The 72,089-nt window shown below is 46.0% G+C and overlaps 2 protein-coding genes, 1 long non-coding RNA gene and 2 pseudogenes across 3 annotated transcripts in view; 1 reads left to right on the top strand and 4 right to left on the bottom strand.

The window, feature by feature from the left end:
* Positions 1-42, bottom strand: part of LOC144130177 (uncharacterized) — a 1,566-nt gene extending 1,524 nt beyond the window's left edge. Inside the window, exon 1 of the long non-coding RNA XR_013313991.1 lies at positions 1-42. This exon is cut by the window's left edge and continues 166 nt beyond it. This is a non-coding gene — a long non-coding RNA (uncharacterized LOC144130177).
* Positions 43-35,402: 35,360 nt separating this feature from the next.
* LOC144129570 (uncharacterized) lies at positions 35,403-41,615 on the bottom strand (annotated as a pseudogene).
* Positions 36,264-38,114, top strand: LOC144127665 (uncharacterized; annotated as a pseudogene).
* Positions 41,616-42,829: 1,214 nt separating the features above from the next.
* LOC144129569 (uncharacterized) lies at positions 42,830-43,431 on the bottom strand. Its single transcript, XM_077663708.1, has 2 exons — positions 43,217-43,431; positions 42,830-43,052 (listed from the first exon to the last, which is right to left on the bottom strand). Exons 1-2 carry the CDS (start codon positions 43,429-43,431, stop codon positions 42,830-42,832), a joined length of 438 nt encoding a protein of 145 aa, XP_077519834.1.
* Positions 43,432-48,505: 5,074 nt separating this feature from the next.
* LOC144130176 (uncharacterized) lies at positions 48,506-49,339 on the bottom strand. The gene has a single exon (XM_077664176.1). The coding sequence runs from the start codon at positions 49,322-49,324 to the stop codon at positions 48,536-48,538; it is 789 nt and encodes a 262-aa protein (XP_077520302.1). The 5' UTR covers positions 49,325-49,339; the 3' UTR covers positions 48,506-48,535.
* Between the last annotated feature and the right edge of the window lie 22,750 nt (positions 49,340-72,089).

The raw sequence follows: 72,089 nt of genomic DNA, 5'->3' as shown, positions 1-72,089 counted from the left end.
TTTCTTGCCGAAGAAAACACCCGGATCCATGGTATCGGCTGCCTGCAAGAGCGACTGCCATTGTGCACACACGAAGTCTGCTGTACTGTAGATAGTACAGCAAGGTTTACTCTTGTATAACACAAAAAGCGTGAAAGATACAAAAGTTTCAAAGCACTCAATGCTTACTGCTGCTGTTCTTGAAGCTATATACAAAAAGGTTTCATGAAATATTGATTATTCTATCTAGGAGAACAAGTTTACGAAGCGCTTACCTGTTCGGTTGGCAGGAATGAAGTTTGGCGATAGTAGATCGTGGACATATACTTTGAGGAGCTCTACGAACGCGCTTGCTTGATTTGGGAGTGTTGCCTGTCTCCCTGCCGGCAAAATGGCGAACTACTCAAAACGAAATACTAGTTTTCCAATTAAAAAGGAATGGAATTGTAGCTGTACTTTTAAAAGTACAGCGGTCCCAAATGGGTTAATGAGACACACCAAGTTTCATTTCCAAACCTATAACATTTCCTGTTGCAATATATCTTAAATAACAACATATGAGAACATACCCTTGGAAAGTGCGAGTACCAGAGCTCCCTGCCCGGTGGCTTCCAGAAGTATGTCCAGATGGAAGATAAATAACAAAAAAAAATCGGGGCACTTTCGCTCCTTCCACCTTAAGGGTATGACATAAGTTAACAAGTACCGGCAGTGGCCTGGGGTCCTTTTTTTGTAGCACTTTGTAGACACTGTCATTCTCAAGTGCACATTCATCAATCGCGGGGAGTCGTCAATCCTGGCGCAGTGGTGTAATGGATAAGTGATGCACCACTGCCGGCCGCCGCGGTTCAATGGTTATGGTGCTCGGCTGCTGACCCGAAAGACGTGGGTTCGGTCCCGGCCACGGCGATGGAAATTTTAATAGAGGCAAAATTCTAGAGGCGTGTGTAGTGTGCAATGTCAGTGCACGTTAAGAACTACAGGTGGTCGAAATTTCTGGAGCCCTTCACTATGGCATTTCTTATAGCCTGAGTCGCTTTGGGACCCTAAACCCCCCAACCCAAACCCGCACCATTGCAGAGTCAGGCAGCTATTTCAAATGCAGCCCCCAATGGGGCTTGTGAAACCCGGGCCGCTCTTCTCGAGCACCGTTTCGCTACCAATTTAGTTGCCACCTGCCACGGTGGCAGAAAAAAGTGAGCAGTAAAATGCACTGCGCATGAGCTACTGTTTATGAACAGGGCACAAGGCTGATCATAAGCTTGCTCATATCATTTAACTATGCCCGTTTGAGAGTGCACCAAGCAATGGAAAGAAAAATGATAGGTGTAAAGTTAAGAGACAAGAAGATGGCTGAGTGGATCAGGGAACAAATGCGGGATAATGACATTCTAGTCTAAATCAAAAGAAGAAATGGGAGTGAGAAGACAATTTAATGTGAAGGCAAGGAAATTGATTGCCGTTAAGAGTAACAGAATAGACTCCAAGAGAAGGCAAGCATAGCGGGGGCAGCAGAAAGTTAGGTGAGGAGATGACATTAAGAAGGCTGCAGGGATATGGCGGCCACAGCTGGCAAGAACAAGGTCAATTGAAAAGATATAGGAGAGGCCTTTGTCCTGCAGTGAGCATAGTTAGGCTGATGATGATAAAAAACTTGGCGGTGATTTAGCTCTGGTTAAACCTGAAGTGACGTGATAGAAACAGCTGGCCGAGTGCCAGCCGCCGACAGCAGCAGCTTCTCCGCACCGCGTGACTGGTCACGTGACCAACCACTTGATCAGCCACAGCGTGGCGCCGCTGGCAGCTGTTCCGCACCACGTGACAGCGTTGTGGCGCTGCCACGCTGAAGGCTCTGAATGCTACCGTAATGTTGCTGTCGCTACAAAAGCCACACACAAAACATACGCATAAGGAATGTTGATAAATCTTACAGCAGTGTGCGGCAGCTGCAGCAGCTTGGTGCTGTAGTGGTTGCACCTGTGCTGCATTGCCCTTGACGTCCAAAGTGCTGGCCATTAGATCTCGTGGCAGGACAGAAACATTTCCATGGTATATTAGGTCAATGACTCTAGTACACAAATACACAAAAGTTTGTACGAAATGAATAACTTTGACAAGCTGCACTGTTAATACACCCACAGCATTCTTTATCATCTTTCATGATCTGCCATATTGGATCCATTACATGACTGTCATCAAGCTCAAAATCTAGGAAAATATACCTACAGCGTAATGAAATCAACCTACCACTTTGTGCTGCAACTGCCTGCACTGGCATGAGTGGAGCTGGGCCCCCACAGCTTAGGAGTGAAACCGTGGTGGCCATTGGCTCTGGCAAGGCAAAAACAGCAGCTGTCGGCTTTGGAAGGACAAATACTTCGGTGGTAATGGGCCAAGTGTTCCAACACATGACAAAATTTTGCAAAAAATGAGGCCCAAGACAAGTTGTGCAGGCAATTTAATGCAAGTCATTACGAAACACAGCAAGTCTGGTAGAGAAAAGCTATAATTGGTGCAAGTTGGCACACAGTCTTGTGCAACTGAATTTAATGAAGAAACAGAGTTTATTTATATATATACAGTGGGATCCAAAAAAGGCGGAATGCAGCCATAACCCGCCATCGCACGCAATATCTACAATACAGCTTAGAGTCCTCCTCAGGGGACACAAAACAAGTCATACTATTTGCATCAAGCGGCAGAGGTTGTTTTTCTACTCACCTGTCCGAATGAAGCGAAACAATCGACGCTGCAAGAAATCCACCGTTCTTCATGCGGCAGCCATCTTGCGAAGTGCAGCTCCGCATCAAAAGCAGCAGCACAGAGTACAAGTTTGCGGAAAATTTAGCGCTATGCTTTTACACTCTAGGCTTTAATAAATAAACGGAAGCTTTTAAGGTTTTCAGGTTCATCATTCGTTGCTTATTTCTTACTAGAAACGCACATAACCACGGCAGTCAAAAACAGAAAATATGTTTTTTTTTGCTTGATAACGTTTCTGTTATTTCGAGTAATAGATTTCTTCCGCGCGTCAACAATAAATTTCTGCAAAAACGCCTGTAGCATTATGCACTTTTTTACAGTGCACTCCGTGCCCAAAAGAGTGTGTTCTCCGACACTGCGCCCCAGTCCTTGAAAATCACACTCAAACCTTTCACTGTAGTCTGCGCACATTTTTCCTCGGAACCTATGCAACCTTACTGAACTCGATCTATTGAAATAGATCCTTTTTTTTCTCTCGCTTTCAGCCAGACCACCCTCGAAATTCACAGATTAAACATACAGAATTTCTTTACACTATTTGCATTTGCGGTATGCAAAACGTCTTCTCGCCAGGGCGCGGCCTTTCTCCTCGGTGACCGAGTAGTTTCTTCGATGTCTCTCTCGAGTTGCCTTTGAGCTTGCCGTGCCGAAGCATTCTCTCCACTGACGTCTTGGACACCCGGACTCCCCTTCCAGCGAGCCCTTGGTCGCTGCAGCTGCCGCAGCGCTCCGCTACACAAGAGCATCGGGTGTGGCAAGAATGTGGCGGGCTCCTGTCGAGTTCTTGGGAGGCCGCTGCCGACCCAGACTTCCCTTACTTCGGAACCATGATGGCCCCTGCGGTATTAACGGGAGACAATCAGATATTGCGTTTGGAAGCAACGCATATTGCTGCGGTTGGGTTTTCGCCCTTTCTGCAAACCGTCTATACGGTGCCATCTTGCTGGGCCCTCGAACTGTACGCAGACAATTCTCAAGCACAAAGCGTCTCTCACTAGTTGGGTTCCTGTACGCGCGTGCACCAAAAGACGCACACAAGTGGTGTTTTTCTCGTGAGCGCACGGGGGCGATTGAACCGTGCACACGACAGGCGTGTTTCCTGCTTCAGGCACCACTGCTCCTATAGCTCAGCTCCCTGTGCTACGACCACGACGTTATACGACTCACTGACACCTTATCGGCCGGCAGTAAATGTGTCAGCTTCACACGTATATTACGATATCATACATTTTTAAAATGCTCTGCTGTACACAGTCTACCAATTTAACACTGCCCACGTCCTTGGCCAAAGTGGTATCGCAGTTAATCGGCGCGTTCATGCGTAGCCCGTGGATGTTACGCCTGGGCTCCTGATGATACCCAGTCAAGGTCAACCATTCGCTTGGAGATGAACAGTCGAAATGAGGAGCATTTTGGACAACCGCAAGGCCCAGCGACTAATCTCTCCACACCTCGGAATCAGCCCCAAGTTTAGCATTTTTCATGAATTCCCAAAGAGCGACTCTCTTATTTCTTCTCGTTGCCGTCATTTTCATTTGCTTCAGGAAACCTAGATCATGCCACCCCACTTTTTGAGCATCTCTGTCTGCCCCAATACTACTGTCATCCTTCATCGCAAGGCGTCATCGAAAGTATGGTTAACCGACACCAGCGCAGAAGGAGAGCGTCTGGCGGTTATCGCACTAAGGTGTTTGTTTCTGTTCTGTGGTGCCATGCTTTGGAGGCTACTTTGCATCCTCTGCACGCGGCGGCAACGAAATTAACGCGGAACATGTATTTGGTCAGTGCGTTTTTTACCAGAGCAGTCATGGCTGACACGGATTATTCCCCTGCCTCATGTCTCTGATGGCCAGGCAAAGCTGTATATACTGGATCTTGTGAAGAACCTTGATGAGTTATTGGTAAACTAATATCCCTCTCACACGGGCACGGCTAAACTCTCAACTCCCTTGAACCAAGGTATTCTTTATCTTGAGGGAGATGAGCGCTGCGTCAGACGGCAGTCCTTAAGGGAAGGAAGTTTCAAGAAGTTCCTCGCGAAAGTAGGTCGATCATTTCATTCTAAGGGTGAAGAGAGTACTTTACTTTCGAATGTACTTTACTTCTGAGGAAGTAAATAATGATTTACTTCTATAGTTTCATCTTTACTGCTAAATATATTAGTTTATATTGCACAAAACAAGCATTCCAACTTGGAGTATTCCTCTAACCCGTGCAGTGCTATGATGGTCAACGCACTTGGGAAACTCGCACAGCCTCCGCCGGCGAAGCTTCACAGCAGATAATTCGCAGCATCGCAGTCCATTGCGCAGGCAGTGCACAACACTGTACATGGTGTCCTGCACAGCATTTAAAAGCGCTGTGCTGAAAACAGCCTCATTGTTTTTTGCATGAACGTTTTTCTTTAATTCATTGCATTTGTGAGAACAAAAAAGAGGTATAAGAAGATATCTTGCTCTGAATGTTATTATTTTATGTGTTTGTACGCAATGAGCAGCGAATAATCAGCCCTTGGCTTATACTCAGCGAAGATCGCTAGAGGCCGTGTGGCACCGTGACAACTCCTCTGAGGCGAAACTCCTTTGCACGCCTTAACTTCAAGAGAATTCCGAATGGGAGGTGCGACAGCGGTATGAGGCATCAGCATTTGTGCAAGCCCTAAGCAGGTGAGGGTTTTCAAAATGCAAAATTTCCTCTTCCAGAAAGTTGAAGTGCTTTCCGTAACCCTTTCGGACATCGAGTGCATACGACTGACTTGTCAGGGCGCGATACTCGGCAAGGTTTTCTAACGTATAATGCAGCAAGGACTCAAGACGTGTGTGATTTTGGTATTTTGTTGTCATATTACTTGTTTTGCAGCTCCAGGTCTAGAATAGAAGGTACTGCGCTTCGGAATCAAAATAGCCACCGAGTCAATAAACATCGCAGGGACGCATGGTTAGTGCGGTTTTTTTCGTATTATGGGGTTTCCACCTGTGACGGTGTGTTAATTTAGTGGCACTACGCTCACGTAACGCTGGTTCGGGCCAGAGCAAGCTGAAGGCACTGCCAGCGTTCGCCGCGTGCCTGCGCTCTTGCTCCAGAAGGTAGGCGCAGTTATTTGAGAGCACAAGTGCTACTTACAGTAAGCTGCATTACAGGACACTCCACTGGTCACCAGACTCAGTACAACCCATAGTCCAGCCGCAGCACCTGAAAACGGGCCTGTAGCCACGTGTGCAAAGCAAAGACTAATGTGCGTGGCGGCACAGTCAAGGGCGATGGCATGCCGTACGGCCAAAGAAAGGCTTACATCGCGGGCGACACAACACGAGGGATGGTGGGGAAACCGCGGAACACATCTTGATGACTCAGGCCTCACGTTGATGGCTCATTGCACGCCATTACTGGCAAGTGCAGATGAAGACGGATAACTAGCCAAATCAGGCCCTCCCAAATCCGGAGCACGTCAGCGCCGCACGTGCGGGCTACAGGACTCCGTGGGTTCGAGCCTGGACTCAGGCATGTATACTAGGTGCGCGTGTCTATCCACCTGCGTTCTTGGACCCTCAGCAAGGACCGGGAGCAACGTTACGCACCTTTCTGGCGCCCGAGTCGGTGGTGATATCCACGCTTATTTCCTGCTTGGGGCCTATCGCCCAAAACAACGCCCCTTATCTGTGGCTTGGAGTGACCCATTTGACGCGAATTCGAAGCGGGTGATCTACAGCGGTTCTTGAAAAGAGCTTCCCTTGGAAAGGAGGACAAGCAGCGCGGCCGCCTGCATTATGCTTGCGGACACTGCACGGGGGGTGTAATGAGCAAATGGCAGCGGCGGGCACGCACACCAATAGCTAAACAAGTCCAGTCCCCATATATTGACTACAGCTTGCCAAAAAATGTTAACAAATACAAAAACGTACTAAAGCCACTAAAGCTGCCATGCTTTGGGTTTTGTAAAGATCTTGTCCAAAGGTGTTTTTCTCAGTTTACACAGTTTATAGTTTTAATGAAGTCTTAACGAATGTATAGATTGTGTGGTATTGATTGGTTGTTTATGTATATATTCTTGATAGTTAGCGATGCCTGTCCATTTGAGTTTTTATATTATAATGTCGTTATTGGGGCATATTTACATGTGCTTTGCATTTGCTTGAATTAGTGCTCCTGTTTGCTTAGATTTGGAACATGTCCCAAATATTTGCTCTTCGATGTTTGCGATTATTTCCATCCGTGTTTGCCGCCACACCTTGTACTGGCTGCCTGGGCCTCGTAAAGCTGTTTATTCACTTTTATCTCAGTTAGCCGTCCAACGCATTCTGGGAAACAATATGGAATTAAGAATCCCCGAGCTTCGTCTTGTACACACGCAGCAAATTTAGTCCTAGCGAATTGCTAATTTCCACATATTTTCCTCACCTTGGTCCTCACAAAGGAGGATGAACGAATGACAATATCCTACTCTTTCACATTTTGTGGGAATGTGAGGCCAAACCAAACACTCTACAGACGGAAAACACGTCTTTTGAGCGGTGGGAGGCGCTGCTGACGAGCCATAACCTGGAGGACAAATGGGCCCTCATACAAAGGCACGGGTCGGCCCGGTATTGCACTGCCTCCGGGATCGGCCTGGGGCATAATAGCGCACGCCTTTTCTTTCTATCTTTGCTCTCCTATCCTTTAACTCTCCTACTTTCAGCACGCGGCAGCGAGCGTGGTTAGGCTTGATCCAGTAGGCAGGCCCGTGCACTTTCCTTTTCTTTCTTTTCTTTCTTCCTGTCAGCAGCAGCAGCAGCCCTCATACAAAAGGTCCGCGTGGCAGCTCAAGCCGATGGTGCGCTGGAATGAGTGCCCCGCCTATAAGGTCGTCCAACTCCCCTTCACTTTAAAAAGTTTTTCCTTCCTTCCTTCACGAGTCCTTGCAAAAATATTGAAGAGGGCTTGAGAGTCACTGAATACTCTTGATTTTCATCTGTGCAAAAGCAGCATGCACTCCTCTGTCCTTTTTATTTACAAAGCTCACAGTGTTGTCCTCAAATTTGCTCAGCTCTCTACGGGATAGCAGTTTTACCCAAAATCTACTACGGTCACTGAGTAGACATGGGAATTGCTGCACACAGTGTATAATACACTTCAAAAATATCCTCCACACCAACTATTCAGTTCGTGGGAAGCAAGGCTTTGTACTTTGAAATTGAGTGTTGACCACATTTTTGTTTGCAGCCATTATCAGCACTTCTATAGAATATACATTGAAGTTGCTCAGGGCGCAAAAATGTTTTCGAAGCACACACGAACAAACAAAAATATGAGAGTGTTGTGATAGAAGTACCGTTTTTATACGAGTACAATGTCGCCAAGCATATCACGCGGAGTGTAGTTTTAGAAATCGCAAGAATTAAAAAAAAATCGGGCTTAAAACGTGCTCACAGTTTTGTGAGCGTCACATATGCATTCAGGTTGCACCAAAGGAGGGCTTAAAGCATCATCAGCATTAGCTGCACCTCAGCCATCAGCCTCAGCCACATCTCAAACTCTTGGTGACCGAGACAAGCCATCAAGCGGCGACGATGCAGACACCTCCAATCCAGGTCTCCTCATTCAACAGCTATCTAATATGGACGTGCTTTGCATGGCTGTTGATGCAGTAAAAAACAACGAAAGAAGACGTGACCGATCTGGGATGGGCACTGAACAATGGTGCTGCCATTCTTTATTTTTATGTGTAGCTGCCGCCGCCTGCTTGTTTATGCAGGGTTTAAAGCTTTTTCAAATTTAATTGCACTAATATTGCTATGCGTACCTGCTAGAGCTCAGTGTACTAGTTTATAATGGCAGTGCGAGAAAAATAAGTGCCATCATTAGGTGGCATTAATAAAATGCATCCTGGAAAAAACAGCACCAAAGACGAAGGACGTACAAACAGACACCACAAGCTCTGCACTCGCAGCTGATCGTTTATTCACAAAACACAAACTAAACACATATTAACAAAACAACAAAGGAGAAGTAATCAAGAAGGCTCGTCTAGATATGAAAACTCCCTTTCATGCAGCACAAGCGATCTGTTAATGATACATCAGTTCTGGATGAAAGAGAGTTGTCATATCTCGACGTGCTATACTGATTTCTTCTCTTTTGCTGGTGTGTTTATTTATTCTGTGTTTTGTAAAGAAAGTATCAGTACCGAGTACAGCCCTTATAGTGTCTGTTCTTTCTGCGTCCTTTTTTTTGTGCATTTTTTTCCAAGATGCTGTACGAACTCGCCTAAATGTCACTATTACTTTAGTAAAGTGGATGCTGCATTTCACTGCTTCCATAAAATAGATCTCCCTTTGTCTGCTAATGTAAGTGCACACTTCTTGCACCTGGGTGGTGTAAAATATGTTTCAACAGCTGGCTGCCTGCTCTGGTAATTATGGATTGAAACTTTTCAATGTTAATTCATGTGTATTCATGTGGTTGCAGAGCAACTGACTAAGCTTTTGAGTAGTAATCACGAACACATGTTTTGTTTTTCTATGCAGGCTTGCCAAACCGATGACAGCACAAGCTTTTCAGGCACATTTTCAGTGTTTTTATGTTCCTCACAAGGAAATGAGGCATGCACTCAAGTGAACCACAAAGATGTTTGTGACGCAGAAGTGCAGTGCAAGCCCCCTGTGGTTTCCCGCCAGTCTGGTCAGGACTCCAGGACAGCTTCACTGGGTACGACAGCGTCCAAGCCTGTGCAGCTGCCATGATAGATCTGTGCGAAGTGTCCCCTGATGTATTTGCCCTCCTGCTGAGCATAATGCCACATTCTGCAGACCGCTCATGTGATGTTCCTATGACAGATAGACGTGCTATTTTTGATGAAGATTAAGCTTGGTGTCACCTATTCTTCCCTTGCAGTGCTTTTCTCTGTGTTCAGATATACTGCGTCTCGCCATTTTAAGAGTGTTCTTCGAACGCATAGCGTTGCCACACAGAAGTGGCTCTATCGCCCTCCTGTGGATATCACAATGCCGACAATGCCAAACTGCTTCAAAGTGTATTACCAGGACTGTTTAATGATAATTGATTGTACTGAGGACTGTACAGAACAGCCCTACACTGCATCAGCAGAGGGCTGTATTCGCACTACAAGGGTGGATATACAGTAAAATTTCTTGTTGGAGTCACTCTATGTGGCACAGTCTTCTTCCACTCAAAGGCATATGTAGGCAGATGTTCCGATGCCTTTATTACAGTGGACTCTGGATTTCTAGACCTGGTGCAACCGGGTGATGTTGTGATGGCTGATAAGGGGTTCCTAGGTATAAGAGCAGGCCTTGAAGATGTACAGGCTGTACTAATGATGCCCCCTTTATGCAAGGACAGGACCAGCTTTCTGAGAGCGAGGTGCACGAGACGTACCAGATTGCATAGGTACGAATTCATGTAGAAAGGATTATTCAGCTTATAAAGATGTTCAACATCCTTAATACATGTGTACCAACAGAGCTGATTTCAGCAATGAGCTATATATTTCATCTCTGTTGCGTTCTAGCAAATTTGCTGCCACCTATTATGTGCTCTGAACAGTGAGGCCTGAAGTCATGGACCACATTCAGTCAGCAGGCCCGTGCTACCTTCCCATAAACTGAAGTTTTTATTCAAAAGAAAAGGTTATTTTTCTTAATGAGGACAGGGAGGAGCAAGGTGAAATAAAAATCTTCCAACGCCCGCACAGCTGAGCACAGAAAGTGGCTGTCCCTCTCTACAATGAGGGTGACGCTTTGTCTTGTTGAATGAACAAAGAAAAAGCGTTCGTTGATTTTGGAGTTGTACATCAGTAGTTGCACCTGTGTGTAGTATTGGTGGCTTGGAAGTAGGGTCAATCTGTCATTGGTGTACTTAGTGTACAGCAAAAATGTAGGCTGGTGCTTTGTGTCAATAATTAAGTATTCTCTTCTTGAGAATCAGCACTTCACCTGGAGTACGGAAACACCACTTTCAGTTTCAAAACGCCTATTAGGGCTTCCGAAAAGCCATGGTTGCGCTGTGTGGGCAACAATTCCAGTCTGGAAAAAAAAAAGTTTTTCTGAAATGCATGTCACATCAGACTATGCAAAAGAAGAGGTATAAATATTCAGTGGTTATGTACCCATCTATGAGCAACAAGACTGTATGCATTGTGTGAGCACAAATTTTTAAGTCAAGCAGGTTAGATTTAGATTTCCTCTACAATGTATGCTCCAACTTTCTCTTCGATGTCCTTTCATGCCACTAGCTCCATCTTCATGCCTGAAAAATAACTTTAAATTAGCCCAACGTGCAATGGTGTGATGTTGGAAAACGTACTGTACGAAGTGGCCTCCGAGTAAAATCCTCGACGATTGAAAAGCGTTTGCAACAGTTGCTGGGGCGACTTCCTCGATCAAAGTATAGTGTGTGCTAGTGAGCACATTATCCTAAGTTTTCTTTTTTGGTGCCACCTGTCAGAAATTTTAGGACTTTTAGCAGATACATTCCACTACAATTCTCAAATGTAGCATGTCAACAAGGAGGCAAAGTACGCACCTAAAATTACTAGCTTGCTCCTTTGTCAAGGCACGTAGCTGCAGAGCACTTGCACATTTTATATTTTTTGTGTATTAATCGGCTACTTCTCTCATTATGTGTTGCTCATCGTCTTTTTTTCATGACTATCTTTGGAAATTTTCCACTGGCAATTAAAGTGCGCAGAGCCCCTTTTGGCTCCTGCAAAAGATTGTTCAACTTTGTAATGTCTTCAAGGACTATTTGGTCTATGATATCCGGGAGCACTATCTTGCATGCACCCTCACAAGTTCCATTTTGTGCTCTCAAAATTTGTGTCATTGGACAGTTAATATCGGGGAAATGATTTATGACGAAGCCTGGGTCCAAGGCTTCTGGAGGTTCTCTTCCACCGATGTATGGGTGCATGTTAGCTGTAAGAAAATATGCAAGTGCATTGGGAGGAATAAAGCTGGAGCACACTTTTGGGCTGCTATAATTGGAAGGCAGAAACCTTGTCTTTTACCTCTGGATTGCTTAACAACTGCACAAGAAAATGCTTGCTAATACAAGCATAAGTACACTTATCATGCATGAGTTGGGCACTGAAATGCAATGCTTACGACCAAAAAGTTCTTCAATTGACGCTTTATCGTCAACACGCGGCTTTTTCGCTGGCCTTCCCCACTTCTGCCTTTGAGACGTGCACGAGACGTTTTCGTGTATATTCACGTAAACTGCAACGGCAGTGCAGTGCTTGCAGCGTCCAGCTTGCAGTTGGCGGTCTTCCTTGCTTAGCTGCAATAAACGCAGTGCAAATGCAACAGCTGACACGAACTTGGAGAACCAAACTAGTCACTAACAACAAATATTTGCACATTGTGAACGTGTCATGATTGATTACGTTCCCGCCGAGTAATCGCTTTCCAAATCGTTGTCAGGGACGAGCAAATTTCAATTCTTTAAAAGAGTCTTATTCCTGAGAAGTGCTATTGCTTCGTTTTTTTGTGCGTGCGATAATGCCGCTCAAACAGCATACCATGTGGATCAGCTTCAAAAACACGTTAAGCGTTTAGTGCATAACAGTGCCCCAAATTATGAAACAAGGCCTACAAGATTGGGGGCTTACGGCAGCTTACGGCGCGGAAGGCACAGAAACGGCCCAAAGCATGGAGACCACATTTGCAGTGTCAAAATTTAGAGCTTCTTTGATTGTGAAAGTCAGAGAAGGTACCTTTTGCAATGTTTGTTGTCAGCATGTGACAGCAAACCATAAAGCACGGTTTTCGGCAGGGTTGACTCCCGGGGTTCGGGTTAGCATTGTGCGATGTTCTGGATTTAACTAGAATATCCTTGAGGTTCCTGCTGCGCCGGTATACCGCTCTTGGTGGCTGCCTAAAAATGCGGGACAGGTGACTGCTTTGCTGGATAAAGTTCAAATGTTTCGAAAGGATATTGTTCACGCTTGGTATGTTCGATGAATTCGTGAGAACGAGGTTGGTTTGTCTTTCACCTTGCTGGAAGTTTTGGGAACTCAGTATTTTATTTCTGTCTAGACCGCGAGGTTTCATAATAGCGTCTTTCACGATGGAAGCGGGATAATATTGCAGTAAAAGATTTGTCTTTAGTTGTTCAACATGGCGGTCAAAGTCATTGAGCTCAGAGCATATCCGTCAGTATCTATGAGCCTGTGAGTAAGGTATGCTCGTCTTGCAGTCGTGCAGGTGGCTGCTCTTAAAATGTAGGTACTGCGGGCGGTCGGTGTGCTTTGTGTAGAGCGTTGTCTTAAGTACGTTTTCTTTTTTCTGTATTGTTACGTCCAAGAAGTTTATAGATGTTTTGCAGATGCTTTGGGTGAACGATAACGATGGGTAATATTTGTTGTAGTTTCCTATAAATGTTAATACGCTAGCTTCGTCGCGGGGCCAGATGAGAAAGATATCGTCCAGAAAGCGTTTGTAGAGGAGTGGCTTCGAAGGCTGAGTGTCCAGAAATTGTGTTTTGAGTGCCACCATGAATATATTGGCATAGGCAGGTGCCATCTTAGTCCCCATTGCCATACCGTTCACCTGAAGAAAGTGGCTTCCCTCAAATTCAAAGTGGTTGTAAATGAGTACTAAACCCGGAATAGTAGCGAGAGTTTCCCCATCCAGGTGAACGAGGTAATGCCTTCGGGCCTTTAAGGGATCAATAAATAAATGAAATGAAATTGGAGGATCTGTCCGCAGGTATACATCCACCGCCGCACATATACCGTCTGAGTGGTGGATATTTCTATATAAAGACGTCACGTCCATTGTGACTAATAAGCTCTCATCGGGAATTTAAATGTTAGACACCACTCTGAGGAAGGGATTAGTGTCTTGAACATGGGCGGGGATAGTTGGTATAATGTCTTTAAATAGAAAGCCGAGAGCACCGGAAATTTTTTTGGTGAGTGTGCCATTACTTGAGACAATGGCACAGCCAGGACGGTTTGGTTTGTGAATTTTCGGGAGGACGAAGAACCGCCCAGGAACTGGTTTGACCGGCCTCATTGCTTTAAACATGTCCTGGGATTCCTCGGATATCTTGTTTTTGAAGAGATTTTATCTGACTCTTAATTTCGACTTCGAAGTCTCCTGTGGGGTCGCTGGTGAGTTCAGTGTAAAATTGCTTATTTTCGAATTGTCGGAAACCTTTTAAGTATTTGGTCTTGTCTATAGAAACGATAGCACCACCTTTGTCTGCAGGTTTGATGATGTCAGACCGCCGACTTAAAGAGCTAGGGGCCTGGCATTCTTCGGACGTGAGGTTGCGGATCGCTCTTGGTTTTGATTTTGAATACGATGAGAGGATATCCTTTTGAACGGCAGTGATGTACATATCCAAATGTCTATCCCTGTGTTCTTTTCAGTCCATGACTTGTTAGATATCCCTTGTATGTTGATTTCCCGGTTCGTTTCGCGGATTTCGAAATACTCACGCAAACATAAGTTCCTTGAGAAGTTATCTAGATCCTGGAATAATTGAAATTCATTGAATTTTCCCGTCGTGGGGCAGAAGGTTAGACCTTTAGAGGAGTAACACACGTTCCGAAGAAGTGAGAGGTAGGCTCGACACGTTCACCACGTTGTCAGCTCTAATGGAAGGCTGAACAGTAGTAGGCGCACAGTTTTGCTCAGGGGCTAGCGTATTTCTAGTAGGAGACGGGGTTATCGAACGGGGCGCTGGTGCCGCACCATCCCGCCTGAGTTTGCTAAGCTTCTCGTTGTTTGTTTCTCGTCTTTCGTTCTTCGAATTCCTTTAGCTCCGTTATTTCTGTCGCCATGAGATCCGGTTCGAGACGGGTGCATTGTTCAATATGCTCCAATTCGATAGTTTTTCGTTGACTGCCATATAATTAGGTCTAGAAAGCGCAGTGAACTGTCGTGTAGAATACCTCTCCACTCAGTCTCCTCGTCAGCATTAGGCCACATTCTCACAGCCGGTTTTTCACTTCCTCCAACACGTCCGTCGCCGCCGGAGCCGATGAAGGGAAATGAATTTGGACCGGTTCCTCCCCCAGTGCAGGCGGCTGGTGCCGCTGGACCCTGCTCTACGTTTCCGTCAAGCGGCGGCGACGGAGCCCCGCCCCACAAAAAACGTGCTAGTCACAGCGTGAGCTCGCCTCACGTGACCCAGGGCTTGCTTGCTGCGAGCGAGATGGCGCTGGCAAGCGTCGCGGCTTCGGCGGCGGCGATGCGTGGGTGCGCGGGCTCCCAGTACCCGGCCAAGCAAGCCGTCGCGACAGGCAGTGCTGCCAGAGTGAACGTTTGAGTGCAGTGGGGCCGTGTGGGTGCCCAAGGACCTGCGCGTCCTAAACTCCCCTGTGTCTAGTAAAGTTTCCACCACCGGGCACAAGAAAAGAAGCCTCCCCCCCTTTTTTTCTTTTTTCCGTCGTTAAATGCACGTGTCTTGCGCCCCGAAAAGCACCCGCTGCCAAGGAACAGAGAGCGGATGACGGTTTTATTTCATTTGGCAATATACGAGGCATTCCAGGTAAGCGAGTCTCCGATGAGTTTAGTGTTTGCATTGGGCGGGGGATATACGATAAGCGGATTTGCATCTGTTGCGCTCAAGTAGCACCACTGTTGTGTATTTTGATTTCTCGCGCTACCGGTCAACGCGCAGGTGAGCGCTGACCGGCCAAGACAGACAGAGCTGGAGGGAAGGAGGGGGGACATTTTTCCCGGAACTCCGCAGAGGTCCCCACCTAGGTCTGAGGGGTCCTCACCGCCGGGCGAGACGGGTCTGGATGTTCGCGAGATGCTGAGAACAAATAAGCGTAGCGTACGGTCAGAAGCAAGCATGGCGAGTAGCCGCGGTGGCGACGAAGCCTGAGGAAGGGGCATACCAACAGCTCTCGAGAAGTGGGCCGGGTTAACGAAACATAGGTGTACTTACAAAGGGGATGCTGATGCACGTTCAGAGGCAGCAACGAAAGGCTGGCGCCGCTTTCCAGATTTTGGCTCAAATGATATCCATCAGCCGCGAGAACCCTCCACGGTGGCAGCTCATGCAATGCATGGTTGAAGTATGTCACTCCTCTGCCAAACTGTCGTCGGTGGCACAGTCCACGCACCTGGTCCACAAAGTTCTGCGTCTGGCTGTTGAACTACGTCTCGAATCTCCTGTTCACTCCACAACGTCGACGGTTCAGGGCGCGCGGGAGTGTCAGGCTCATAGTCTGTTCGAGGGCCGCTCGCGGCTGACTCTGCCGATGATTGACTGCCTTCGTGCTGGAGAGGGTGGCAGAGGTGCCCGCTGCAGCGACGTCGGCAGCTCCGATGTGAACTATCACTCTGTCGATGGTAGAGGGCAGGTACTCCAACAGTGCGGGGAGGTCCGAAAATTTCGCTGAGTGGTAGATGATGAAGCCTGGGGTGTCCTGTTGCGCCGGATCGAAGTATTCATATACGTGCTTAAAGAGTTCGTCACTGATTTCTGCAGTCATAATAGGATTTTTTTTAAAGTGTATAGATAGCCGTTCAGTTGTGTGGATGCTGGCAGCCATTGTAGTAGTAGTGGAAGCAGTCGTGGTTGTTCAACGGTCCAGTGAAAACTTGCACAGTGAAAAGGTCACAACTGGTACGATTATCTTGGTTTATTTACCAACAGTTTTCAGACGGTGGACCGTCCTTCATCAGGGTTTTAAGTTGAATGAATACAGAGATCTGCATATTTACTGACCTAAATGCAGAGGGAGAGGAGGAACTCTCTCTTTCTTTTCTTTGAGGAGAGAAACATACACACTATGCTGAGTCGGGCTTAACTTTTTGCTCAGGATTGCCACGGTGTGCTCCCGACCCTCGGCATCGGTTTGCAACAGACAAGTGCCCACGGCAAACTCCGAAGCGTGTGTAGCGAGCATGTATGCTTTGCTGGAATCCGGAGCGAATAATATAGGTGCCTTCGCAAGGTACTGTTTCACCTGTTCAAATGCCCTATCCGCCGCTTCAATCCAAGGTATTGAACAGGGCACCCGGCGATTTGTCATATCGGTGAGGGACAAAACTATCGAGGAGTAGTTCGGTACGTAATCTCGGTAGTAATTGGCTAACCCCAAGAAACTGCGCAACTCTCTCTTAGTGCTTGGTCTCGGGCATACTCGCTCGGGATCAGGAGCGTGCCTACCAGAGCCTACAATGTGCCCCAAGTACTTCACCTCATGCTGCGCAAACTTGCATTTCCCCGCATTGGCTGTGAGCCCTGCTGCCGATACATCCGACAGCACCCTCGACAGCTGCTCTAAGTGCTCTTCCCATGTTTGTGAATGCACCGCCACATCATCAATGTACGCGCACGCGAAGTCTTGATGTGGCGTCAGGATCTCATTCATGACTCTTTGGAAAGTCACTCCCGAATTCTTGAGGCCGTATGGCATGACTCTCCTGGCGTACTGCCCCCGGTGAGTCACAAACGCCGTGTACTCTTGGGCGGCCGGATTGAGGAGTATCTGCTAGTAACCCCTCAGCATTTCGATCACTGTGATGTAGTTTGATCCAACCACCTGATTATCAGCTCGGTCGCTCTTTCCACGGGGAATGCATCCTGCTCGATCACTGCGTTTAGCCGGCGGTAGTCAACACTTAGACGCACGCCACCATCTTTTTTTGCGACGCACACGACTGGATGTGCGAACCCGCTCTCTGTGGGATAGACCAGACCCCACTCCATTAGCTCGCTGACCTGTCTATCGACCTCATCTCAAAGCGTCAAAGGGACCCGGTACGCGTGAACTCGCTTCGGCTCATCGCTCTCTCTCAGGCGAATCCTGTGCATACCCGCCGGGCATGTCCCCGGCATTTTATGTTGAATTCCAATGGCAGATCCGGATCAAGTTTTTCTGCTCTGTTGGGAGCAATCGTATTCCAATGGCAAAATGGGAGTGTGAGTTGTCTGTTCCAATGGCAGATCGGGATCAGACGTCGATCCCGGATCGCTCCGTGGAGCAGCAATATTTGCTCTACCGCAGATTTGACCAGAACCCCGCGCGACGTTTTACTTTCCCGCGTCTGCTTCCGGTCATGACCGGCTGCATCCTTCTTGTCGTCGCTACGCGGTGATCCGGGCAACGTACAAGCAGTATTTTTGACTTTTTTAATTGAATTCTCCCAAATGTAATCATTTTTCGTTTTGTTCGCGTCCGCACAAGTTAAAACAAAAATTTTCTTAACAGGATGTCAATTCCATCGCGGTCAATTCTTTGTGACTGCTTTTTAGGCCAAAATCGTTTACTTGTGTGAACCTCCCGCACTTTATGACGTCAGACGACGCGTACTCTCTAAAGCCCTTTCAACAGTGTTCCTGGTCCGGATTTGGGACTTGTACCTGAATAAAGAAAGAGTTGTTACATATTTTCATGTATTGCTGTATATTATTGTGACCAGCCATACACACCTGTACTCCGGGCTGTCTTTGCCTCCAGGATCTTTTAGCGGCGTCATAAGGTATGGCCGGCAAGCATACCCCATGTCGCTGAGGAGTACGCCAGGTACATCCCCTTCCTCATAACGTACTCTCGCATTACTGTTGTCGAAAATCCTGCTGTCATGTGCGGAGCCCGGCCAGCTTGCAACTAAATCGAAAAATTGCAGTTCAGGTCCTGTGATCGCCTGCAAGCATGCCAAAAAAAAATGAACATGAATATTTTACGGCTGTTGTTACCTGCAGATTTTTCAAGCTGTTTATATGCAGTGTAGTAGCAATGTCCCTATTATAATAGCAGTCAAGTGCCTCTTAAATCTTGTATTTGAATGTTAGGGGATGAAAATAATTTTCTGTCGGAGAAAAAAAGAGAAGCAGAGATTGAGCTTAATGCAGCTCGCGACCTGATGCACCCACGAAGTCGCGCACTTTTCTTGTATTCCCTGCTGCGTATTACCATTGCAATGAGAGGCCGATGCTGGTTAAAAAGCAAGACTACGGTAACCACTCTACCGTGCAGCAAACGCAGCCCTGGCAAGCGCGCTGCAGCGGTAGCAAATGTATTGGCGATAACGGCTGTCCGACAGGATCTTGTTTCTAGCGTACGTCAGGTTGAGTAAATGGGCGAAAATAGAACAGACAGAGACACGTATTTAGAGCAATTCTGAGTGAACAGGAAAAAAAGGTAAATAAAGCACGCCAGAGGCATTCTCGCCTTTGCCTCGTCGTCTTTTCTTTTTTTTTTATCAAGCAGGGTTACGCTGAAAACAAGATCATGCCGCAAAAACTCGCCCAACCCGCTATGCTTCTAATAACTAAGCTATTTGAAGGAGTGCATCTTTCTGTTACATAATAGTGTGCTTTCTTTCACGTCTCTGCGCATTCTGACGGTTATGAACATAATTTCACTTACCTGCACATTGAATGAGAAGTATCCCTTCCTGTTGCGGAATACTTCGGCGTCATCGCCACCTGGACTTTTGATACGCACGTGGGTGCAATCAATGCAACCAGTCACCCTGGGAAATTTTGCTTTGAGGTAAAACTGGTGCATGACCTCATGCATTTTCCCCACGTCGGGAAACTTCACAAGCGCAGGTAACAGCGTTGCGACAATCATTTTCGTCACCCGCGTGACAACACGGGAAACAGTTGGCTGCGAAACGTTAACTAGGTCGCCTGAGACAACCTGAAAAGTTCCCGCGCCGTAGAAACGAAGCGTCACGAGCAGTTGCAACAGCGGTGGCACAGGGCAACCACGTCCGTCCGTGTTCTGATGCAGCGGCAACATGGTCAGTAGTTCGAGCACAGCAGCTTTTGAGAAGCGGTACCTGGCTAAAAACTCCTGGTTATTGTACAGCTCCATGGAATTCTGGCGATCCCTAAGGTTCCGCTGCAATGGCTGCACAAAACTATACGCTTCGTTGTCCATTTCTTTCGCACGGTTGATAAAATCGACGAACTCCCTGAAGCTGTCGTCGTAGCACGCCGCCATGTTGGATTGGATAAGGAGCCGTTAAGCTACCTCAGATGCTGCCTTAAGGAGGCGCCCTTTTCGTGACCTTAAGTTGGGCTAAAGGGAGCCGCTAAGTGCAAGGTCTGTTTTTGAAACGCGGTAAGGAGCCGATAAGGTAAGGAACACTAAAGATAAGGGTTAGGTTGGTTTGTGAATACGGCGGTGAGACTACTACCTTCCCTTTTCTAAAAAAATCCTGCCCTAATATACCTGACACTCCGGTTGGCAGAGACACCGTGTCCGGGCATACGTAGCAGGAGTGCTCCAATGCAATTCCGCCGAGAGAGAAGTGTAACTGGTAGAGTCCACTTATGCCAAGAGGATCCCCCGTTATGCCTACAAATTTGGTTGCCATACCACCAGATGCTTCCAACACCTCGAGGTCCCCCTTCCTTCGAAGCGTGTTAAAACTGCTCTCCTTAAGAAATGTCACCTTTGACCCCGTATCTATCAACAATTCCATGCAACAACCATTTAACTTGCAACGCACAACAGGGCATGCCTCGTCGGCCACACAAACCACCACCACCTCATCATCCACTGCTCCCTCCCCACGCTCCTCAGGATGGGGAGGACTATCTAGTTTTTTGTCTCGGTATCTGGAGCCCCGCTGTAGGCTTGCTTAGGGCGTGTCTCGCCTGCTTCTCTTTGTGGCTCCCCACGGCGCACGTTTTGGCAGAACCTGGTGATGTGTCCGCGACCCTGGCAAGCGAAGCATACGATTTCTTCAAAATCTCGCATACCGCACCTGTAGCTTTGTGGCGGTCTCCGGTTTCCAGCGAATGGGCGCTGTTGAGCGCGCGCTTCAACCTGGCTTTCCACCTGCTGAGATAGCAGCTGTTCTAAGCGATCTAACCGCTCTGTCAAGAGAGCAACCTCAGGGTTGAGCACCGCTCTCTCTATGACGCGTACTCTCGCTGCGGCTGTCGTTAACGCCTCATTTCGTTCCTCATCCAATGCGGCCGCCACAGCTTGGTCGAAATTGCTCGGCTTGCGCGAGAGCACGAACCGGCGCACGGGGTCTTGCAGACCAGCCACGAACAAAGCGGTCATTTCCTCTTTAAGTAGATCCTCCGCGTATTTCTTCTTTAGCTGGTCTCCTTCCTCCTCCCTGCTTAACGTATCGCGTGCTAGGCGCTGAAGCCGCGACGCAAACGTTCACACGTCCTCCCCTACCATCTGTCCGGCATCACGGAACCTCTGTACCCGCACGTGACGTGGTTCAGTGTCGAAATGCTCAAACGCAAGCTTCTTAAATTCCGCAAATGATTTTGTGGATTTTACTTTTTCGTCTCGCCATGCAAAATCATGAGCAGCTCCTGCCATCTTACACCTCGCCATTCCCAGCATTTGAGCATCGGACCATCCCCCATTTTCCCAATCTCTTCTAGCATGGAAAAGACATCACAGATTGGAACCCCTGTCTTATCTCCCGTAAACGTCGGAATGACGCTTCCTAATGCCAGCATGCTTGCTCCGAGCGACGGCTGTGGAGTGGGAGCTCTCTCAGATACAGACATTTTTTTTTCGCTCAAGCCCTCCGGTGCCTCAAGCCTCTCAAATGGGGGTAAAAGTCCCACAATCAGTCCCGTGATTCCCTTTTGATTACAATTTTGAAGTCATGAATGTCGCAGCATTCAGAGGACATTTGCTTTTGAGACCCCACTTCTGACACCAGTGTGACGACCCCCCATAATGCGCAGGTCCACACGGGACGGAGAGGCAAAGAGACACCGTATGGCTCAGTTTAAACAAACAGATATATTCAATAATTATACATGATTATGATTATACATCAGAGGCTGGGGTGTCCGAGCTTACGTGCCAACGACTTCATGGGGACGATGGAGGGGCTCCGGAGTTGAGCTCGAACGGTTGCTGGCAGAAGCTGCACGCCGTCGGGCTTCGGCGCTGAAGGCCCCCTTTGACTTCATGGGGACGATGGAGGGGCTCCGGAGTTGAGCTCGAACGGTTGCTGGCAGAAGCTGCACGCCGTCGGGCTTCGGCGCTGAAGGCCCCCTTGGCGAACGATGTCGTCCTGAGCGTTCTTTCTTCCGTATGCCTTGTCGATTTTTATATCCTTCTTATTCCCCACATTCCCTAGGTTGAGGACGCCCACGCCGGAGTGGGAGGGGCCTAGGGCTTTCACTTGGGCGCGCAAACACACCACCGCACTTATGGTCTCGCCCCCGTCACGTGTTGAGTCCGAGGGAAAGAAGGTTGTCGTCGAGGTAGCGTCGGCTGTGGTAGACGGTCTCTGGCCCGCTGACGGTTCCCGTAGGTCACCGACCTCCGTTCTCCATCAAATGACACTCGCCACTCAAGGCCGGAACGCGAGGTCACTAAAAGGCCGGGAAAGTGGTCCCTTGTCCTAGGATGTGCTCGGGAGAGTTGGTGATGATGCTCGCCGTCTTGTCACGGGGCCAGGCCCGCCGAAACGAGGCCCTTTGTCCCCGGCACGGTCACGGCAATTGGGGAAGATAACGCCCGTCTCCCCGCGGCGGCGGCGTTCGACACGTGTCGACACTATGGAAAGGGCATCCGGTTGTGCTTAAACCCCTTCGTTTTGGTCGTTCACTCTCAACGAGTATGGCTCGGTAATTGGACGCAGCTGTCACCTGGGTCTTCTCCGTGCGGTCCATGACGGCAGGCCCGAAAGCAATCCCACTCAAGTTGCTTGCAGCCATATACAGTAGAAACATGTGTGCTGGCTGCTTCCAAAACGAGACCGGCTGTCGCCGATCTCCTCTCTTCCAGCTGAATTGCTTTCCCTTGAGTGCTTTTGCCGCCACTGGGGGCTCCGTCTACGCCGCGCCGTCGAACGCGGACCCTCGTAGCACACACAAGGAACGTCACACTACTGTCTGAACATAATGGTGACAAGCTGTTTTAGGGCACCAATTGGAGCTCTCTTACCTGTTGTGACATTCCTCCTGCACTGCTGCTTTCATTACTGCTGTTCTTTGTCTAACAGTGCACTAAGTACAATGCCGCTTTCAATGTGGACTGCGGCACTATTTTCTGCAGTGGCATCCTGCTCGCTTTGCAGTGACTGCGGGCTGTGTGGGGAATATGGCTGCCGGCTCTCGGGCTCGCACAAAGTCATCAGCAGCTGTCTGGCTGCTGACTCATTGTCTGCCAGAAAAAGGCAATGCAGAAACTAATGATGTGTGAGGCAATGAAATAACAAAACTGCAAAGATAAGAAACTGGGACAGTCAAGGAATCAAAAGCTTTCACAACTTCACAGATTTGCTGTACGTTTTGTGTATACACCATAAAGAAGCCCATTTAACCCAAATCGAAATTCGTCGCATTTTATGTGCCCTTACTAATCATTGCAGTCATGCAAACACCAATGTCAAACATCTCAACAATGAGAACGAAGTGCAAACGAGGAATAGAGAAGAAATACTCGTGAACAAGACCACAGCACTTACTGCTCATTTGGCTGTCCTCATCCTGGCTGACCTGCACAACAGATGTTTCCGCCAAAGCAGCGTCCTTTTTCGCTGGGCCATACGCATTTCTGCAGCGGCCGTTGTCTGTGCTGGCAGCGTTTGCCGCTTCTCTGGCGCCGATCCGTTCCCCTTTCGAGGAACAGTTCTGACTGTATGTCCAAACTCCCGCGGTAGGTCAGAAACCTCCTGCAGCAACTGCTCTAGTTCGTTGTAATCCTCTTCTGTGCCAGATCTGAGAAGGAAATACGAGAAGCTCAGGCTTGGTTGTGTAAGTGATCACGAATGCAAATTACTGGTAGTAAAAGCAGCAAGAGGAAAGATCACGAACCTGTCGACTACAAACAACAGGGCCGCTATCAATGCTGCATGCGAATAGAAGGAAATAAAAAGCAAAAAGAGATTCAAGGAAGGACGGAAATACACGAGCGTCGCAGCCACCTCGTGAACCGAAGTGACCGAGACGGGCGCAGAAACGCTGGACAATTAACATAGTACAGGATCCCCCACACAACACAAAGCTATAAGCGCAAACACACCAAGATAAAAAGCACGCAATCACTTACTTTCACAAATTAGCTCGGTCCTGTTGCCCGGAATAACCAATCAACAGGTCCACCCTGTCACGCATGGCACGAAGAGTCAGCTTGCGCTGGATGGCAGCTGCAACATTTTTCAAAACATGGCGCCACCTGAGCGGGTCTTGAAACGGATTCACCGACATCACCTCGCGCAAAACACAGATCCTCGCTGATACAAAACCTCCTTCGAGGCGTTCGAATCGAAGTGGGATCTGTGCATTCTGCAGAGGTAGCGGAGGTGGCAGAAGCGGTGGCGGCAGCCATGTTGAATGCGTTCGTTTGGTTTGGCTAGCGCAAGCCCAGAACGCTTAGCGCGAGGCCCGCTCACCACGCAGGTCCGAGCTCCGCATAGCTCGCGTGGGAGCGAACCGTTCCGCTCATGCGCTCCCGCCTGATCGTTTTGCACATGCGCAGTAGCGCTCCCGCTAACTCACTGAGCGGAGCGGGCGCACAATCCCGCTCAGCTAAAACTCCATTTTGAACGACCCTGTACATGCTTCTCTGTTACGATGAACGAAGGCTTGGTTTCGAGCCCGCCGACGTCGGTCCATAGGCCTAGGCAGGATGCAAACTAGCGTAGGTGTGCTTGAGTTCAGGGCGCTGCTCCAAGATCACTTGTACTTCAAGTGGTACTTCAACTCTCTCTCTCTCTCTCTCTCTCTCTCTCTCTCTATATATATATATATATATATATATATATATATATATATATATATATATATATATATATATATATATATATATATATATATATATATATATATATATATATATATATATATATATATATATATATATATATATATACCGGGAAGGAATACCGGCAACCAAATAATGCAAGCGTTGCTACTTCCCTCATTGATGTTTTGTTTGTTGCATCCTGCTAAGTAAAAAAAACGAATAAAAAACAATCAAAAGTACAAGGCATTCATTCAAGGACTTCATTCTTTTTAAAAGGTCGCATGCAATTGACCTACCTCTTCGGGTGAATACGTATGCAACGCGTCTTCAATGAGTCCGGCAACTTTTGGACGTTTCTTAGGAATGCTGAATATGTGCTGGAAAGCGGCCTTGCAGGCGAAGATTTCCGAATCACTTTCCGAGCTGGAATCTTCAAAAGAGGAATCTGCACTGATACTGCTCCGACTCGCTGTCGTCAAGCAGAGCGCGCGCCAGTGCGCGATTCACTTTTGAGCCCATACCAGCGGGAGATGGTGATCGTATGCTACGGAGCGCGGAGATTACCCGGCGCGGCGGACGGGACAAGCCGCCGGAAATGGAGGGCACCGCTAAAAATGAACGTCACGCATACTTCCGGTCGACTCCGCTGATTTTGGCGGAACAGTCCGGACTGCTCCATGGAACGATCTCGGCTGGGCAACCGCTGCCTGTCTACGATTGGAAGACGCGATCCGTGGCTCAGATCTGCGTTTGGAATACAGTTGATCCGAAAAGAGCAGAAAACGTTTGCTCCCGAAGTGCTCCAACTCTGCGTTTGGAAGTCACCATTGGTCGTCGAGTTTATTTCAGCTTTTGTCGTACAAAAACCGTGGGTGACGTAAAAAAGCAGTTCGCAATGATCGCTTGACAAGCTTCGTCACCCAGAGAAGTTGGCAGCATTAGCAGAGACAGTTACATAGGAGAGTCATTATACATTGTTAGAGAAAGAAGAAAAGGAAAAAAAGAAATGACGGTAAAAACATTTCAAAACAGTAACAAAATATAACTTTTCCAATGAACAGTTCCCTAAGTGCAGAAGTCATTTTTGTTAAATTGCTATAAAGAGTGGTGTTCAAACATTTCGGAAGAAGATATTTTAACATCGCACAATTGTAGTTTGTTCTGCATCGGGGTATTGCAAACATTCCATGGTCTCTAGTTGCATAGGGTGGGGTATATGGTACAAGGGGAACAATGCGGCTCAAAAAAGGGTCATTTCGTGCCGTGATTTTTTATAGAAGCAGGCAAACCTGCAATCAAGTAGCTTATTAACCGGAATAATTTTATACCTTTGTCTTATGGGGCGAGTCAGGGCATCAAAGGAAGCATTTGTAATGATCCGTAGCATTTTTTTCTGTGGTGTAAAAAGTTTGTATATTTGACACAGTAGTACTTCCCCATACCAAGTAACAATAACCTATATATGAGAAGAAAAAAGCGTAATAAAGGTCGAGCTTCGTTTCCACATTATTGCCAAATCAGTATAATTGGTCACACGGTAGCATGACGTTCCATGCCTGCACCCAAGTAAAAGGAATGAGAGCTGCATTATGTATAGATATGCATCCTGAAGGAATGCATGGCACGCAGAACAGAAAGGTCCAAGATATGCTATGGTCAAAAAACACTACTTCGACCGGCGACGACACCACTTATCATGAGCTGAGGTATATCGCATTTTATTATAACTCATCTTAAGCGACTGTTAAAGCTGCTAAAATTGAATATCGATGAGATATAGCTGGTATTTATTGCCGAGAATGTAGAAATTTTCACTGTTGTGCAACAACTAACAGTTCTTTGCTGCCGCACGAAAAATGAATTGCTCGCTTTTTTCACTGCCCAGGCAATTTGCAGAAGATAATGCACACAGCTCTATACTCGGAGAGAATTAAGAGGGCATGTATGCATGCACACACAATTCATGCAGCACGTATGACTTACCAGCTAGGAGGAGGACTGTGGCCTTATAAAATCCCATGTCATCGCTTGCGGGCCTGTTGTCTACCCAGAACACAGAGTAGATGGCTTTATTATCAGTCTTTGGTATTTTCGGGTTCAAAGCCATCAATGTCATTGACACCTACCAGGTGCAATTTGTCATCTCTGTTGTCGACAAAACTCACTAATGCAAACATTTTTCTTGCTTGCTTCGTTCAAGCTTAAAAGAAGAACGAAACAACACGTGCAAATACCGGACCAACGTACCAATCAAGCCACCAAACTACTCCAGAGACACGTGCGTACGCCAAAACACGCGACAAACGCAAAAACCGAAATGAAGCACTGATGACGATGAAAAAGCTGCGGCGTCGGCAACTCTGCTAACCATATTTGCAAATGGCGAAGTCGCTGAATTACAAAAATAAACGACATTTTTTAGACATATGTTTTGCAAAAAGTTACATTATACATGTTTTGTTACAATTTTTATTAACGTTTACACATGACTAGCAGTACGCAGAGCAAGCATTTCGATCCAATCCAAAGCAGTTGTCGCAAGTTGTCAGTCGCCATGCCTGCCGTGTTTTCGTTGTGTGTGTGATGTTATGCGGGTGTATGATCTGTCGCGAGTGGCACCATGCCGTCTCGGAAGCGATACCTGGACTCTGAATCCAGTTTCTCTGACCTTCGATCGAGACTAGGGCATACAGAGCGCGACACATTAGAAGATACTGAAGTCTTCCACGACGACGTGCAGGCTTCGCCACCCGAGCAGGAGCCTGAACAGCAGCGCCCGATAGCTGGCCCATCGTTGACAGAATCGACTCCGCCGCCCGGTGATGGTACTTGCGAAACAGAAGCACCACAGGAACACAAAGAGTTGGACCTGACTTCGCACGACCTGCTTGCACTTACAGTAGACTTTGTGGTGTGGTTCGGCTTGCCTTGGAATGCTGTCGGGGTCCTCCAGAAGCTTTTGGCGTATTATGTCCTTAGGAGGCGGGATATTCCCGCTACAAAGTATTTGTTCAAGAAATGTGCCGCCGTAAACATTGCAGCTGCAACGTTCAACTCCTATTGCAGCGAATGCATAACACTTGTTGCAGAGACGCCAGGCAGTCTTACTGAACGTAACGCTGTCCGCGGGCGATGCCCAAGTTGCGACACAGAATATTGCGGGTGACATATGCTCCGTCATGGGCACTTTTTTCTCAGTCTCCCAATTGAAGATCAGCTGAAAGTACTGCTTGCCGATGGGGAGGTGTCAGCAGCTCTTCACGGGTGGCTGAAAGACATCAGCAACCCCCAGAAGAGAGATGGGGCATCGATGTTCGATATTACTGATGGCAACGCCTACAAGAAAATGCGCAAAACGATATCGACTTATGACCTGACGGTGACACTGAACTCAGATGGCAGTAGTGTTTTCAGCTTGTCGAAATACAGTATCTGGCCAGTGAAGATCATGCTGAATGAACTACCCATGTACTTTCGCCACAAAAATGTGCTGACGTCCATGCTGCAGTACAGGCAGTCCCACCCTGACATGACGTTGCATCTGAGCAGTTTTGTGTGGCAAATGGAAACCTTGGCTTGCAATAGAGTGACCTGGAAGGTCGGCACGAAGATTATGCTCTCGAAGTTATTTTGCTTTTGGCAGATCCTGTTCATCTTGATTTATCTTTATGTATAGTTATAGAGCATGTAGTGCGTTCGGCTTGGAACTAAATGTGATTTGGTATGATCGTCATTAGGATTTGATATGATTCTCATTAGATTTGAAAATGTCAAAACTTTCTGTGTGTTCATTTTACCACCCGCCGAGTGATCCGGGAAACGTTTTGCATGAGCTGAATGATGCAATTGAGGCTGTAAAAACGGACTACATGGTAATAGGAGGTGACTTTATTTTTTCAGAAGTTAGCTGGGGGAATCAAGGGCCTACTTCGAGAGCACAGAGTGCGTCAACCAACGCAATCATTGAAATTTGCTGCTCTTATGCTTTGACTCAGTTCATCAGTCTACGCGTGGAGCTAATAATTTAGATTCACTAACGCTCCCATGGCTGCGAGTCCTCCATTAGTACTCCCAGGTATTAGGCCATTTTACGTTCACAACCTGACAAATCTGTTCTCCTTCGGTAGCTGTCTTGCAAAAAGAACTGCATTTTCTTGCAGTCCAATTTCTTTGTTGCACACTGGTATATCTATGTTCATTCTGTGGCATCACTTCCACGAGCGTTTATTGTCTTCTGTGTTTCTGAACCTGGATTGTTACCATTATCAGGAGCGTTCCATTTTAGTTTTGGTGCCATTATGCTGTTTTCTAATAAAATTTCAGTTGTAAGTACCACCCTGTGTTGTCTTCTCCCTGTGTCCTGCGTCTGTTGCGGTTTTTTAGTCATAAGGCCGCAAGGCACGGTTTGAATAAAACTTTTGCTATGACGAAAAAGATGAAACAACGGGGCTGCCAGTGGCACAGACGGAGTGCTTGCGCTAGGCCAGCTCTCATTAAACCATCTCATTGCCATCGCTCATCTCGCCTGATTCTTCAGCTGGTCGCCACGTAACAATATGTGGTCCCATAAACAGTACACTTGTGGTGCCTTCACGTTCTTTGGCATTTAATGTTTTTTATTGATGTACTGTGATTAACAAGTCAAACAAAAACATAGCACACTGCATTTATTTGCATGACTGTGGATTCTTTTATTTACATATGCTGCATTTATAGGGTCTGCCTTGAAAGTAATGAGACAAGTCGCAGCTTGTGCATGCGGTGGATTGGGAAACCAGTTTTGGGGGAAGGAGGGGAACCTCCGGCTTCACAATGCAACGAGCTCATTTGGCTTCGATCAGGCAAAGCGACTGGAGATGTTTCAGCGTGCACCCGTTTCATCACTGCGCCGCAGAAACCATGGAGCGAACTCTGGAACAGCGAAGCGCTCTGAAGGTTTGCATTAAATTGAGAAAGTCGCCTACCGAGACATTCGACATGATCAAGACAGCATGTGGGAATGATACAATGTCCAGATCGTGAGTGTTCCAATGGCACAAAGCATTTGCAAGCGGCCGTGAAGACCACGACGAGCAAGGGTCCGGGCGCCCGTCAACGACGGTTACGCTTGGTAATGTTGATTGTGTCGTCGTGAACGTCTTCACGGCCGTTGGAACACTCACGATCTGGACATTGTATCATTACCACATGCTGTCTTAATCATGTCGAATGTCTCGGTAGGCGACTTTCTCAATTTAATGCAAAGCTTCAGAGCATTTCGCTGTTCCAGAGTTCGCTCCATGGTTTCCATGATGCAGTGATGAAACAGGGGTACACGCTAAAAAATCTCCAGTCGCTTTGCTTACTCGAAGCCAACTGAGCCCGTTGTATTGTGAAGCTGAAGGCTCCCCCTCCTTTCTCCAAAACCAGTTTCCCAATCTAGTGCACGTGCGCCAAGGTACGACTTGTTTGATTACTTTCAGGACAGACCCGGTATTTACATTACTGTGGAGAGTGGATAGTGCCCCTGGCTATAGCTCCTCAAGATATTAAGATGCTCTGTCTGTAGGTGGTGCTTCATGTGAGTTGGCACAGTAGCCAGGTATGACTTCAATGACAGCAAAGAATAGTCATCGCTGTCTGCTGTCGTATGGGCACGTAAGGCATTCCTTACAACATCAAGCTGGGCATTTACTGCGTCCAGCTCGTTTCTACGCGTCATTGGCCTCTGGGGCACATTTGCCTCCGAGGACGTTAAGGCGCAAGTCCTATTCATGGGAAGCAGTGGGTTGTGGATGGCCGGTGGACTCGTGGTCAGGGCCCACAAAAATTTCCTCAAAGGACGGTGCTGGTGAATGTGGCCGCGGGCTTGCCTCTTCCTCTTCAAGGACAACCTCAGGCTCTATACTGCTGTGTCCTCTGCAGAAAACGCCATACGTAGCGTTTACATGGTGAACATAGCAATTCGCTTATTGAGTTTGGCGGCAGCACTGTGAAAACCACGGCTTGCTGAGAGCATGTCAATTACAACCGCCTGTCTACAAACCTGCCATTAATGTATCTGAATTAAATCTAATAACCCGTAAAACAATGCACACATTTATATTAGATGAAGAATGCACCGAGCAAAAATGTTCGCAAAACATAAAATTCTCATTTTTGTATATTTCAAGGTAAACACAAGCAAGTAAAATCTAATCGGTGCAAAATGTGTGGTTGTAGATATTGCAGTGCTACTTACTGCCGCATGTCCATTTGATCTTTGAGGAAACGCATTCTTTCTAGGTATATCCAGGCCTTGCTCTTGGGCACGGCCCCTGCGCCGCTTCTTGTGCAGTTCTGGATATCTCTGAGTTTTCTGCGGTAGGTGTCTGAGGTTACTCTACCGGCCTTGCACAACGTCCACAGGTACTGAAAAAAATGTTAAAATTCGTTAAGAAAAATAATTAACTAAAAACACCTAAATGCTGCTTCAGCTGAGTTATATCACTACCTACATTGTTAGATTCCCACCCTTCAACTCGCTTCGTTGTTTTGTAGTTTTTTCTTGAACAGTCAGGTGGTTCTGAAAGTCGTCAAACTTATCTGAGAGCAACTGCATTTATGACTCAAATGCATCAAACTTTTTTGACAAAGGCAAAAGAGCATCAAGCATCATTTCAGTCTGCAGTAATCTGAGTATCACGTCGGAATCATGCTGCGGATTTTCTGTGGCGCTCGACAAGTCACATTTCCATGCTTTCTTTTTCGCTTCGCGCTTAGCATTGAAAGATTCTGCTGTTATTCCCGCACATGCACCACGATGAAAATTAAATTTGCACTCTGAGCATGTTACAAAGATGGTATCAGTGAGTGGAAGTTTGCAAGCACAACAACGAGCTATAATACGCTCAGATCTTTTACAAAAAACCCATCCACTTAGCAGCAGCGACGACATAAAAGGAAAAGAAAATCACATTGAGTGAGGCATAATTATGCACAAACCTGCACAAAGGCAGAGACGGTTACATGATGCTCGCAGTTACGGTCACCACTGCCAAGTGAGGTCCCAGTGGAAGGAATCTTCTTTTATAGCCCACAGTGAACCGCTGATGCTGTGCCGGATTTCCGGGTGACACCGACGACCACGCTTTCCTGGTCCGCTGCTCGAGTCTACCGTCTCTCTTCAGGGCACGTGCGAGACGGTTATGTGATGCTCGCAGTTATCGTCGCTACTTTGCAGTGGTGACGATAACTTGAGCACCTGAAGATTACGATAACCACTGAGCCATCGCGCTGGATTCATCATTTCAGTAAATATGCATGACAAATTCTTAGTGGCTGTCATAAAACATTGAAACTAATATCCACATTCCGTGCAGCACTCCACCTCTACACTAAATACCTACTGCGAACACTGACCTCTGTATGCATTCCCTTTACATTAATTGGAACAGAATACTTAGAAAACTTGTGCCACTTATCATCATTGACTCGCTACGAGCTGTTGAGAATGCTGCCCCATAAAACGTACATTCAGTGCTCCTTGCAAAAGGATCCCAACTGGAGAATATCCAAGCATTTATTCTTATACCCGCTATTGAACAAGCGCTTCAAAATACCCTGCATGAAGCCTGGTACGTATGCCGATACTCAAACGGGCACAAGCCATGAAAAACCTACCAGGGAGACTGCGAACCAGTTCACCACGGTTTTGCGCCCACAACTTGAAACACAGACGAAACAGCATACTCATACACCAGCGTGCACTCTTTGGAACAAGTGGGTTACAGCGCTTCCATGCCATGCTCATTATCCAGAAAAACTCAAGCAGCACATAGTGGTTGCAGCAGCGCCATTTCAGAACCAGACGTGAGCTTCAGACAACAAGCTCATTATTGTAAGGATGAAATACCATCTCAAATTCAGTTAATTTTCTCTTCAAGTGCAGCCCGGACAGAGCAGTAAAAAAGAGACACTTGCATGCAGGTAACCTAAACTAACGCTGATATAAAAATCAACGAACGTGCTCAAAGTAAGAATTATTTCATTTAAACAATTAACGTGTTCATCAAAAGGCACTGCCATAAAAAAACAGCGCGAGCAGAAGTGCATTCGTGGCGTAAATAAGCGCCAAGTTACATTGACGTCTGAGATGAGAAACGCATACTCTGCCTCTCGCACAGTTGGTATTGAAGAAATTTCTGCCCACGTAAGCGGGGTTCATGAACGAGCCTCTCGGAACGAAATGTAAGCCCTCTTGTCGAGGCAACCTATACTCAGGTTTCGAAATGAATTTCCCGCAGGCCAGCGGCGGCGACCAACGGCTCGGATAACAGGGATGGACGAATCCATACGTGTGCAACGAAAGGGGAGACAGGATGCAGCTCATAGGTTCTTCGCGGTGTTTGTACACGCTCGACATTTGCGCCGGCAACCACTTTTTTTCAATCATCACTCTATTAGCATTCCTCTACCGCCGCTTCACTACAACTTCGACAAACGCCTCGAGCTCTAGTCAATAGCGTTACAAAACATTTGGCGAAACGTCGCTGCCCTCGACGCGCAGCGAGTGAGCGGCTACAACAAACACGCAATTAATGCACACCTCTCAATGAACATCACTCCATGGTCCCGACAGGCAATAACACAAAGAATAAAAAATACATGTAATCCACCTCAGAACTTGATTGTGCGTTTCCGCAGATGCCAAGTAAATCGTGCTCACACGGCTCTAACGCATAGTTTCATTTCGTCCTTCACTCACGGGCTAAGCGATATTTCTTAATGTCTTGCCCCTGCTTTCATATCAGCAAGTGCCTGCGATGTTGAGCAGCAATTTGTGATATTGATGGCAGTGTTACGCACATGCAATATGGAATCATCTGATGTGAGTCCAGATTTTGTTTCTTTTCTTTTTTGTGCGCATTTTTCGCATTTGTTTCAGTGCCTGCGCAATGTGGTGCGGTGATTTGTTGTACTGAAGGCTGTGTTAACTATGTGCAATATGACGTTATGTACTGCGACTCCTTCAGATTTTATCTACTTCTTTTTGTTTTCCTTTCTTGCTTCTGTGCATTTGTTGCACTTGTTTCAGGCCGAAAAGATTGGCCACAGACCTATCCTCTGCCGAGGAGCACAGCTTGTACATCGCCACTGCAACGCTCTTCTCGACAGAGATGGCCAACCGCATATTCGTGTTGACGCGCTGCAGCAGGGGCCGGCAAGCTTCGAATATATACCAGAACGTCGGAGGAGTCGCACGGAAGCTCTGTTTAAAGAACCGTTCACCGAGGTGGGGGAGAGTGTCCTCGAACCGGCGTTCGTTTCGATTGTACATCCACCTTTCCCCGCTGGACTGTACCATCGCACGCAACCGCAGCTGCGATACACAACCCGTTCGCAAAAAGGAGCCGCCTTTTCACACTGTCTGTCTGACTTCTAGCCGCCTCATTCTCTACTTCGAGGTCAGCAGCCGCCACCATCATAAGAGCAAACTCACGCTTCCTTTCTAGACACATAATAATCTACACAGCTGTGACAACAAAGCTTTTGGTTTTGGCGCCAACCGCTATCACATCTGGCTACGGATTTGGCTGCTGCTGCCCCCGACTGCACAGTGTTGCCGGACATCATGTTATGGCTGCCGGTGGAACATTTGGCGCCACCTAACACACATGAGCGAAACTTCACAATGAGCACTGAAAATGCCTGTGTAGCACCGGATGTTTAGAGCGTGCTCGAAAATCTCGATGCAGATCGAGTTCAATGAGGATCGAAAGTGCCCGTGTGACAGGGGTATTACAAACGTGGATAGGAAGTTTGTCGCTGCGCACATAATCTGCTCATCACACACAGCACTGCTTAGAGTGGATAAGGAGACCAAATGAATAAAAATAATCATGTAGACTTACCGTAAGTGGACGATTAAGTTGAATTTCAATCAAAACGTAATCCACGAGAGAAAACTCCGCCGACGCCGACACACCGGCGCACACGGTCGTTTGCTGCCCGGATGATGTAGCAACAAAGCATTGCGGGCATGTTGGTAATTCATGGTCAAACTACAGGACCAGCATACAAAGACGAATGACAAAATAAAGCCAGCCAGTGTCTTTTTTGTCTTGTCCTCGCATCTTTTTGATTTGGTTCTGTGGAATGTGATATGTACATTTTTTTGTAAACTGTTGGCTGCGAAGCCTATAAAAAGGTATAACTTCAAATTTTGTGTGCGTCTCCTGTGTGTTCCATTATCTTTTCACACAGTTTCTTAAAGTGAATGGATTGCACCAACTAGCCAGCCAGCAAACACGGTTATTGTAAATGGATAGCACAGTTTATTTCAGTTCTGTGCTCGCTGCTTGTAGTACTCTAGAATTGCAGCTCGTACTGCAGCACCAGTTGCGGTTTGATCATCTGCGACTCTGTGGCTGCTGATACAGGGCCTCAGAAACTTGTGCATCAGAGGTCCAGTCTTGCATAACGTGGTCGCCAAATGCTTCACAGATGTTCAGCGTGCAGCAGGCGCGGATCACCAGTGGAGCTGTATCTATGCTGCACTCCATCCTCTTTATGCACAACCTGAATCTTGCCTTCAGTCTGCCAAAGGCATTCTCGACTACCCTTCTAGCCTTCGACAGGTGGTAGTTTAACCTTTTCATATCGGCATCCAAGTGGGCGCTGTGGCTGAAGGGTTTGATCAAGTGTGATGTGAGGGGAAATGCTTGGTCGCAAGTATTAGTGGAGGCACAGCTGTTCCACTGAAGACTACAGCTGGAGCCTGAAATGTTGGCCCTTCAATAAACTCTGCCAGCTGGGAGGGTTGGTATATGTAGGCATCGTGGCAGCGCCCTGGTGATCCAACGTTCACGTACCAAAAGCGGTACCGGTGGTCTACCAAGGCGAGCAGCACGATGCTGTGCCTGTGAATAAAAAAAAACAGCATTAAAAGAATTTTGCATTAGCAAATTCGTACCGCTGCAATGCTGCCTTTATGGCTGCAACATGTAAGCTCTACATAAGCCAAATATGAGATAACTCACCAGCCTTTGTAGTTGTAGTAGTCTGGCGCGCTTTCCTTGGGCAGCGACACGGGGAAATGGCAACCGTTCAGTGCCCCTATCGCTTGTGGGAAATCGCAAATGGCACCGAACTGTCTAATGTGGTCGCCCATTACGTCTGGAGAGGGCATGTTTATCCACTTGTCCTCGAGTAGGCACACTACAGCGTCACAAAACTCCCGATATATGGTGTTCACGGTAGATCGCCCCAGGCCGAAAAGATTGGCCACAGACCTATCCTCTGCCGAGGAGCACAGCTTGTACATCGCCACTGCAACGCGCTTCTCGACAGAGATGGCCAACCGCATTTTCTCCCCGCAAGGGGGCGCCTGCAGTTTGCAGGCGTCGCGACGGTGAGTGGCGACACCGCGGGTTCCCGAGCATCCGCAGGGACATCTCCGCAAGGGGATGATGGTGAACTGTGCATCACCACGGACCCGAGCACCCGCGCCTCGCCGTGCGTGGCATCGCCGTGTCCGGGGAAAAGGGGATCCTGGTGGTTGAGCCGATGCCGAGCGTTTGGACCCTTAAGGCCCCTTGGCGGAAGCAACACACCGCTTTGGCCCCAGCTTCCTGCAGACGGCACCTCCGGCCTGACCCGACCGGGGGGAATCGGCAGTCGCCTTTTCCTATCCTCCTCTTCATCTTTAACTTTCCTATCTCTGTCTCACAACTCTCCTATATCCTACTCACTTCTTGGTTTTTCCTTTTTTCCTGGCGGCGAGGGTTAACCTTGTGTGACCAACTACCCTGAGTTGCGTCATATTTGGTTATAGTTGAGGTGTACAGCTGGCGTGGGCAGGACTTGTTATCAAGTTCCTGTCCCGTCCCCTTGTTGGACTCCGTGGTGGGTGGCTGGCACCATGACCGAAAAACAAAGTTTTTTTTATGGCTCCCCAACTTTCAAAACCTGATCGCTCTCTCAAAAGAGGGCGGAACGAGGCAGACAACTTCTTTCAAAAAAGAAAAGTAACTTTCCCCAAATATCATGTGATCCACAGTGAACAACAAGATAAACAGGCAAGAATAATATCCCCCTTCCTTGTGTCAAAGTGCTTGACTGAAACCCTAGGCATTGGCTATAAGCTGTCAAAAATGGCCAGCGGCGACTTATTGCTCGAACTGTGTGACAATGTCCAACATTCTAAGCTCCAACCTAACGTCCATAGGGGAAATACCGGTCTCCGTGACTCCTCATCGCTCACTAAACACTGTCCGAGGCGTAATATCGGAAAATGATTTTCTTCACATAACTGAAAAAGAAATGCTCGAAGGGCTCATCGACCAAGACGTCATAGATGTCCACCGAATCAAAATCCGGAAGGACAACAAGGAAATAGACACAAAACACATGATCCTGACGTTCAACACCAGCACCCTGCCCGACACAATCGACGTGGGATATTTGAAAATCAATGTACGACCATACATACCAAACCCTCGCAGGTGTTTCAACTGCCAAAGGTTCGGCCACGGCTCACAGAGCTGCCGCGGTCGTAAAACTTGCGCAAAATGTGCCTCTAACGATCACCAGTCTGATGTATGTGACGCAGCCCTGTGCTGTCCAAACTGTGAAGGAGAACATGCTGCATTATCCAGGGCGTGTCCGTCCTGGAAGAAAGAAAAAGAAATTATCACCATAAAGACCAAAGAAAACATTTCTTTTAAAGAAGCGAGAAGGCGTTTTGCGCTTACAAACACATTCTCCTTCGCAGCAAAACAAAACTTCGCTGATGTGGTGCGCAGGGGCGTAGCACCGCACAGCACTCCGGCACCTGCCAAGGCCGCTCCCACCGAGCCTATGGCAGGGCCATCCACGCCCCAGGCAGCGTCAGCGAAAGCTGCCCTGTCACTGCCAAAGCAGGGACCGCCGGTCCATGGGTCGGCATCCCGCAGGACCTCCCCCCGTCGGGAGAGGCCTGAAACTAACACAACCGCGACTGCGCGGTCCTCCAGCACCTCTGTTGAGGTGATGGATACAACACCCACTCCGCCTCCATTACAGCGGCGGAACAGCTCTCTTGAGCGAAAAAAAGACAGGCCCCTCATAACGGGCCCACCTCATAAGTAAATCTCCTTTCATTTTCTTTTAAAAACACAAGCATGGCTTTTTTAATTCAATGGAATTGTAGAGGACTTATGCGGAATTATAGTGACATAACACATATTTTAGGGTCAATGTTACCCATAGTTTTATGTCTTCAGGAGACCAATCTTGGTCCACAACATGTGCATATCCTGAAACATTATCAAACTTTTAGACGCGATCGCGAGCAGGCAAATCGACTCTCAGGAGGCGTCGCAATTGTCGTCCAAAGCGGCGTCCCTGCTCGAGAAATAAAGCTCAATACAAAACTAGAGGCGGTTGCAGTCAGCATCGTCAGCTATAAAACTCTAACAATCTGTTCCGTATACATTCCTCCACATTTTACATTAACAGTCCATGATCTAGAAGAATTGATAGATGAACTTCCAGAGCCATATCTGGTAGTTGGGGATTTTAACGCTCACTCCCCTTTTTGGGGAAGCGAGCGCTGCGACTCTAGGGGGCAAACAATCGAAGATTTTATCCTCTCAAATAACATCTGTCTTTTAAATACAGGAAAAGCAACTTATTGTTGCCCAAGCTCGGCAAAAATGAGCTTTCTCGATTTAGCTTTCGCACCACCATCGCTTTTTACAGATTTTAAATGGGATGTTTTAAATGACCCTCTGGGGAGTGATCACCTACCTATTATCATCAGCCTCTCATCGTCTACTGCAGTCATCCCCACAAGACCACGGCGCTGGAAACTTCACCTCGCCGACTGGTCACTTTTTACAGCAAGTGCCACACTAGAAAAAGAATTTTGTGAAGATCTCAGCATAGACGAAATTAATGGAAAATTTACTACATGCATAATATCGGCCGCTACACTAGCCATACCACAAACAACAGGACTCGTACACAAAAAACATAAAGTATGGTGGACACAAGAATCCACATTGGCAGAAAACAACAAAATAAAGCTTGGGGCTCTCTGCGTCGGTATCCCACAGCGGAGAACTTGATTGCCTTTAAGAGGGCCAAGGCCAGAGCGCGATTCGTTCGGAGAAATGCCGAGAAATCCTCGTGGCAGAAATATGTGTCCTCTATAAACAGCTCAATAACCTCAAAAAAAATGTGGGAAAAAGTTCGAAGATTCAGTAGTGACCATACCCCTTTCACACTTCCTCTGTTGACTACACCCGGGACACAAACATCATTAGAAGAACAGGCCAACATACTAGGTGAGCATTTTGCTGAAGTTTCCAGTTCGTCCAATTACACAAACACGTTCCAGAAGTACAAAGCAATAGCAGAAAAACAAAAACTTCCATTTGCAGCAGGTATGCACGAGGACTACAATCAACCCATCACACTCCAGGAATTGATCAGGGCATTATCTTGTGGTAAAAAGACAGCAACAGGCCCAGATAATGTGCATTACGCTATGCTCTGAGGCTGCCGTGCAGGCATTGTTGAAATTCTTTAAGAAGATATGGACAACTGGAAATATACCTGAGGAGTGGAAGAAAGCAATAATAGTACCTTTTCTGAAACCCGGAAAACAACCAACAAGTCCCAACAATTACAGACCGATAGCCCTCACCAGCTGCATCGCTAAATCTTTCGAAAGCATAATAAACACTAGACTGACCTTCACACTTGAATCTCGTCGACTCTTAGATTTACATCAATGTGGATTTAAGAAAGCATGCTCGACCACTGATCTCCTTGTCCGCCTAGAAAACACCATCCGACAGGCGTTCATCCACAAACAGCACTGTATCGGTGTCTTCTTCGATTTGGAGAAGGCATATGATACCGCGTGGAAGTTCGGCATCCTCCATGACCTAGCAGATCTAGGGATCCGCGGCAGGATGCTGAACTGCTTGAACGACTTCCTGACTAACCGCACATTCAGAGTCCGTCTGGGAGCAACTCTATCAACGACATTCGCCCAAGAGAATGGCGTACCCCAGGGATGCATTTTAAGTACGACACTCTTTATAGTAAAAATGAATTCCTTGGCCAAAGTAATACCTAAGTCCGTAATGTATTCAGTTTATGTAGATGACATACAGATAGCATACACTTCTTCCAACATACTGTCCTGCGAGAGACAAATACAAATCACACTAAATAAACTGGCTGCTTGGGCAGAGAAAAATGGATTCAAGTTCTCCCCTCAAAAAACAGTAGCTGTTTTATTCTCATTACGACGAGGCCTACAGGTCGATCCCAATCTGTGCTTGAATCAAACCACACTGCCAGTCAAACAGGAACATAAATTTTTAGGCGTCACGTTTGACAAGAAACTTACATTTCTGTCACACATTAACAACCTGAAAAAGAAAGCATCCCAAGCCCTCAATGTATTAAAGGTACTCTCGCGAAAACGGTGGGGGTCCGATAGAGCATGCCTATTGCAAATATATCGCTCTTTCGTGCGCTCCAAGCTGGACTACGGGTGTGTGGTATATGGTTCGGCAAGAACATCCTACTTGAAACGACTGGACCCGGTTCATAATCTTGGTTTGCGCCTATCAACTGGAGCTTATAGAACATCCCCGGTAAAGAGTCTTTACGTTGAAGCTAATGAGCCCACACTAACATGCACGTACATCCTAAAAACCCGTTCTCTCCCTAAACATCTCTGCTATCCCATTGTTACCAAGTGCCCATCTAGGAGATTATTCAATAATAAACCACATTTTATCAGGCCACTAATAATGCGCTTTGAAGATAAATGTGAAGACTTAGCAGTGCTGGACGCCCTACCTAATATTGCACAAAGACATGATTATCTACCACCATAGTACAGCCTTCCTTCAGTGTGTGACTTCACATTGACACACGTAAACAAAGAGAAAATACCACACGAGCACATACTGCAAGAGTTCTTTGCATTACAAGAAAAATATGACACTTACACCGAATTTTACACTGATGGCTCAAAAACAGAAAGTCATGTCGGAAGTGCAGTAATTCAAGGAACAAAAGAAAAAATGATACGACTGCCACAGTATGCATCGGTATTTACTGCGGAATGTTATGCCATCTTTGTAGCTGTAGAACAAATAGTAAAACAAAACATAAAAAATAGCATCATTTACACCGATTCACTCAGTATGCTAAAAGCGCTGCATTCTACAAACGCTGCTGAACCCATAATAGGAAAAATCATACATAACATAGTTAAAATTACAAAGCAAAAACATAACATCATATTCTGCTGGGTCCCTAGCCATGTTGGAATTTTAGGTAATGAGAGAGCAGATGCTTGCGCAGCACAAGCTAGAATTGGCCATATAAAACAAGTTAACATACCACAGAGGGATTTTTCTAAATTACTGCACAGTAAACTCAGGAATAAGTGGCAGATTGCATGGGACGAACAAACAAACAACAAACTACATTCTATAAAACCTGTTTTGGGAGAATGGAGATCATGTACACATCAGGAGCGTTTCATAGAAGTTATTTTGTGTCGACTACGCATTGGACACACACACCTTACTCACAACTTCTTACTGACAAAAAAAGGCAAACCTCTCTGCGAAATGTGTGGCGATGAACTCACAGTAAACCACATTTTAATTGTATGCAAAGAACTGGAACAACTGAGGAAAAAATATTTCACAACATTGTACAATGAATACATCCCACTACACCCCATGTTACCTTTAGGAGATCAAGCACTGGTTGATTTTTCCAGCATTTTTAAATTTCTCAGAGAAGCCAATGTTTTATACAAACTTTAGATATAAAAAGCGTAACCTTTAACAAAAGCTCTAACCGTGTGTTTGGCACATCATAGCCTCAGTTGCTTTTGCACCATTAAAATCAATATAACCAATATAACTAACAACCGCATATTCGTGTTGACGCGCTGCAGCAGGGGCCGGCAAGCTTCGAATATATACCAGAACGTCGGAGGAGTCGCACGGAAGCTCTGTTTAAAGAACCGTTCACCGAGGTGGGGGAGAGTGTCCTCGAACCGGCGTTCGTTTCGATTGTACATCCACCTTTCCCGCTGGACTGTACCATCGCACGCAACTGCAGCTGCGATACACAACCCGTTCGCAAAAAGGAGCCGCCTTTTCACACTGTCTGTCTGACTTCTAGCCGCCTCATTCTCTACTTCGAGGTCAGCAGCCGCCACCATCATAAGAGCAAACTCACGCTTCCTTTCTAGACACATAATAATCTACACAACTGTGACAACAAAGCTTTTGGTTTTGGCGCCAACCGCTATCACATCTGGCTACGGATTTGGCTGCTGCTGCCCCCGACTGCACAGTGTTGCCGGACATCATGTTATGGCTGTCGGTGGAACATTTGGCGCCACCTAACACACATGAGCGAAACTTCTCAATGAGCACTGAAAATGCCCGTGTAGCACCGGATGTTTCGAGCGTGCTCGAAAATCTCGATGCAGATCGAGTTCAATGAGGATCGAAAGTGCCCGTGTGACAGGGGTATTACAAACGTGGATAGGAAGTTTGTCGCTGCGCACATAATCTGCTCGTCACACACAGCACTGCTTAGAGTGGATAAGGAGACCAAATGAATAAAAATAATCATGTAGACTTACCGTAAGTGGACGATTAAGTTGAATTTCAATCAAAACGTAATCCACGAGAGAAAACTCCGCCGACGCCGACACACCGGCGCACACGGTCGTTTGCTGCCCGGATGATGTAGCAACAAAGCATTGCGGGCATGTTGGTAATTCATGGTCAAACTACAGGACCAGCATACAAAGACGAATGACAAAATAAAGCCAGCCAGTGTCTTTTTTGTCTTGTCCTCGCATCTTTTTGATTTGGTTCTGTGGAATGTGATATGTACATTTTTTTGTAAACTGTTGGCTGCGAAGCCTATAAAAAGGTATAACTTCAAATTTTGTGTGCGTCTCCTGTGTGTTCCATTATCTTTTCACACAGTTTCTTAAAGTGAATGGATTGCACCAACTAGCCAGCCAGCAAACACGGTTATTGTAAATGGATAGCACAGTTTATTTCAGTTCTGTGCTCGCTGCTTGTAGTACTCTAGAATTGCAGCTCGTACTGCAGCACCAGTTGCGGTTTGATCATCTGCGACTCTGTGGCTGCTGATACAGGGCCTCAGAAACTTGTGCATCAGAGGTCCAGTCTTGCATAACGTGGTCGCCAAATGCTTCACAGATGTTCAGCGTGCAGCAGGCGCGGATCACCAGTGGAGCTGTATCTATGCTGCACTCCATCCTCTTTATGCACAACCTGAATCTTGCCTTCAGTCTGCCAAAGGCATTCTCGACTACCCTTCTAGCCTTCGACAGGTGGTAGTTTAACCTTTTCATATCGGCATCCAAGTGGGCGCTGTGGCTGAAGGGTTTGATCAAGTGTGATGTGAGGGGAAATGCTTGGTCGCAAGTATTAGTGGAGGCACAGCTGTTCCACTGAAGACTACAGCTGGAGCCTGAAATGTTGGCCCTTCAATAAACTCTGCCAGCTGGGAGGGTTGGTATATGTAGGCATCGTGGCAGCACCCTGGTGATCCAACGTTCACGTACCGAAAGCGGTACCGGTGGTCTACCAAGGCGAGCAGCACGATGCTGTGCCTGTGAATAAAAAAACAGCATTAAAAGAATTCTTCACAAATCATGGACACGCACAATGACTTGTGAACTGAAGACTTTTGCATTAGCAAATTCGTACCGCTGCAATGCTGCCTTTATGGCTGCAACATGTAAGCTCTACATAAGCCAAATATGAGATAACTCACCAGCCTTTGTAGTTGTAGTAGTCTGGCGCGCTTTCCTTGGGCAGCGACACGGGGAAATGACAACCGTTGAGTGCCCCTATCGCTTGTGGGAAATCGCAAATGGCACCGAACTGTCTAATGTGGTCGCCCATTGCGTCTGGAGAGGGCATGTTTATCCACTTGTCCTCGAGTAGGCACACTACAGCGTCACAAAACTCCCGATATATGGTGTTCATGGTAGATCGCCCCAGGCCGAAAAGATTGGCCACAGACCTATCCTCTGCCGAGGAGCACAGCTTTTACATCGCCACTGCAACGCGCTTCTCGACAGAGATGGCCAACCGCATATTCGTGTTGACGCGCTGCAGCAGGGGCCGGCAAGCTTCGAATATATACCGGAACGTCGGAGGAGTCGCACGGAAGCTCTGTTTAAAGAACCGTTCACCGAGGTGGGGGAGAGTGTCCTCGAACCGGCGTTCGTTTCGATTGTACATCCACCTTTCCCCGCTGGACTGTACCATCGCACGCAACTGCAGCTGCGATACACAACCCGTTCGCAAAAAGGAGCCGCCTTTTCACACTGTCTGTCTGACTTCTAGCCGCCTCATTCTCTACTTCGAGGTCAGCAGCCGCCACCATCATAAGAGCAAACTCACGCTTCCTTTCTAGACACATAATAATCTACACAGCTGTGACAACAAACCTTTTGGTTTTGGCGCCAACCGCTATCACATCTGGCTACGGATTTGGCTGCTGCTGCCCCCAACTGCACAGTGTTGCCGGACATCATGTTATGGCTGCCGGTGGAACATTTGGCGCCACCTAACACACATGAGCGAAACTTCTCAATGAGCACTGAAAATGCCCGTGTAGCACCGGATGTTTCGAGCGTGCTCGAAAATCTCGATGCAGATCGAGTTCAATGAGGATCGAAAGTGCCCGTGTGACAGGGGTATTACAAACGTGGATAGGAAGTTTGTCGCTGCGCACATAATCTGCTCATCACACACAGCACTGCTTAGAGTGGATAAGGAGACCAAATGAATAAAAATAATCATGTAGACTTACCTTAAGTGGACGATTAAGTTGAATTTCAATCAAAACGTAATCCACGAGAGAAAACTCCGCCGACGCTGACACACCGGCGCACACGGTCGTTTGCTGCCCGGATGATTTTCCGCCGACTCCGGGCAAAATGGGTAAAAAGTGAAACAAACCAATTTCACGGTCATGTCTATATTGGTTGCACTCTTGCCAAGTGTAGCTTGCTCTAGCATCCAAGAACACGAAGGGCCTTTGGTTTAAAGCATAAATTCTCCACTCGCGCTTTAAAAACCTTATTACTTTCGCGAAAACCAAAACCTTACTACTTATTTAATGTGCGCCGCATCTCCCATCAAATAGTATGTGGCGCCCTTTTCAAATAATTATAATGCTGCATAGCATAACTCCATGCTAGGCTTCAGGGCTAATCTTTCTACCCAAGATGTTATGCTGCAACTCAAGGCAGACATAATAGACATGGAACGCAGCAGAGGAACTAAAGCCATATTAGGCTTGGATTTGAACAAGGCGTTTGATAATGTCACGCACGATGCTATCTTAAGGAATCTCGGACATCAACCCAGGGGAAAGAACTTCCCAGTACATCGTCATTTCTCAGTAACAGAATGGCAGAGATAGCAGTGGGAGAGATTAAATCAGACTCTATCTCACTTGGAGGTAAAGGAACATCACAGGGCTCAGTCCTGTCACCCTTCCTTTTTAATCTCTCACTAATTAAAATTCCTTCTAAATTAGCAGCCATCCTGGGGCTGCAACACACATTCTACGCAGATGATATCACTTTATGGACCACAACTGGCAGCGATGGTCAGATAGAGGATACCCTGCAACAAGCTGTAGACATAATACAAGACCTGGCGGGTAAAGCAGGGCTAACCTGCTCGCCCTCCAAGTCCGAATTATTTCTAATCTGATACAAACCAAGGGGCCCTCGAGCAAAAAATTACAAACCTCCGCCTCCACTGAAAATCTGGGTGGAAGGGCTCCCTGTAAAGGAAGTTCAAACTATAAGAATCCTAGGACTCTTCCTTCAGTCGAACCGGAAGAACAAGGAAACTCTACAAAAACTCCAGACAACCATCAATATGACGGTAAGACTAATTAGACGAATTGCAAGCAAAAGGAAGGGAGTGAAGGAGAGAGAACTTTGCAAAATAGTACAAGCATTTGTAATAAGCAGGCTTGTCTACGCACTCCCATACTTAAAATTAGACAGTAGTGAAAAAACCAAAGTAGAGTCTATTAGAACAGCATACAAGGTAGCATTAAGGCTACGTAACTGTACCTCCACCGAAAGGTTTCTGGGCTTGGGAGTACACAACACCTTAGACGAGCTTACAGAGGCACACACGGCGAAGAACGAAAATATACTGGGTTTCTGATTGTTGAGTCGCAGCACTTTTTCACGTGAAGGCAAACTGCAAAGGTATAAATGGCATATCTTAATTCTGCAGAGAACCATGATCTTTGAGACTCCTAATCATGTTTCTGAGAGATGGGCACATCGTTGAATTCTCACCCCCGTTGTTCCCCCTAATTTTACAGGAGGTTTTAAGGAGAAATAAATGTACAGTCACTGATGAAATGCTTCATAATTAAGCGTGTTGGACAGTAACGATAGAACGATGTAATGGTATATTCTCGAGCGATTCTTTTAAGGGAGAGCGTGTACATGTTCGTTTGATGTAGTACAGTTTGCAGCACCCTTACTTCAGAAGTGGGTGCCTTTCCTCGCTCTACCTGTCAGCATTAAAGATTAATTATATTCTCAATGTGCCACGGTTTAAGGAAAATTAGCTCTTCAAAGCTTCTAAAAACAAAATACAGGAAGATATTGCATTGCCGTTGGACGATATTTTTTTATTCCTGAGATAGCAAAGGAAGCGGAGGACTCTGACAATAGTTGCGGTCACCCGATGCAGTTTGGTTCGTGGGGACTTAACATCCCAAGCAAACTCAGGGAATGAGGGACGCCGTAGTGAAGGGCTCCAGAAATTTCGACTGCCTGGGGTTCTTTAACGTGCACTGACATCGCACACCACACGGGCCTCAAGAATTTCGCCTCCATCGAAATTTGACCGCCGCGGCTGGCAACGAACCCGCGTCTTTCGGGTCATGTTGCTTGACATACTCAAAAAAATATTAATCTGTAATTTTAAGTGAAACTTTCTCATTTCGAGCATGACTATTTAGTAAGCCTGACGTCACAAGAGCCTCTTCCAATGTACCTTGAGAATCTGGAGTACTGATCAAGTTAAGCAGCAGAAATTTTGTTGAGAGCAGCCATCCAACACCCTCAGAGCTGTACTAACTTCAGTTTTTATCATCATAATGATGATTAAAAAGTGCTCACGTGAAGTGAAAACGCTGTGTACTCAGGAGAATACGCTGATGGAACTTTTCGAGTTTCAGGCTAAAAGAGATATTGTCAAGCTGCCTGATGGCAACATCCTGAAGAGGTTGCTTCAAGAATTGCCATACAACTGTGTTGCACTCCGCCACAATGAAGGCAGTAAGTGGATATATTGTTATAGTTTAGTTTGATGCAATCTGCTTCGTGACTTAGCACCTTGTTATAGCATGGCATCTGAAACTTACCAATGCCAACAATTAGTAAGCTTATTTACTGTGTGTAAACACTTTCATGTAGTGCGTTGTCACTGTGTGTGCCTGTTATTCGAGCTTACTGTTTTGTTACCCATAAAATAAATGGTTTAGGGAAAAAGCAGATGCTTCAGTGTACGTCTTTTAGTGAGAGCAACATAACCAAATACAAAAAATGCAGACCAATTTATTTTTTGTTTAAAGTATAGGAATAAATTTGTATTTCTTTCATTTCAGGAAGTCGCTGTGACCAATTGACATACCCATTGTCAAGTAAAGGTTCAGGCAATACAACTGTGGATCCATCATGCAGCAATACAGCGCCACTGCTACCCATACAGCCAATCTCATCCACTGTCCAGCTGCATGAGCAGCATGAAGACAGTCAAACAAGCACAGGAAGACGAGCAAACCTTGGCGTGAAAAACCCACCAGCACTTGTTGAAGCTGCTGAGAAGGTCATTGCAGCAGGAGTGCTCTCAGCAGAAGAAATTTACAGATGCCTCCAACAAACATACACAAACACAGAAATTGACATGATATATAATTTAACAAAAGCCCAAGCAAATTCTCCAGACTGGTTGATATACAGAAGAGGAATGGTAACAGCATCAATTGCATATTCTGTTTATACACGAGTGCATACACTCAGAACAAGGATGGGCCCACATGATGTGCGACCTCTGCTGAAAGTTGTGTTGAAAGAAAACTCAGTGCAGACACCTGCAATGTTAAGAGGCACTCTTCTAGAAGAAACAGCAAAGATGGGTTATTTAGCTGCAAGTCAGCATGAAAATCTGAAAGTTGAACAGTGCGGACTTTTTAATTTCAGACCAGCATCCATGCATTGGCGCCAGTCCAGATGGGGTAGTCACATGCGACTGCTGCGCTCCAAGAGTTCTTGAAGTGAGGTGCCCGATGAGTTTAGACAAATTCAAGGCAAAATAAATAACAAGTGAAGGCATAAGCTTGTCTCTGAAGAACAGCAGGTATTTCTGTCAAGTGCAGGTCCAGAAGGGTTTGGCAGGGGTGTCTAGTGCAGATATTTTTGTTTCAAGACAGGGAAAACTACTTGTTGTTCTCTGTAGAGTTCAACGCTTCTTTCTTCAATGATGTTGTGGAGAGGGCTGTCTACCTTTTCAAGTCATATGTGCTGCCTTCCCTTGTCTCTCAATGAACACTGGTGTCCACCATTGTTTCATTTTTACTATTCCCATGGCTGGCAGTAAAAAATGTTTACTTTAGAGCGTTTCGAACTTTGCTGTTACTGACACTATGAAAATGCAACTTGCGTACTTAATGTCATGCTGTTTGCTGCATAATTACTGATATACAGGAATGCCCTGTGATTCCAAAGGGGGAACACATTTAGAGGGACTGACACAAGGAAGAAAAAAGCGTGTGCAGAATGAAAACACTAAACGATTACAAAAAAACATTTTGGTCAAGAGAAGCAAGACACCAAGCACATATGTAACGGAAGTAACAAAAGTAAGGCATATGATGAAAACTGGTGATAAGAACATAAAGAAGCAAATGCAGTGTACAACTTACTTAAAAGAATATTGCAAAAATGCTTACCACTTGGTTCAAGCAAACATATAAAGGAGCCGTAGGAAAGAATCTAAGAAACTGTACCGAAACATTATGTCCATGCACTTTGGTAGCCCTTTATTGTACCAAAAACTTGTCGCTGCTGAAGATGGGCTTGGAGAGATTCACAATTCCCGCAATGACTTTTATAATGTCATCAATGTAAGCAAAAAGCTCGGTGCCCAAGTTCCCCGTCAATATCTTAAACACTTTCATTCGCTGGATTGCACGCTCCACATAAACGCGAGCGGCTGCGATACTTTGACTTTTTTCAGCTTTATTTTTTGTAAGTTGCTTTCTCTTGCATAGGAACGGGGGATGCACCATTGTGCTTTGATGCTCAAGGCAAAGTTTGTCTATTAAGAACCCTTTATCCACCATGACACTGTCAGTTGATGGTAGAAACAATACTAGTATCTTGCTTTCCTTTGTTATATGGGAGTCAGATGCCCGGCCACCATAAGCTTTGCTTACATAACTTATGTGACCTCCCGGTGTCTCACAGACTAAAACCTTGGCTGTGTACACACCCTTGTACCAGCTGTATGTCAACAGCTGGGACTCCATATCCTTTGGCCTCTGAATTGGGATCTCCGTGCAGTCTAGCACAGCTCTCACACTCGAGTACTCCTTGAAGTACACCGTCAAGTTATCAACAACAGCTTCCTTGCTCGGCCAAAAAACTGCATTTTTCATTATTTCAGCCAAGATTATTACACTGGCCTTGAATATTTCTGATGCTGTGGTGCGATGAATGCCAAGAAGCACACCAAGCAATGCGAATGACATGTTGTGGTGAAGCTTGATGAGCGATAACAACACCGCGTCTTCGTTTGATAAGCAAAACCGTTTTGCTTGCATGAGCATCCGGCTGTCTGTATAAACATCGCATATGTTATAGAACAGCTGGAAGCAGGGAATCCCAGTTAAGATGTTCAGATCTTTTTCTCCCTGACTGCTTGCTGTGCTCAGCGGTTGTTTTCGTGCAGCATCGAGTGTGTTGGCTTGCACGCCAATCTCCTTCCTTACGGCTTGAAGCTCAGCAGGGATATCTGAAGCAGATAATGTAAATTATTTTTGCAGTCAACAAATGCAATAAATATATAAATAACACAGCTGACAATGATACCTTGATTGCCACCTGGACTGGGATTGATATCTGCGTTGCCGCGTGCATCAGGTGCACTGTCTTCGATTTCTCCTGAGGAAGATGCACTTGCTTTAATCTCTGGCTCACATGCAGGCAACGGTAACGGCTTCTCTTTAGAAAAAATGTCGCTCAATGCTCTGTCTTCTGGAAATAAAATATCAGATTCAGATATGCATTTCTCCCAAAATTGGACTGCAAACCTCTAGCCGTATGAAAGCCAATAATTAAAACAGTTGGCCACAGCCTTTGCTATGCAAGTAGGTATAAATTCTCCAAAATTGCTACATGCACTGCAATACCAGCCTTAATTGCTCTCTATTGACATTCTTGATTAACAAATAAAGAAGCTCGTAGTTGATACTTAGGTGATGATGTAACACCAATAAAGATACGATTGCCAACATCCTGAAGAGCACCAGGGCTTTGTATTTATTAACGTTGGTTGTTAAAACTGTGCTTCTGTTTGCTTAGCTCATTTGTGGAAATAAAATTTTAGCTTATGGTGTACACTGATTTTAAGAATGGATGCGGTGGACATTTAGCCAAGCCGTTTTAAAATACGCTCGTACGTGCTTGTCACGCATGTGCAAGGGGCTCGAAATGCAAAGCAATGACATGAGCATCATTACCAGACACTGAATCTAACACTTGTAAGAACAGGTAACATCATCAAGCATAGGAGCGCCAAAATACAAAATTAGCTTAATTATAGAAGTCGCGTGCCACAGGCAACCATTGGTGCACTTTTATGAGACTCGCGACACAATGAATACATCCATTCATCAATTACACGCCAACGTTACCTAAAGCATCACTGCACAAAACAAGCGTAGCAAGCAAAAACAGTTATTTGAGACACAGTGCAATACTTGTATCTAAACATGTAAATATGCTACGCACGGCGTGCTGTGCGCGAAATTAAAACTGCGTAATCGCGCCCGTTGCTACCACGCACATTCAGCTTACCTCCGCCCTGTGCCCTGTTTCGGCGACGCCGAGCAGACGGCTGACGATCCAAAGGTCGAACAGGCAGGTTATGGGACGGCACTGTGTCGCGTAGAAACCAGCGCCTTTTTCATCCTGTCAGCAATTTACCTTCGTTAGCTCCACAAGAGAGACATGCGCGGACGTAAATGCTCGCGGCAGCTTCGGCCGCTACTCACCGAACAGTTTAGCGCCAACTCCATAGACGAAATCTTGTTTGGTGAAATGTTTGCTGCACACACGAGAATGTACACTCGCATCTTTGCCCATTCGCAGCTTGACTAACCAGGCTTCTCGTAGCTTCCTGTCTTTCGGATAGAAGTGGAAGCTTACGCCTGGTTCCGCCTCGTAAGTCCGGCATTGAGGCACAGAGCAGTAAGCGACCATGGGGAAAGCTGAAATAAACTGTAGCAGCACCGGCGACGACACACGATCGAAGTGTAAAATGCTGGCACTCACTAACAACGAAAAATGCAGATGATAGCGCGGCTTTTAGCATTTAGAACGCCTAACTGCGACCGATAGTCCGCTTCTGCAGCAGTGAGAGGAGACACGCGATCCCACTTGCTGCGCAAGGTCGACGCTAGCGCCATTCGCTCGAGTGGTGGAGCTCGCGCCCAATAGACAAAGGAAAATTATGTCTACTATAGACTGTTCTATAGATGGTCTATAGACTAGACTTTCTGTGCACAAAAGGAAATGAGACAGTTATAGACTTCAGTCCATAGAAAATCTGTTGACCGTCTATAGACAAGGCGGTTATAGACTTTAGTCTATAGATAATCTATTGACTGAATATCGACAAAAAAATTGTCTGTTATGGACTTTAGTCTGTAGATCATCTATAGACAGTCTATGGACGAAAGGAAATAAGGCGGTTATACACTTTAGTCTATAGGTAATCTATGACCGTCTGTAGACAAAGAAAAATTGTCTGTTATAGACTTTAGTCTATAGATAGTCTATGGACCATCTATAGACAAGGAAATTGATGTGGTTATAGACTTCAGTGTATAGGTGGTCTATGGACCATCTATAGACAAAAGGAAATTAGGCGGTTATAGACTTTAGTCTATAGATTCTCTATAGACAGTGTATTAAAAAAAATCCAAGTCTAAAGGGCGTCTATAGTCTATAAAAAGTCTATAGACAGTCTTTAGACCATATTCATAAGGGACGTCTACGCTGAGAGCAATATTTAAGCGTTAGAAAGGATGTTTCCTGTTCAACAGGGCCCTCCGGTATCTTCGCGAAATCATCCACTGCGCATATGAGGAATGTGGACTACGAAATGCGGTTGAGGGTAAGCACAGCTGATGAGACTACGTTATATTTATTTGTTGCATGCGGGTGAGAACATGCGCCATGATGGTGCACTTGTCTGGGAAGCCCAGCCGTATCGTTGAAGCCAGATGCACGTGCAAGGCAGGATGCGGAGAATAGTGCAAGCACGCAGCTCCGCTGTGTTCGTGAACGACTCTATGAATACGTCCTGCACGTATCTACCATGCCCGTGGATCCAACCTTAGTCGCGTACAACCCTCGATACAAAAAAAACAGATTAAGGAACTTTTTCCCAGGTAACAAAAAATTATTTATCACGAGGTCCACCGAATATTATTTTGCAGTGGTCTGGCCGGGTCGCCCCATGCCTGACCAGTGCTTAAGGTACCGTCAGCGTCTGAAGTTTACAGAATTTCCGGAAGTCAGATGAGTTGCCACAGACGTGGTGCAGTGTGGGCGATAGAGTTAAATAATGCGGGGTTGTGTCGCCTGACGCAGCTCTAGAGGTAGGCAGTCGTGAAGCTTACGAGCTCGTAAGAAAAACTGTGAAAGCAGGCGTCCATGGTGTGATGGAAATCAGTGTGTCCTTTCCAAAATAAAGGGTGTGCCATGTTGCCTGTACTGGCAGACAGGGAAATAACTTTTTATCATCAGTTTGTACAAAAATAACATAAATGAAGTAAACGAATTCGAACGGAAGACCAGGGTTCAAAGGAAAGTAAAAAGGTTTGTTATTTGCCTGCATGCGTCAAGTGCAGCTTTGTCGGGCAAAAATTTTGAAAATTGAAGACACTGTTACGGAAACATTGAAAGTAATGGTCCTTTGTTCTGATATGTAGTAAAACCTTTCTTTTTAATTGTTTCCAGCGATCGCATCCAACAGTTAAGACTGCCATTGAAAAGCAATGGTGGAACGCTTTTGACCATAGCAAAAAGGTGAATAGAAAAAAATGCAAGACTACTGTTGGATGATCTGCGGATATATGTATTGTTATAGTGAAATCTTACAATAAATGAAAAAATTGCGTTCTTAAATGGTGTACCGCTCAAAAATGCTTTTGTCCAGAATTTCTGAGTATGTGAACTTTCTTTTTGACACTAATGGAACGTTCTTGATGCTAGGTGGCATCTGCAGAGAATTCTTCGAATCACAAGCATCGCTTCTCACAGAATGAAGACCAGAGAGGCAGGGTTCGAAACTCTTGCAGCTTCATTGGGGACATCAAGGCCTTGCAACTCCTGCCACCACCTATGGTAAGCAGCGGCACATGTCGTGCAAGGAGAACATGCAAATCTAAACAGTTTTGTAGCACCTGAATGTATTAAAAAAGTGGTAGACAACACAGGCAAGCTGATTACCTGCGCAACCACCGGAAGCTATACGGTAGCTGAGGCGGAGGAGGTCGCCGTGGCGCGGGCGGCGGCTGAAGGCTACTGGAGAAACAAGTCACTACACATCCTTACGGACTCAAAAGAAGCGTGCAGACATTACACGAAAGGTAGACTGCAGAGCCGCCCTAGATATCCTATCTAAAGTAGGGCATCTCACACACAACACAACCCACAGGATAATCTGGATTCCAGCACACACGGGAATAGAGGGTAACGAAAAGGCGGATCGCTTAACTCGCGAGATCACGTACCGAGCTGAGCAGCCACAAACTCTGGGTCACCTATTATACCGTTGAGATCGGATATTCGTAGATATTGAATTTTCACAGAGGAAGGAGGATTATGCACTCTCCTTCGCATAAGTCTCTATCACAGCAACAATCAGCTAGTTGGCGGAGGCTGCGAACGGGAACTTTCTTTAACTTACACATCCTACACAAAATGTATCCTACACAATTCAGGGACACATGCCCGTGGTGCGAGGCGACCCCCATGCTATACCATATCACCTGCGAGTGCGAACGCAACTACGCACTCCACCAACACAAAACCGAGTGCGGAGCAATGGGAGAGCCGGCTCGCCAGCGGCGAGCTCACTGCCCAAAGGGCACTAGTGCAGCACGCAAGCGAAGCAGCTAGGCTCAGTGGAGCCCTGGAATAGGGGCCCAACCTTGCTGAAAGAGGTCAAGCGTCGACAGCGATGAAGACGAAGACCTAACCGCCAATCTCTTAAGAGACCTCAATAAAGTTTTTCTCAATCTCTCTCTAAATAAGGCTAATTGCGTATAAAGTGTTATCTAGTGCACGCTACCAATGAGCCTGTTATGAAGGCCACCAAAATATGCAACAGCCGAACTTCTTTAAATCTTTTACTAATGTCCATTCTTAAATTTCCTTTGTGACCACTAGGCACTACAAACTAACGTTTTAGGGCCTCTACAACCCCGATTGTTTTTACATTTCTTTAAAATTCTGCACAAAACAATTTCCCTATACCTTGTTCCTGGCACATGATGGCCTCAGTTGCCTAGGTTCCATAGAATCGAGCACAACGTTTCTGCCATAATCTCATGACACGTTTTGGTCAGTGTTCAGTCCCTTTAAAGGAACATAGACACCAATTTTCATTGCTTGTTTTCTGCTTCCAAATAGTGCGTTAGCTATTAAAACACACGGTTCATCATGTGGTGTTCGCCTACGACCACTTAATGATTTGTAAATTGGATTTCTTCTTGGTGCTTTTTTCTGCTTCGCTTTCGTCAACCGTACTATGGCCGTAACGTTTAGTTGCTGTTCAGGTCACATGAGTTACGAAAAACTGAAAAACAAACGCTGATGCGTAGTTTCAATTCATTATAACACTTGAGCCAGCCATGATCCGGAGGATAATAAAATACGTATCAGCAGTTATATTGTAACCAAGACTTGCACAGTCGTACTGGCACATCAGAAAAGACTGCGCAGGATGGTTCACTCGCCCACAGGCCCACTTTGTCCTCGTTATCTGCTCTCCCATCTGCACGCGGCATTACTCCCTCCTTCAAAGCGGTGGTCTGACGCCGGAAACGAACAGAAGGCCGAGGTGGTAATGTGCACCATGGGGAGCGGAGTTCATAGACTACAGTTAAGCTGGCAACACAGCGGGTTACAGCCTGTCGTGATATGGTTTCATAATCACCACATATACAGTCTCAGTCGGATGGCATCGCCGTGGTAAGGATCTTTGGTCCCGCGGTACAACTTCGTAGGCGACATCATTAAGACGCCGAACTACCTCGTATGGACAGAAGTGGCGGCGGAGTAACTTCTCTGAGAGCCCGCGACCAGGTTCATACCGAACGGCTCGGCGTCTGAGGTTGTAGTGACCAACATCGAGGTATTGCTGGAGATGGATTCAGCATCTTGCGAGCTGGCAGGCTTCTTCAGACCACTGGACGTATGTGGCGACGTCAGTACAGGCGTCGTCTTCAGAGCCATCAGTGGGTAGCATGGCGTCTGGCATAGCTGTGACACGGCGTCCGTAGACCAGCTGGAAAGGTGTAAGACGGGTCGTCTCCTGCTCTGCCGTTTTGTAGGTAAAGGTTGCATGGGGTTAACTTCGTCCCATGTGCGAAGTTAAACATCGGCATACATACACGGCATGTCTGAGAGCGACCGGTTGAGGCGTTCAGTCTTTTGGTTTCTTTACGGATGATAGATAAGCCGTGATCTTCCTGTGACTGGTGTAAGCAAGCTCGGAGAACCCCCATTAACTCAGCCGTAAAGGCGCTGCCACGGTCCGTGATGATGATCGAAGGTGCACCGTGACGCAAGACTATGGATGTTAGAAAAACTGAGCCACTTATGTAGCAGTAGCGCGGAGCAGCGGATATCTCTTCGTACCGCGTCAAGTAGTCTGTCGCTATAACGATCCACTTGTTCCTCGGTGACGACACTGGGAATGGGCCCAGCAGGTCCATGCCCACTTCTTAGGGTGCTGTAGGTGGCGGCACAAGCTGGTGAAGTCCTGCAGGTTTCACGGGTGACGTCTTTCGCCGCTGGCTGTCGCGGCACGTCTTCACGTAATCCTGGACTGAAGATACCAACTTGGTCCAGTAGTACTTCGCACTTATGCGTGCGAATGTTTGGATTACACCACCTTAATGGCGGGACAACGGCTCGTCATAGCAGTCCCGCAAGATTTCTGGACAGAGTTCGGTTGGCGCAACCAGAAGAAAGAGTTCCTTTTTATATGTGAAGTTTCTCTTGTACATGACGCGATCTCGGACCCTGTCTCTTCTCCCATGAGCACGTGGAAATATCTCTATTTTTCAGGCCTCGCGTGACCTAAACAACGAATGCATCTCACAGCCATCGTTCGGCTGATGAAAAAGAAAGATTCAAGAAGAAGTTGAATTATAGGTTTGTTTCATTTAAGGGGGCTTAACGTCCCAAAGAGACTTAGGCTATGAGGGACGCCGTTGTGAAGGGCTATAGAAATTTCTACCACCTGGGGTCGAAATTAACGTGCACTGACATCGTACAGTACACGGGCTTCTAGAATTTGGCCTGCAATGAAATTCCACCACCCTAGCAGAGATCGAACCCGTGTCTTTCGAGTCCGCAGCCGAGTCCCATAACCACTGAGCCACCGCAGCGGCCAGTTGGATTATATATTAGTTAGTGGTCGCAAAGGAACACCACGGAGTGATCCATGTACAACAACGTATAACGCATAGTTTGGAAGAAAACGCAGAAGCAAACTTTCAGTGTCTGTACTATATTCCTATAACCCGTTACCTGACAACCATTCATCCTATCCATTTCGTCCACCCTCTCCGCTACTTCCCAGGGCAGATCAAGAAATTCTCTCCCCCCCCCCCCCGGCCTGTGGGTCGCTATAGTAGCTGCCCCTCCCTTTTTATTTTTCATTTTCCCAACCTACGGGTGGGAAAATTCTCGTTGCCATTTGTCCTCTTCGTTTATTTTGGAATCGGATTAAGCCTGTTATACATTATGTGGTGCCGGCAGGGGCGTGTATTATCTTTCATTCTTTGTGGTTGCCCCAGCCTATTCATTATCTATACTACTTTGAGTAGGGTGATGAACGTGATGTTGATAATGAAGATTATTTATTATGTCGCCCAGGTTCCAAATAAAAAGTTAATACATCATGTCATAATATATTCCGAATTCCTTTAAATAATCATAAATATGAGAACAGCACGGTACTAAAGGTTTAGAACTAAAGTGACAGATATATTTCGTTTTTTTTCTCGCTCAGTGCAGTGTTGTCATTGCTCCAGCTCCGGCAGTCGACCTTTTCTTTTGAACCAGCATTTCAAGGAATTTTAATTAATGCTGAGGTTTGTTAGGTTCATTTTTAGCAGTGTAGTCATAAAACAATAAAATATGAAAAAAACAAACAGAAAAACGACACAAGGGGGTAAACAACCTAAGCCATGTGCAAGACCACATATTGAATTTCCTTGTCACTTAATGGCTCCTGGGACGAAGTTTCGCTGCAAAAATGCAAATGCGAACCGCTCTACAAGAAGACAGCAGTGCTGTTCTACCATGAAAACAAGGTGACCTGAGAAATCATGGAAGCTTATCACATTCATAATCAAGGAGAAAAGTGCATCAGCAATCCTTCTGTGACGTTAAGTTACGAGAAAATTCAATATCTGGACTTGCTCATGGCTTAGGTTGTTTTCCCCTGTTTGTCGTTTATACTGATTTTTATATCTTATTGTTTACGTTCACTATATATTAACACTTGTCGTTCTTCAATAAACTCAGTTGCCACTCATCGCTTGTCTTGCTTTTGTTGCGCTGTTCACCCACCATGTATAATACAGGGCTATCCTGTATAATTAAGGACTACCCTGTTTCATACAGGATACTCCGGTAATCCGGTATCGCAAATACTGTACAATGACCCAATGTGCGGTTCCGGTTTGAAATTCATATCGAATTTTTCAATAGGGAAGGCCGTGGAATCATTTGAATCTATCCCTTACACGGAATAAAAGCATATACTGATTAAATAGTCGTACACATCGAAAAGCAAATACTCTAAACATCTTACAAATGGGACCAAACAGAACGCCAATTCAAATTAGTGCAACAGATAAATATGTCCGCTTGGAGCATTAACACCAAAAATTAAGAAACAGACAGGCATTGCTACAAGAGGAAGACGTTTACAATCATCCGATGAACAATAAGAAATTCATACATATGGTAATTCTGGATTTCAATGAGAATATATAAAATCAAACTTTGAACAAAATTACAATGTAGGTGTAAGGTGGGAGAAAGAACTCGGGGTGCATCATCACAAAACATCTGGGCAATGTAAGTTTTGTGGAGTTATTTTTATGTCTTTGTATTTGTTTAAAATCAGAGATCAATTATATATGCCTTGCAATGTGTAATCAATGCGTAAAATTGATATGTCTCTGTGTGGCATTCGCAGGATGACTTTTTTTTTTTTTGAAGTGCAGTACCTTCCAGCAATGAAATGAAGATGGAATACAAGTAGCATGAACAAAGCACCAAATTGCGGCATATGCGACTGAAAAGTTTTTACAATCAGTTTTGGAAAGGATTTGGAAAATTTGAATGCGATAGCATTAGCGCCCACTTTCTGGAGAAGTGCGGGCGTTCGTCTTGACATTCTCGGATTGGCCGAGAGAGATACGTGACCTTTTGACTTTGTCACAACCAGCCCGTCCTGGCACGTGGGAACCAGCTTCCCGGACTGCGAGCGACCTGCCCACCATGGCAAGTGGAAAATGAATTGATGATCGATAGAGAGAGGTCACTTGTCTGATGATGGCATCACAACCTGTGCACTGAAGAAAGAACGAAAAGGAGAACGTTGAAAGAGAAACAAGAAAAAGAAACAAAAAAACGGCAGGAAATTAGCACCAGTTCTTAGTTGAAGAATAGCGATATTCTTCAACATAATTTTAAAAAATCATGAGATGTTACTGAAATGAATTTAAAAATGAAAGAGGCAATAACACAAATACCAAAAGAAAAGCACGGCAGCAATTAAAATTCCTCTAAAGAGAGAGAGAGAGCTTATAGCTGTGGGCCCTAATGCGCACCACACAAATAAGAGTCCCTAATATTTAGGAAGAAAGGAGACCCTGACCCTGTTGTAGTATCTGTGGAGGGTGCGCTAATTCAAGAGGTGCCACTTGCGAAAATCTTGGTTTTGTTAATAGACGCCAAGGGCAACAACGCGGAAGTGATTAGGCGACTGCAGGCAACAACTGAGCAAGTGGCGAGAATTATTAGTTGGGTATCAAGCTACAAGCATGGACTTAAAAAAAGAGAAACCATGAAGTTAATACAGGCTTTTATTGTGAGCAGGATAGCTTACACAACACCTTATCTTAAATGGAAGAAAAGTGAGAAGAACAAGCTGGACGTCACAATACGCGAAGTATATAAAAGAGCATTTGGTATCCCGGTCAACGCAGGAACAAAAATATTACTACATATGGGCATTCACAAAAGTGTACATGAAATTTTTGAAGGGCATTCGATATCGCAGAGGACACAGCTATCGGAAAGCAGGACAGGAAGGGACGTACACGATAGGCTAGGACACCCATGTATTTGGTCTACGGAGGACAGAGAGGACGGGAGATCAGCTTAGAAGCAATATCGAGGTGCAGCCCGTTCCGAGAAATATGCACCGCGAATATCGCAAGAAAAAAGGAAGGCTAAAGCCTGGACTCCATGTACGCGAAAACTCACGCGAAGGCGACGGCGGCGGCTGGCGTTCGCTTAGTCGCCCACCGGCCAAGCTCCATGCGTGAAATTATAGTGCCTAGAATAACCTGCTAGTGTGTCGTGCGGAGCGCTTTCTCAATGGGAGAGGGTGGCAGTGCGCGCGATGCCTTCCAACTTTGGCCGCAAGGGGCGCTGCTCGTCGTAAAGGTGCCGTCGCTGCCGGACATGCCGCAGTCGCAGCAGTTGCATTGGTCATGTGCGGTGTGTATTATAGTATTTTGGTCGCATGTACGCTTTTTTTCTGCTGTTTTCTCCGTGCTGTTCCGTGTGAGAGGAGACCACAGCGACTAAATTAATGATGCTAAGGTCGAAGCATCAAGGCCGGGAAAAAACATGTTTCGTGCCACTCTGTCCTAGTGGCTACCAGTCGAATCCGGACAAAGCTTCCATGTTCGGTGTGCCCTCGGACCCAACACGGCTTGCGGAGTGGGAGCGGCTGATCAGAAGACAGGACCGCAAGTTGACTCCAGCGTGTGTTGTCTGCGAAAAACATTTTGAAGACCGCTACATAGAGAGAACTTTCAAAGTGACGGTGAACGGTGTGGTCAACGAGCTCGCCAGAGATAGACCGCGTCTCCTGCCCAATGCCTTGCCAACAGTATTCGACAACTACCCAAAATACCTTCTGCCTAAAAAGACATCGAAAAGAAAAGTGCGGAACTTGTGTGACCAACCTGCCGCTAAACGGCAGGAGCGCACTGCCGATTCAGGCGTCAGCGATGGAGCGTCAAGCACGCTCGACAATGTTTCCGACGAGCCGGCAGCAACAGACGAGCCGAATGTGAACTCATGCCCTCAGCAACAGATGGGTTGTATTGCTAGTGAAGATTAGCATCCGTTCAGTTCAGTTTGTATCCCTGCAACCTGAACCAAGTTTTCTCAAGCACCTGCTGGCTCGGTAGCCTACGCACGTTATCGAGCGGAGAAAAACAACTTTGCCACTCTGTATATAGAAAGAATGGTGACATTTGGAAGCTTGATGCCTGAACGCAGTTCTGTGGTCGCTACAGTGTATTTTCTCGGAAAAGAACAAAGCAAGCACGTGCTTACAACAAGAGTTGAAGCTGAAGAACTAATTAGGCGCAGTGCATTGGAGGTTCTTTGTGGCGGATGTGGCCTAAAACTTGATTCAGCAAAGCACATATCATTCATGGGGAAGTATTTTGCAGAAAAGTGTCGCTTGACCGCTGAGTCTGAAGGGGAGAGCTGTGCTCAATGCAAATACTAGCGGAGACTTACTCAGAACAAGCTGCGCATAAAGAGGAAGCAAGCATGCAGTCAGGCAAAAAAAAATCAGCAACATTTCTCGTGCTCTGCAAAGAGCGAAGAGAAAATTGGAGGGTGCGCAGCAGCAAGTGGCTCTAATGAAGGCACAGAATGAGACGCTAAGTGAGTCTGCAGTAGAAGCTAAAATAAAGTCCCTCCCCCGAAAGCAGCAACTCGCTGTAAGGACTTGTTTTCATGCTGCTCGATGGAGGTCTGTAAAGGGCATGGCATCATCATCATCATCATCAGCCTTACTACACCCACTGCAGGGCAAAGGCCTCTCCCATGTCTCTCCAATTAACCCTATCCTTTGCCAGCTGCATCCACGCTTTGCCTGCAAACTTCTTAATCTCATCCGCCCACCTAACCTTCTGCCGCCCCCTGCTACGCTTACTTTCTCTTGGAACCCACTCCGTTACCCTTAAAGACCAGCGGTTATCCTGCCTTCGCATTACATGCCCTGCCCAAGCCCATTTCTTTCTCTTGATTTCGACTACGATGTCATTAACTTGTGTTTGTTCCCTCACCCACTCTGCCTCATGAGAGGGAGATAACTAGAAGGATAAGAATGGGGTGGAGCGCATATGGCAAATTCTCGCAGATCATGAGTGGCAGTTTACCAATTTCCCTCAAGAGGAAAATGTACAACAGCATAATCTTACCGGTACTCACCTACGGGGCAGAAACGTGGAGGCTAACGAAAAGAGTTCAGCTTAAGTTAAGGACAACGCAGCGAGCCATGGAAAGAAAAATGATAGGTGTAACGTTAAGAGATCGGAAGGGCATGGCATATGACGACAACTGGATTATCGAATGCATCTTAATGAGAATGCGAAGCCCAAAATTGTATAAGCACCTGCGGAGAGAGAAGATATTTGTATTGCCCGGACGAACTTGCCTGCAGAAATACCTGCAGCAGTTTAAAGGTGGATTTGGACGAAATCCAAATATCTTCAGCGCATTAAAGGAGAAGACAAAGCACATGGATGCCTTTAGCTGTCGTGGCGGCCTGCTGATTGATGAAATCAAGCTTTCGGAGCACCTGACTATGAAATCGACAGGTAAGTCTCATTAATATCTTCAACACTACATTCCTTTGAGCCTGCACTTTACCTATAAGGTCATCCCTGTTTATTTAAAAAGGATTGCACAACCAAATGCTGCTTTGATACTTATTCTGTTGTTTTCCCTTCAGGCAACTTAGAAGGCTTCGTAGACCTTGGGAAACACACAACAGGTGACCAAAAAGGTGTCCTGGCCGACCATGGCATGGTAGTGCTATTCCAACCTTTCACTGGTGAGGTTAATCATTGCAGAATGTATTGTCAAAGTAACTCATTTTTAAATATTTTAATCCCCAGGAAACTGGACACAAGTCCTGGGTGTGTTTGCTTCACAAGGCAACGTGAAAGCGCCCACACTGGCGAAGATAATCGTTGAGAGCACTGTTCTCGCAGAACAGGCAGGCCTCTATGTGGACACTATAACCTGTGACGTTGGCCACCTGGAACAGAAGCATGTGGCGTATTTTCGGAATACAAGGTAAGCAAATCGCTCCACGCAAGTATAAGCACAAATCAGGTCGTCAGCTATGCGTTCCTATGATATGAATTTACTTGTGATTGAATGGTGCAGAGCGCGACTCCGAAGTACATTATGATGTGTGGGGTCACTTAAAGATTCTTATATATAATGACTACTAGAGGTGTACCCTTTGAATTGGTTGCTAATAAATAAGTGAAATGCATGCTTTGCTTTTTGAGTGATAGCTCTACTTCCTGACCTCTCCGTGCTGTTTTAGGGTGACCACATTCCCGCGTTGACCTTGAAGTAAATCCAAGGTCAAATTAGCACAGCCTGTCTAGCAAGAAGCCTCGTCCGGTGTGTTACGCTGTGGTAAAGTGATGCAAGACCACATGACATTTGACCTTTAAAGGCGATTGTTAGTAATGTCAGATATAATAGGAGCGTGATGACGTCAGTTGAATGCATGGTATTTGCAAAACAGAGCTATCGCTCGTAAACCGTCGTTTAACTGCGTGCAATCACTGCTAAATTTTGGTGTAAATGATGTGCTGCAATGTTTTCTCGACAGGCTCTTCTCACCGACTGAGGAGCAGTGCACAGCATCCAGTCGACCCTCGAAGACAACTTTATTTTGTATCAGATTTCCCTCACTTAATCAAAAATGTGAGGAATGGTTTTGTCAGCAAGGGCTACATGACACCCTCTGGACATGTCCACTGCGGCATAATTGACGTTGCATGGAAAGCGGATTGTGAATATGTAACGCTCAAGACAATGCCAAGCATTACGCTTGCACATGTCAAACCAAATTCGTTCGAAAAAATGAAGGTAGACCTTGCCTTCCAACTTTTCGGGGATGAGGTAATTAGAGGAGTTGTCCTCCATAAAGACAAAATAGGATCCGTATATCATAAAGTACATCCTACAGAGGACTTTTTGAAACGTTTCAACAGGCTCATTCGTATAATGACGCCAAGGACAAATGCAAATACACTAAGGCCTAAGAGTGGCAACCAAGTGTTCTTGGAAGAATTTTTGATATATCTGGACAAATGGGAAGCGTGCACGAAGCCTGTTGGCGGTGGATTTTTTTCTGAAAACACAGCTGCAGGATTAAGGGTAACAACCAAAAGCACGCTCGACTTGCTGACTTATCTTAGCTCAAGTGAAGGCTTCAGGTACCTTCTCACAAGCCGTTTAAGCCAGGACAAGCTCGAAAACTTCTTTGGCATAATCAGGCAGTCGTCGGGCTGCAATGATCACCCTACCGTGTCACAGTTTTTAGTGACCGTAAACGTGATGGCATTTTACGACCTCGCCAAATCGCCAAGGGGAGGAAATTGTGCATCAGACGTGGCCAAAGCATTGCTGAGCCGAAACTCAGTGACGAATACACCCCCCAAAACTCTCTTGTCATCAATAGATGACCTGTTAGAGAAAGGAAAGGTTGATGAGGCTGAGGACATGATTGACTCGGTTGTAGCTCAAAGTGGCCATTGCAGCTATGCAGAAGAGCCACAGTGCTCTGACATATTACGTAGCTGGCTACGTTGCTAGAAAGACTGTCGCCAAGAATTGTTGCCCTAGTGGCGCGGCTTCTCTATGTACAACACAAAACGAGGCAACCAGGGATGTTAACCACTGGTACACGGCACATTTTGACAACGGCGGTCTTGTGTACCCAAGTCATGCTCTTTCAGAAGCAATAATGTGCATGGAAGACGCATTTACTACTTTCTTCAGTAAGCACTCTCTGCACGAAGAGAGCTTGGCCGATTTTGGAGGTGAACTCCCCTCGATCACCTTGCCCAGAGCACGATCCAGCAACTAGGCTTTCAGTTGCGAAGTTTTATGTTTTATTAAGGATTAGATTCTATGTTGAAGGGCTAAATAAGGACAGAGAGGCACAATGGCAACGGCAAAAACTGCTGAAATTAAGACACTGCAACTAGGTAGCTAACATCAAGGACAGTATATTTTCCCTTTATGAATATTGAGTGTCTTGTGTCTTGCCTTAATAGTGTGGTCAGAGCACAGGTTTAGCCATTTGTGTAAACCATTCGTGTTACTGCCACTTCCCATGTTGTGAGTATGGTGTAATTCCATGGCCGGGAGCCGTTTGTGTGTGCGGGTACTTTCTGATTTCGCATTGATGAGCAACTTGTTTAGATTTCTGTCAGAGCAGCCCTGTGGTGCCTCTTGTGTCCAGTTCTGAGTGCTATGCTTGCGTGTGCTTCGTTCCATGCCCTTTCGTTTTGTTTGATAATGAAATTGTAGAGGAGTCAAATCTTTATCAACCAGCCACAAATGGTTTCTTTTCACATAATCAATGATTCCAGTGTAATGCTCCATTTGATGAAAACTTTTAGCTAAATATTTCAAAATTTCACTTGTTTTTGTTTGCTATGTATTTTTTGCTCTGTTTTTACTGTATTCCAGACTTGTAAATAAGAATCAATTGTGCAATCACTGTTTTCTTTTGTTTCGTTACTAAGGGAAGTGCAAGCTCTGCATAAGTATTTATGTACGAAGCAAGGTGTGACTTGCAAATAAAACACAAATACTGAGTCCTTCCAACTGCTTGTGTTGATCGTCGCATGTGATCTTTGAAGACGGAGGCCATGGTGGGAAAGAGCGATTGTGTTTTGCTTTTCTTTTACCTATATGCGACGCCCCGGAATGTTAGATGTACTGCTCGCCATTGAGAATGAGGGCCACTACTCGGTCTTTCCACCTGCACAGAGCTGGCTGAGCGCTCACTCCGCATGAAGGTGTATACGATATCCTTCACTCGCGATCGCGATGAGTGATTGCAATCGACTGGGCCCTAGTCGAATCAAATCACGATCGGAAGTTTACATGTAGCAACAATGAGTCCGGACCATACTCGATCGCTCAATCACAACAACGTAATGCGGCCAACGCATCAACTTTCGTTGCTTATTTCAAGTTGGGTGCTTCGCGGAACATTAGCCAGTCAATATGACTTCTGCTTAAGTCCTTCCGCGGTTCACCATAAAGAATAAACGAATAAGAATTTTGCAAACTGGACCTGGTGGTACGTGTCAAACGCTTCGCCGAGCGCTGATTCAGTCCAGGATTTTCTCGTGATAATGCCAGGCCGGTAATATTGTCTGCAGCCAGTAGAGTGTTTATGCAAAAACTGCTCTCAAAGCCTTAGAGACAGGCTTTCGCAGTGAAAAGCGCAGCGCACCAAAGCAAAACTTGCCGCACCTACGCTGACGCTGGAGCGGCAGCGAACGCGGCGTGGTGGCACCTTAGCGATTGGCAGCGCCACCACGCGGTGGCTGCGGGAAGGCATCGCCGCGGCGGCCACGCGAGCACGGGCCCTCGGCACACTAGCAAATTATTCTAGGCACTATAGCGAAACAGACGCGAACGCGAAATGGCGACGACGATCAGTGTTGCTGGCATAATACACCACAAAGCTGTTTGTGCGTATAACAAGAGTCACATTATTTTCAAGGTTTAAAATATTGCGCATGAAATTCAAAATAAAATGTGTTTACAGCTTTGTGCATTGAGTTTACACTGTTTAACTGAACACTCACGTAACTTTTTGGCACTTGGTTGTGGAGTTTGTTTTCGGCTGTTTTCCCCGCGCGCTTTTCCCGGCGCTTTTCCCCGATCGAAATGGAGTGGCAGCAGAAAGTAGCAGCTCTACGTTTGCGCCTAATTCTGAAAAAGAAAGAAGGCCCTTACACGCAAGTACTGGGTTCGACCAGTTAGGGAGCGGCGTGCTGGGGAAAGCGAATTCTTTAGAGCGGTAAGTTGTTCCTGGCGAAGAAATCAAAGCAGCGCAACTGCATATGGTTCAATGCATTCTTGCAGATGAAGGTGATGCAAGACGGGGACGCATCGCTGTTCCACAAGTTTTACCGCATGTCCCCGGAGACATTTAACCTCCTCCACTCAATGGTTGCAAGTCATCTAACAAAAGAGTGGCTGTGCGGAGAGCCCATATCGTCTGGCGAGCGCCTCGCCCTGACGCTGCGGTAAGGACGTACTGTTTCTGAAGGGACGCTGTGCGACGAGCGGCTCTGAGCAGACGTTGTTTGGGGACATTGTACAGGAGATTGCTTGCCTGTAATAATTCACAGAGTAGCACAGTGCGCGCACGTGTGCGTGCGTTTTGGAACTTGATGAAATTCTTGTTATTGTCTATATTTTCAGGTACCTGTCATCAGGAATGCTGATTAAAGATGCCGCAATGGCATTCAGGGTGGGGATCGAAACAGCCAGACGGGCAATCCATCTGACATGCACAGTGCTCTGGGAGGTGCTTGCTCCAATTTACATGAAGGTGTGTCAATTAATTTTGCCCTCTAGTACAGTACAGCTACGATATAGGCATTTTCAGTTTTCATTAACCACTAGTCCTCCGTATTGCAGGCTCCAACGGAGAACGAGTAGAGGGAAATTGCTGCAGACTTCTGGAGTCTGTGGCAATTTCCGAACTGCCTGGGAGCCGTTGATGGGAAGCACGTTGAAATCAAATGCCCCAAGAATGCTGGAAGCCTTTATTTCAACTACAAGGTATGAAAGCAAAGTATTTGTATGTTGTGATGTAAAAAAGGGAGTAATCCATTTGTTGCACTGCTGTCAAGGCCCAAAGAGCATTGTGGAAAGGGTCACATCTGACTGTGAAACCGTCACACTGAGCTGGTGTTTTGTGTGGCGTGATTGCAAGCGTGTATTCTGAGGAGGCAAAATCTTTTTTTTGCGAAAACTACTGCATTGCAATAGTAATTGTAACACACTGCAAGAAACAAAGTTCATGACACTCCAGCAGTAAACTCAGTACGAGGGGAGCAGAGCGAGCATCAGGACGTGGTAGAGGGTGGGATGACATGCCAGGTCACCGCACTTGCTACTGCTCACTCTGGTGACACCTGTGGACCCGAGCCTTCAGTGTTTGTATTCGCACTTATTCACAGGGTACCCATTCCATTGTTCTGCTGGCCGGGGTGGACAGCAGGTATCTTTTTCGGCTGGTGGACGTGGGCGCACCTGGAAGACTCAGTGATGGGGGCATCTTTAATGATTCCCCTATTGGCCAACGTCTGCATGAGGGCAAGCTCAATCTGCCTCGTGCAGCTCGAGTGCCAAAGTCGGAGAAGGTGTGCCCTTATGTTTTCGTTGGCGATGAGGCCTTCCAGTTGCGCCCAGATTTAATGCGGCCACTGCCAGGAAGCCGCACAGACGCCAAAGAGGTGGTGTTCAATTACCGCCTCAGCCGAGCACGGTATGTATCACTCAAGTGAGAACCTAACAGTAAATTTAACTGTTTCTGGCCTCACTCAGTCACCAGTTAGCATCATAGACTTGCAGGCGTGCGATATTTTATAAGTGCTAAAACCAGCCTATTGAGTCACAAAAAGGGCTTTGCTTGGTGTGAGAAAAGTGAGACGCATATTAGTTTTGCGAGCAAAATTGTTATTGTTTCTTTTACAGAGGATGTGTCGAAAATGCATTCGGCATCTTGGTGTCTCGGTGGCGCATCTTCGAGAGAAAGATCAACCTCGAGCCCAAAAATGTGGACAGTGTAGTAAAGGCAACATGTGTGCTCCATAATTTTCTTTGTATGGAGAGCAGTTCTGCTAGCTACTACTGCCCTCCTGGCTACGCTGACTGCACCGACACGTTCGGAAATGTTCACGAGGGCTCCTGGTGGGAGGCTGCGTCTACATCTGTAATGTTCCAGTTGCAGAGGACGAGGGCAAGCAACTGTGCATAGGGTGCCACTGTTGTGCGCAAGACATTTTTGGAGTTTTTTAGTACTGAAGGCCAAGGCCCTGGCAGTGGAGCCTGCCTGGTGTCAGCAAGCCGTAAGGCTTGGGCAGTGGCGCAGCCATGTGTGTGTCGAGTGCAGACTACTAATCGTAGTTGCACGTTTCCTTCTCATCCATTCTCTTAGATGACAGTCTATCATCATCTTGCATTAGCTTTATGGTTTTATGAGGGTTTAATGTCCCAAAGCGACTCGGGCTATGAGGGACGCCGTAGTGAAGGCCTCCGGAATAATTTCGACCACCTGGGGTTCCTTAACGTGCACTGACATCACACAGCACACGGGCGCCTTGTGCATTTGCCTCCATTGAAATGCGGCCGCTGCGGTCGGGTTCAAACCCGGATACTCCGGCTTAGTAGATGAGTGCCTTAACCACTAAGCCATTGGAAGGGTACCATTAATGATTTCATTGTTTGATCTGCCATAATCTGGTATTTTTCTAGAAGGTGGTCTGCTTTTCATTGATAATGAAAAAGTGGTTTGATAGAAAAAAAGCCATACGTTGCTTAAACAATGTACCATATTTACATCGCTCAGCCGAGCTATTTAGTTAGCATCATATAATCACTATTCACTCCCTTTATAATTGCCGTCTCCTCCACCAGTTTCATTTTGGTAATGCAAAGTATAAAGAATTCTTATTGATGCTTTCAGGTGCAATGTTATGCTGCAATATTTTTAAAACGCATGCCTGAAAAAAGGGAAATTGCACACCGCCGAACAAATTACCTTCTACAGTCATTAAGCTATACATGCCAGTGTTACTCAATAAGCTCAATGTACCCAGTTCTTTTAATCCTGTAATAACCCGCAAAGTTTTGCGTTCAATATTTCTAGAATGACTTGCGCTTTCGTGCTATAAACATAATAATCTTAGCTTTATGTCTAACTTGAATGCAGTGATCGGGTTTGTTGTAAGCTCGTGTGCATGCATACGCTAGTCTTTGTATAATGGCTTCATGTCTTTTTTTACTCTTACTTCTGCTCTTATTTTTGTACATTTATGATAAAATGTGTCTTTTTCGAAGCAGCAGAACATGTATAACTTTTCTTTTGTACGGCTGTCACTGTTGCCTGCCGCCGGCATTCAGGCCTCGTCAAGCTGTCCCCACAGCTTTTTGCCTGTAAGACCCTCAATATTGTGAAATGTTGAAAATGAAGGTGAATTTTAATTTGAAATTTGAGGAGGTTGTGATCGCTGATAACAGTTATCAGATTTATACTTGTTACATTATCAGGGGTTGATGTCAACAGGAGTGCCATATCATCGCTCCCTGAAGGTAGTGATCCTGTACTAGGCTCAAAAATTGCCTAGATTGTGCTCATGTACTGGACAGACAAAAGGGAGAAGGTAATAGGGTAACTGAAGTCACTGAACAAGATGGGTACCAGTACCATGCAGCAATGCACCTCCATTGAGAGAGTTTCAAATTCGGCTAGTTGGTAATTAACATGGTCAAACATAATGCCAGAGATAAGACAATCAAGGAACTGTGGGAAGCTTATGCTTGGAATCGGGAAAAGTGGGGACTTGTGTAAGAGACCCTTCATTTTTGCTTTCCAAACAAGAAAAGCAAATCTTGGAAAAGTAATATCAAAGGAGTAAAAGTAATATCCGATCTGCTGGGAGAGTTTTTTTGATGCTTGTTGATACGATAGGAAAGTTGCTGCTTTCAATGTTTTCTTTTATTTATGTTTTGACATGTGACCCTTACATATGTGTGCAAACCGCAATAAACTTCAGTTGACAGTTTGCGCACCAGTGCTTGTGTCGCCCCTGTTGTCCCCAGTAAGTTCAAAAGCGCAATTATGTTTGACCATCTGCATTCTCTGTATTACATTGTCTTTTTTCCCCAGCAAACTTTGTTGGATATCGATAATTTACAGCCTCAAGTGCGTGTAAATATTGGGAAATTATTTTGTTGCGTTTGAAGACCTCTATTTTGCATGTGAGCCTCTGCATTCAGATTATGTACCTTTACATCTTATGAATATGTCCTTGTGTATTAAATTTTTGTACCATAAAAGCTCTGCACACTTGATTCTTTACATTGCCATGTAAAGAATCCATTATGCCATTATGTTTTCCAACCTGATAATCAGGGAGTTCGAAAGCAGTAACTTGCTAGATGCCATAACTAGTCAAGCTGCTGCTGCAGCTTTTTGCTTCGCCCCGTATTTCTGATGGAAAGAAATGAATTTGTAAACACACTGTTCTCTTTGTGATTGGAACAGATCACTGTATCCACACACTAAATTTAGAAACTTTAAAGACACCTTTTATTTCACAAAAATGCGGACATGTAAGCATTGAAAATGATTACTGCAACTGCAATGTCTACAGTGGCAAAGCTGACTATAAATAAAAAATGCATAACGGAATGTAACCTTGATTGCACAAAAGTGTAAAAGCTGCTGCATTCACAGTTATTGCAGCATCACTGCAGTCAGATATCACTAAGCGCACAATAAAATGATAAACTCCTTTTACTTTACAGCAATGCGGACATGTAAGCATTCAAAATGACCACTGCAATGTCTACAGTGGCAAAGCTGACTGTGAATAAAAATGCATACAGGAACATAACCTTGATTATTGCACAAAAGTGTAATAGCTGCAGTATTCAGTTATCACATCACTATAGTCGGGTATGACTAATCATACACTAAAATGAGAAAACTTGTACTTCGGAAAAATGCAGACTCCTAAGTAGTCGAACCAATCATTGCTACTGCAACTTCAGAGTTGACTTTAAAATAAGAAATAAGTACAGAAACGTATCTGATTACTGTGCAAAAGCTGCAGTAATCAGAGTTACCATAGCATCACTATAGTCGGGTCTTACTAATATACACTAATGAGAAAATTTGTGCTTCACAAAAATGCAGACTCCTAAGTAATCAAACCAATCATTGCAACTGCAATTACAGAGTTGTCTATAAAATAAGAAATACATACAGGAACGTAGCAGTGATTACTGTGCAAAAGCTGCAGTAATCAGAGTTATCACAGCATCACTATAGTCGGGTATTACTAATCATACACTAAAATGAGAAAACTCGTACTTCACAAACATGCAGACCCATAAGTAATCAAACCAATCATTGCAACTGCAATTACAGAGTTGACTTCAAAATAAGAAATACATACAGGAACGTAACAGTGATTACTGTGCAAAAGCTGCAGTAATCAGTTATCACAGCATCACTATAGTCGGGTATTACTAACACTAAAATGAGAAAACTTGTATTTCACAAAAATGCAGACTCCTAAGTAATGAAACCAATCATTCCAACTTCAATTACAGAGTTGACTTTAAAATAAAATAAAGAAACCATAAAGGAATATAATTTTGATTATTGCAGAAACGTGTAAAAGCTACAGTATTCAGAGTTATCACAGCATCACTATAGTACAGTTCAAAACGAGTGACACCAACAGTCACCGAAAGCAAAGAAAGCATAGTGAGTTTGTATACATATACTGTTCTCCATTTCTTCGTATTGTGGTACTGCTTGCTTGGAAATTAGTACTGTAATCTCGTTATGCCTGAAAGGTAACTGATTACAAGTCGGATCAAAACATGAATATGCCAGCAATGGGAACCAAACTCGCGACCGTACACGACATGGAGGTCGTGGGTTCGGATCGTAATGGTGGCAATTGCTTGCCTTTGTTCCAATTTGTAATCCAGCCGCCACGGTGGCTGAGTGGTTACGACGCTCGCCTGCCGGCCCGAAAGATGCGGGTTCGATCCCGGACGCGGCGGTCGAATTTCAATGAAGGCGAAATGCTAGAGGCCCATGTACTGTGCAATGTCAATGCACTGCGCAGTGTCAATGCACGTTAAAGAACCCCTGGTGGTCCTTTTATGGAGCCCTTCACTACGGCGTCTCATAGCCTGAATTGCTTTGGGACGTTAAAC

This window comes from Amblyomma americanum, chromosome 4 (assembly GCF_052857255.1).
Source record: "Amblyomma americanum isolate KBUSLIRL-KWMA chromosome 4, ASM5285725v1, whole genome shotgun sequence".
Taxonomy (NCBI): domain Eukaryota; kingdom Metazoa; phylum Arthropoda; class Arachnida; order Ixodida; family Ixodidae; genus Amblyomma; species Amblyomma americanum.
The sequence above is the reverse complement of the archived record's forward strand: the minus strand, read 5'-3'. Positions and strand labels throughout refer to the sequence as shown.

Coding starts and splice junctions, on each gene's coding strand:
- LOC144129569 (XM_077663708.1), bottom strand. CDS start 43,431: ATGAACACCATATATCGGGAGTTTTGTGACGCTGTAGTGTGCCTACTC. Junction 43,053..43,216: donor TACTACAACTACAAAGGCTG/GTGAGTTATCTC, acceptor TTTTATTCACAG/GCACAGCATCGTGCTGCTCG.
- LOC144130176 (XM_077664176.1), bottom strand. CDS start 49,324: ATGCTCATGCAAGCAAAACGGTTTTGCTTATCAAACGAAGACGCGGTG.